Source organism: Euprymna scolopes, chromosome 12, assembly GCF_053919585.1.
Source record: "Euprymna scolopes isolate OS-2025 chromosome 12, ASM5391958v1, whole genome shotgun sequence".
Classification (NCBI taxonomy): domain Eukaryota; kingdom Metazoa; phylum Mollusca; class Cephalopoda; order Sepiida; family Sepiolidae; genus Euprymna; species Euprymna scolopes.
Window position 1 is genome coordinate 148764273 of NC_136493.1, and position 72089 is coordinate 148836361.

Here is a 72089-nt window from a genome sequence, read left to right on the forward strand (position 1 = left end):
ATGTGACGTTGTTGATGTGATGTTTTTGATGTGATGTTTTTGATGTGATGTTGTTGATGTGATGTTGTTGATGTGATGTTGTTGATGTGACGTTATTGATGTGATGTTTTTGCTGTGATGTTGTTGATGTGATGTTTTTGATGTGATGTTTTTGATGTGATGTTGTTGATGTGATGTTTTTGATGTGACGTTGTTGATGTGATGTTTTTGATGTGCTATGTTGTTGACGTGATGTGGTTGATGTGATGTTGTTGATGTGATGTTTTTGATGTGATGTTTTTGATGTGATTTTGTTGATGTGATATTGTTGATGTGATTTTGTTGATGTGATGTTTTTGATGTGATGTTGTTGATGTGATGTTGTTGATGTGATGTTGTTGATGTGATGTCTGATGCAAGTTTCACTTATTGATTCTTTTTTTGTTCATTTATTTTTATTTTTTTTTATTTCTAGAACATGTCTTGTTTATTGATTCTTTTTTTCATTCATTGATCTTTTTATATAATTATTCTATTTTATTGATTGATTAGCACCCCCCCCGATGTTGCCTGGTCGTAAAATACGCTTAAATATATTTTAATTCATGCAGATTTCGTATTTATTATTATAGAGCAAATTCTCTATTGGTTATTATATTGTACCCAAAATATATACATAGTAATGGTTTCAAAAGTTAAAAATAATGACTTCGATGCCATCAGCTGGAATCGAAACCAAAACATTCAACACTCCAGACAGTTGTTATTTACCGCTCCAGCCTGCGTCATTACCATCTGAGCCATCACTTTAGACAAATAAACAAGATTAAAAATTAACTTAAAGTTAAAAAAATACATGTATGCATGATCAGGAGTTTGTCGATTTACTCCTTCCAAGGTCAACAGATTTTCCTTCATTTTTTATCCCTTAGCAGCTCTTTTTAGAGGACATAAACCAAATCGAAAGTGTTCCACAGATCCAAATATCCTATATATCAAGTTTCAAGTCTGTAGGTCTGCAGACTCAATATTCAGAGAGGAGTTTTGTAGAGACGTTTTCCACACGCACGGAGAAGGTCACTTTATATATATATATATATATATATATATATATATATATATATAATGTTTAAGCGCTAGAACACCTCTACCGTAAATTCTACGCAATTATGCAGAATGTAGAAACTATACACAAAAAGAATTCAACATAATAGCTAAATGAAACCAATTATCTAATAAGGAACTATACAAACAAATTAATAATTATTTAATGGAGGCTCGTTTTTCAAAAGATTAGGCAAATTAGTTAACTTTTATGAAGTCGCTCGCATATTCAATACTAAGTAAGAAGTTCGTTTTAATAATTTTTAAATAATAAACGTAGGCTTTTAATATCAATGTTAGGGCGAGAATTTTTTTTTTTTATTCATTCATCTTTTCTTTTTCCATTCATTAATTTTAAAAATTTTCATTGGTATTTTCGTTTTCATTCATATATATTTTTCATTCATATATATTTTTCATTCAGTTATCCTTTCATTTTTATTGAACTTTTTCATTCATTGATTTTGTTTTTATTTATTGATTCTTTCTTTCTTTTTCTTTCTTTCTTTCTTTCTTTTTCTTTCTTTCTTTCTTGTTCCTTCCTTTCTTTCTTTTGTCCCCGTTCCTTTCTTTCTTTCCTTCTTTCTTTCTTTTTTTCTTTTTCGTTCATTTCTTTCTCTCTTTCTTTCTTTTATTCATTCATTCCCTCGTTACATCATTAAATCCAGTCTTTAATTACCGTAACGAAAAAAACAAAACAAAACAAAAAACCCCGCTAAATAATCAAGGTAGTTGCTCCAGCAATCTTGAAGTTCCTTTAGAAAATGAAAACAGGACCAGATAAAAAAAGCGATAGAAGAAAACCGAATACAATTAGGAAAACTGATAAAGCTATCAACAATGAAAAATAATTATTGACCAACGAAAAAGGAAAGAAGAAAGAAAGACCCCCCCCCCAAATGGCCGTAACGAATTTAGACAAAGAAATGTCGCCGTAACGACATCGGACAAGCATACGAATCACAATCAAGTCCGTCGTTCTCTTCTTTACTCAAATTGATGTTATTAAAACCTTTGCCACTCATAATTGGAGCCAAGCGAGTGTTGCTATGACATTGTGACACCAGGGGGCCCGAGCTTTCGGTAAGGGTTGGCCGCCGGCAAAGCCGATTACAAAAATACTTGAAGGCTGACCTTCGACCTAACCCATATAATATACGAAGAACACACCGCCCTTATAGCGTCGTTGCTCCGAACAAGATGTGGGCGTTAGAGATTGTCGTGCCGATCAGGTTGGGCCCCAGCGCAGGAAATGCAAGAGAGAGCGTGGTCTCGTTCATGGTTTTACCCGAGGGGGATAAGAAATCGAGGGATCGGGAAAGCAGAGCGAAATTAGAAAAAAAGGACATTTAATGAAAAAAAAAAAGTTCTTAGGTTGGGTGGGTATACAAGAGGTTCTTAATGAGAGGAAAGGTGTACGAGGAGGCTGATCGGGTTAGGGTTTACCGTTCAGAGTGATGGAAACGAGAATTTCGCGAAATACGGCTCTGCTTCTCTGAGAAATTAATGAAATGGCAAAGAAAGAGACAAGCAACACGAAGCTAAGGAATACGAAAAGGAAGAGAAAGACAAAAAAGTGTGTGTGTGTGTGTGTGTGTGAGAGAGAGAGAGAGAGAGAGAGAGAGGAGAGAGAAGGAAAGGAGAGAGATAAAATATTAAAATTGGGAGAATATTTATCCAACTCTTAATCACAAATGCGCGCATATATATATATATATATATATATATATATATATATATATATATATATATATATATATATATATATATATATATACTAGCATTTCAGCCCGGCGTTGCCCGGGTGTTCTGATGTGTATGTTGAGCAAAAATTTCCCCTTCACTTCTCACATTAAAAATCGACCCTGTGCCTAATTTGTTCGGTGGGGGAGCAAATAAATACCTTGCCTTTTTTCTGTTGTTCTTGGCCTTCGGGCCAAGATCAAAGTGTAGTATCTTTTCTGCAGATGCTGCACTTAAGATAATTTGTACCAGTCAATGGAGGAGAAACCCTCTATATTGGGACAATTATTATTTTTGGTAACCAGAGTGCCCTCTTTTTGGCTACTTTTAGGGGAACTGGTTTTTACCTCACATTAAAAACGGCCTTGTGCTTAATTTGCTTTGGTGGCGAAGCAAATAAATACAATAAATAAATAGAAAAGAGGGCTTTTAATATGAATATCGATACACACAAAAGAAAACCGAATTTCTCGGAGTATATATATATATATATATATATATATATATATATATATATATATATATATATATATATATGTACGCTAGCAAACCGCCCGGCATTGCTTTAAATGATTTAAAAACTTAAAAAAAATGTCTCGTGCGCCACCACCTAGAATCGAAACTAAAACGTTTACCTTATAATTTACTTTTTCCTTTGACATTTATACCCGAGCTATAAAGACATGTTCGCTGTAGGGCTAAATATTAAAACATGAACTAAAAGCTATTACGTTACGCATGCATATTCGTTATGTCGTCGTTCAACCTTTATCTGGAAAATTTTATTTTTAAAATTTTCGCCCTTTTGCACCACTTTCCCCCGGATAAACCCAAATATAAAATTCCGCATGGGTTTGAATACCCTATCTATTAAGTTTCATGTCTGTAGACCAAAAACGGACACAGGAGTTTGGTAGGCAATATTTTTTTAAATAAATATATGTACGCATACATAAATATATATAGAAACATGTTGTTATTTACTAATGATGATCGCTGAAATGTAAATAGATTGCAACACGATAACTTAGGATACAGTTAGTGAAGAAGCCAATATATATACATTTAGTAAACGACACATAATAACACATATTTAGATGAACCCTCTGTCACAAACACATGTCTGTATGTTGATTTGGTACCTCCATAATGTAACACAAAAAGCCCCACCGAGCTCACAATTGCCTAAGTATAGTTGTAAAAAGCGATATTAGAATAAGTCTCTTGTCACCTGTGTGCAGATCGGTTACTACATGCTTCCAGCCTGTCAGGCCTACATGCGTCACAACTTTTCCATCACCACAGGACTTTTTCTTTAGACGGGGGGGGAGGCTAGAGAAGTGTCATTGTCGGAGGGAATATTTGTACAAAGATGTTATTACAGAGTTTTAGCTTTGTACGACAGCTGCCTCTCATTTAAAAATGTTGCAATCCAGCAACAAACAAGAGCAAGATAGCCAGCAACAAGTCAAACTGCAGACCAACTTAATGCGGGTCCTCGTTAATACACTATGTCAACTGTCGATATTTTGAGTGGCCACCATCTTTATCCAGAATTGGCTCTTCTCTTCTGGGCATGAAGTTTACTTTATCTGCTAATTCTACCCTTTGCGACCAAGGCCGCCAACCTCCAATATTTCCTTCTGTATCAGAAAACATGCTATGTGATATACAAATATCTGTACGTGATGTTGACAAGCTAATCAAAAACCTTGTAAAGAAACCGGCCCTGACAGTATTCCAATTATAGTACTCAAAAAACTTCAACCAGAACTAGCGCCCATACTTACAAAACTGTTTAAACATTGCCTTAAGGAGAATTGCTTCCCATCACCCTGGAAAATCTCATCAGTATGTCCTGTATTTAAGAATTCAGGTGATCGCTCATCTCCCTCTCAGTACAGGCCAATAAGTCTCCTGTGCGTCATGAGTAAGTTGCTAGAATCTGTGTTAAATACAGAAGGAATCAACCATTTCAGAAAAATTAACCTTCCTCGTGACACGCAATATGGTTTCCGTTCTGCTAGATCTACAGATGTGCTTACAGTTATACCTCATAGAATTAGCGAATCTCTCGACGGAGGCTACCTTTCTAGGGCAATTGCTCTTGACATCTCAAAGGCCTTTGATAGGATATGGAATAAAGGTTTACTTCACAAGATCTCCAGCTACGGTATAGCTGGAAATGTCTTCTCAATTATTAAATCATTTCTCTCTGATAGGTTCATAAGAGTAGTAGTTGATGGGCAGAAATCACAAGCTCACAATATTAATGCTGGAGTCCCTCAGGGGTTCATCCTGGGCCCAACTCTCTTCCTGATCTACATTAATGATCTTCCAAATCACGTCCTTACATCATTCGTAGATATTTATGCTGATGACACTACCCTCTATGGTAGCACATCTAAAACCGTAAGCACGTGGTACAATGGGGAAAGAAGTGGCTTGTTATACTTTTAATGTATCTAAAAGCAAGCTTTTATCTTTACATCATAAACGTCCTGATCCCCATCTGGCATCAATTGAAATGCATGGCTCTCGTCTTGGGGAGGCCACATGTTTTGACAAGCTTCTGGAATGAAACATGTACTGTACATCAAATCCGTTGCCAAGGCCGTTGGAAAAATGGTGGGATCCTTCTATCGATCCATTAGCTATCTCACTGTTTATGCAATTCTCTATCTATATAAGAGCCAGGTACGTCCAAGGATGGAGTACTGTTGCCACATCTGGGCAGGAGCTGCTAGAAAGGACTTATCCTGTCTTGATTGAGTTCAAAAAGACTTCCTAGCCTCGTAGGGGATGTCCTTTTCTCTTCCGTGCAACCTCTTTCTCTCATAAAAGATGTTGCGAGTTTGTCTCTGCTTTATCGCTATTTTCATGGCAAGTGCTCGACTGAGCTCCAATCTATAATCGCCTCTCACCAAACTTTCATAAGAAACACTAACAATAATTTCCCCTACTCTTTATCTGTGCCTAAACCTAAACGTCGATTCCATGAACAAAGCTCCTTTCTTAGAACTGCACGCCTTCGAAACTGTCTTCCGTTTTCCTACTTTCCGGCTGACTACAATATGTGTGTCTTCAAGTCCAATGAAAACAAGTTGAAATTTATTTGATTTCTTTTCATCGCTTCCTGACACGCTATTAAATTTTCACCCTAAACAAGGCACAGTGCTACTTTGATTTAGTGGACTACTATCAGGGACATGAGTTGTAGGAATACTATGTAGAGAGTTGAGCAGCAAGATGTCTGTTTACATTACACTTGAACTTCTGCATGTCAGTACAGTTGGGGAAGCAAGAAACCTGAAAAGTATTTCAAAGTTTAGAAGTACTGTGGAAGAGAAGAAGGATTTCTTAGATCTAGGGATCTCTACTGTGTAGGGGTAGGGCTTTGTTGCTTGTTGGGTTTGTCGGGGGTATTTATTTTGAGGGGGATCCAAAGGCTATATATATATATATATGTGTGTGTGTGTGTGTGTGTGTGTGTGTGTGTTTCAGAAAATAATTTGCTAATTGAGCGTCTTAAATAGGAATATATATATGATGATGAAGAAATGGACCATATTCAAAATAAATAAAGGCGGAGGGCAAACAAAGGGACAATTTCCCGTTTGTTTGTTTTTGCTTTTCCCCTCTTGTTATTTTAGTCGATTAATATGGTCCATTTTTCTTCATTATTTAAAATTTTTTCCATTCCAGTAAAGTTATTTCCCATTTATATATATATATATATATATATATATATATGCGTGAGCAAAAAAAAAAAAAAAAAATGAACCAAACAAATTTTATACATTTTATTGCACTAAAAGCTATATTGAACAAAAAACAATTGAACAAGGAAACTTAAACGAGACTAATGCAACAGAACAAGACATTTACTTTAATAAATGCTTAGGATGGAATCGCATTCCTTTTTGATTTCTTTAAAAGTCAATCCTTTTAGACATGCGCTTAACCAAAGTTGAACACTGTGAAGCGGAGATGTTATTCCATTCGTTTTGCACAGCCTCCTACAGTTTGTCATTGTTCTCAAAAGTTCTTCCAGTCAATGCACGAGATATCATGGACCAAATATTCTCGATTGGGTCTAAATCGGGACTTTGACCTTTGAACCAAAATATCACATTCATTTAATTACTAGAAAACCATTTTTTGTGACTTTAGCAATGTTCTGAGATATTCCCAGCTTCTGTATACTTGGTAACAACCCTGTTTCTAACATTCGAATGTATTCCTTTGCATTGATTGACTTCTCACATCTAATAAGTTCCCAAACTCCTGCTGCAGTAAAAGTTCATCATACCATTATCCCTCCATTCCCGTGTTACACTGCCGTTTTTATGCAACTTGGTGAAAATCTTTCTTCAGTTCTTCGATTGCATCGTTTAGAGGCATCACTAAAGACAAAATCTTGATTCTATCTAACTAGAAAACATTCCTGAACCAGTCTGTATTTTTCTTGTCATAACACGAGAAAAATCTTTTTATCATTGATGTTCTTCTTAGATAAAAATGGCTTCCTTGTACACAGCGTTTGGCTTCGAACATTTGATCAATTTGCTTCAATACGGAAAGAGATGTTTTCACATTTTCTTTTCGTAAAATATCAAAAATCTGCTTGTAAGTCATTTTGGACTGCTTTAATCCTGCAATTGGTTTTTTTATATCCTCGCCAGGATACGGTCTTACCATTTTTAGGATTAATTTTTCCACTTAATCTTATATGCTATAATAATAATGATCAGGAAAATAGAAATTTTTTACTTAAAATTAACAAAATTCATGGAAAAATATTGAAAAATCGATTTCTTCCTTCTTAGTCCATTTTTTTTGTTCATATATATATATATATATATATATATATATATATATATATATATATATATATATATATATATATATATATATATATATACTACTGTGCTACTCCGGCACTTTTCCAGTTACCGCTAGGATACAAATCCGTTTACACACACACACACAGATATATATATATATATATATATATATATATATATATATATATATATATATATATATATATAGTAATTTATAAAATATATATGGCGATTAAGCTACACTGAATATTCTGCGTTTCATCCAACTATAGGATTCGTCAGGCTTATGATATATATATCCGTATGTTAGATACTCCATCAGCAAATAATGTATCTATATAATACTAAAACTTTGTCATTCTTAGTTGTTTACTTGTTTGCTTGCGCACTATCCTCCTCCTCCTACTACTACTATGCCTCCTCTTCTTGCTACTACTATTACTTCTCCTCTTTACAACTACTACTACGCCTCCTCTTCCTCCTCTTACTACCATGCTTGCTTTATTATCTCCCACACAGTGTATAAAAAAGGATCCGCTACGAACAGGATTCGGGCCTGTGCGGACCTTGCCCATGGATTTCAATTCCAACGCCTTAACCACTCGGCCATCCCAGCTTCTTCTCCAAATCACAGAAAATATTACATGATTGTTTTATTATCTTCTACACAGTGTATAAAAAATGATCCGCTACGAACAGGATTCGAACCTGTGCGGGTATTGCCCATCTATCTATATGATACTAAAACTCTGTCGTTCTTGGATGTTTGCTTGTTTGCTTGTGCACTATCCTCCTCCTCCTACTACTATGCCTCCTCTTCTTGCTACTACTATTACTTCTCCTCTTTACAACTACTACGACGCCTCCTCTTCCTCTTCCTCTTACTACTACTACTACTACTACTACTACTACTACGCCTCCTCTTCCTTATCGTACTATTACTACTACTGGTTGACATGTATTTTCCCTACTACTTCTCCTACTACTAATACTACTACTACTAATGAAGAAGAAGAAAATTGAAATAATGTATTTCCTTTCAGATCATGCCTAAACGCAAAGTTACAAGACCACAAGTGGCTGATAAAAATCCAAGCTGTGATGCAGGACCACTTATAATTCAATGGTTGTAATTTTTTTTTTTTCAAAAATAAACAATTATAAACAGAATGACTCATAGAAATCTATCTATATTCTTTTTTCATTTTAATATACTTTCATAGAAATGCTTCTGTTATGTCACAAAAACTATTTTCTTTACGTCACAAGTGTCATGCTCATACATTAATTCCATAGCTAATATAACATACTGATCCCTTAGGGGATGTTTTGCAACTATTCTGTATTACAACTATACTGTCGCATTTTTCTCACAAATAAATCAACTTTGACCTGTTGACAACGTATTTTTTTTTACTGTGTACGTTTTCAGCGGCCTAATTTTTTTTGCATTTTAAATTATCCAAATAAACAATTGTTAATACTTTCTGCATTTTTTTACATCGTCCATTTCCGTATTACGTTTAAGTTATTTTAACGCAATTTTCTTACAAATAAATCTACTATTTTACAATGTATTGTTTTACTGTGCACGTTTTCAGCGAGCCCAACAATCCATAAATGGCATTTTTCACTCAAGATTTTTAAAAAAATATGCTTTTTGAGTATATGCCAGGAATCATGTTAAAATAATATATCGGTAGCTTTAGCCATATAAGAAATATTTGTTTTTATAACTTTGTTAAACAAAACATTATCTATATATATATATATATATATATATATATATATATATATATATATATATATATATATATATATATATATATATATATAATGGGCCAACAACCAGCAGTCGTATCAATCACGTTTATTGGATTTATTAAATGTTGCTATAATTTCTCAACACTGAGTGACCCAACGGGTCACGGGTTGTCTAGTATATATATATATATATATATATATATATATATATATATATATATATATATATATATATATATGTATGTGTGTGTGTGTGTGTAAGCGGATTTGTATCCCAGCGGTAACTGGAAAAGTGGCGGAGTAGCACAAAATGTCCAGACCCTAATCTTGTACAATTGAATTATTTGTTGTTTATTGTTCTTCGCCGCGAACGCAGACCCCCCCCCCAATATTTATATAAAACAGCAACCATACAAGTGAAAAATCTAAAGAAAAGAAAACTTGTAAGTATTAAATTTGTAGATAATGTAAACTTGTTAAATTGGCTAAAAAATTGTTTATGCATGTGTGAAGATTAAGTCGAAAATACGTTTAATAAAATGAAGCTAAACCCAAAATAAATAATGTTCCCTTCCTTAAAAAAAAGATTTGTAATCGAATGTAAAGACGACGACCTGGGGTTGAAATTCAGGAGAGTGGAGGGGGGGGGGGGCTTCGGCGTCGATGTCTTTTCAAGTTAAGCACTCATGGCAAACAAAAGAGAAACAAATTGCAGAACTGTAGGGCATCTTCTGCCACATCCACTCCCACTTGAAGCCCCTCCCCTTACACACATCCAGCTACCCGGCCATATGGTCACCCATTCGGCATACTAAGCTGTGATATAATATATCCTTAAATATCTCATCTAATCTCCATATTAAATTGTGTCGCTTGCCCCCGGGGTAAATTGCGGACATTTTGTGACGTCATTAGCACTCAATTATTTTTCTTTAAACAAACGCCGGGTGCCAGCTTGCAGAATTTCAAGATGACCAAAACGATAAAAAGAGAATAAAATAAATAAATAATAATAATAATAATTTTTGTGTGTGTTATCATACACTGGCATCACACCAAACAAGTGAGGAGGGTCAAGGAGGATGGAAAGACCAAAGAGAGAAAGCACTAGCCAGACCTCACATGGATGAACGCAAAGAGGACTGGGAACTTGGAGAGTCTTATTGCCACCCAATTTCCAGTGAAGAGCAATGAGAAATCAATGGTAAGTGGCTGTTGCGATGACGCAAATTCTTTTCCAAAAGTTTTCGAAAAAGGTGGCGAGTACTGGAAATCTGAGCGAAACTTGTTGTCACTCATACTCCAGAGAACACCGCAAGTTGTTATCCATGGGAAGTATTTGACGATGGCCTGTGTGATTACGCCTGGTGAGTAAATAATAATAATAATAATAATAATAATAATAATAATAATAATAATAATAATAATAACAACAACAACAACAACAGCAACAACAACAACAAAAAGTCAAAATAACACCAATAATAGAAGCAATATTAGCAACAATCCACGAAAACTTCGAAAAAAAAAAATAGGAGCAATTGGAATCAGATGGATGGCTGAGAAGATACAACGGATAACAATAATGAAAACGTCTGAAATATTAACGAAAACCCTTGAGTGCAGAAACTAATTAATAAACATAAACTAATAAACATAAACTAATAAACAAAAAAAAAACAAAACAAAAAAGAAACATACCAGTACAATATTTGAAAATATATTTGTAGTGCTCTGAAGATGAAATAGATGAATTTTTCCTATTTCCGAACGAAAAAGTGTATAGTGTATATAGCGTTTATGGCACCGAGTGGATGGTTTATAAAACGTCATATAACTGTTCGAATTCAAACAGATATGTTGCTGCTTTTGTTCTTTTTAGTAATCAATATGTTCATTAATGTTTGAATTTACCGTGTTTTTTTATTGAGGTAATTTATTTTGTATATTTTATTCATACTTTTTGAACGAATTCAATGATACGCAAGAGAGTTTTTATCTTAATGCGAGCTGAGAATATTTTCCCCTCTACTAATGTGATGCTCCCAGACATGGAACGACACATATACTTTTAAAATATAATTACCCACAAACATGTGTTTCGTCGTATACGATCCATCAGCATGGCCGAACTTATTGTTATTCGAAACTGAGACTCTTAAGTTATTAGGTTGGTGCAAAAGCAAAAACAATATCATTTTCTCACATATGTTACTTTTATATATGATTTCTGAATTAATTCATTGATATATATATATATATATATATATATATATATATATATATCTTGGAAGTTTTTAACCTTTAAAACTATACAAAAAATATTTTTTATCATTCGTTAGAAAACCATCTAGTCAGTAAGTCATTTAATCACCTGCAATCAGTGCATCAACTCGCTCTCGAATTTACTATAATACCAATAATTTATTTTTCAAGGGATCATCAGTTGTTTACCATGAAACACTGTTTCGGGGATTTAAAAACAGTATATTACATCATGGCTCCCCAGCAGTATATATATATATATATATATATATATATATATATATATATATATATATATATATATATATATATATATATATATATATATAATTTTGAAGCGCTTTTGTCGTTTTATCGAATCTTGTTATTCGTTACCGTTCTCAATCTCTTTATTCATTTTTTTTGCAGGCTTTTCGACAGCATGGACAAAATTCAAATCCGTACGAGTTTCTTGCCCCAGTTCAAACTAGGCCGAAAAGCTACCGAGGCAGCTCGTGATATCAATGGTGTGTTTGGCCCAGGAACCACTAACTAACGTGTGGCATAACGGTGGTTCAAGGAATTTCGCAACGGTTAATAGCGAACATTTGAAAGCCATAATTGAAGTCGATCCTCGCAAAACCACACGAGAAGTTGCTGTTAAACTCGAGGTCGACCACTCAACAGTCTTTCTCCATTTAAAGCAAATAAGTAAAGTAAAAAAAGTTGGATAAATGGATGCCGCATGAAGTAAACGATAATAAAAAAAAATGTCGTTTTGAGGTGTCTTCTACCATGGTCACCGAGATATAGAAGGCCGGTTAACTAAAAATCCTTGCATGCAATGTAGGTAAGATTTGTGTGAACAGTTACTGTCGATATATATATATATAAGGGCATTTTTAAAACGAGCATTAAAACAAGCTAAAACAGAAAAGAAAAAAAAAAGGAACCCAATTCGATTGATAATGAAACTAAACTTTATTCAATATAAAATATAAATATCATCCATGTAAAATTACGTAAATTTAAAGCAATATACAATCAAATACTGATAAAAATGAATTATGAATTTAGTGAACAAACAATTAAAGAAACATGGTACCAGATTTGAACTGTACACTTCCAGTGGAGGTTTGGTTAGTACTTTCCCACCTCGGACTTCCATCTTCCCTGAGCCTTCACAACTAGTTTGTGTGGCGCTAGTCGATGTCATCTACAGTTTGTTTTGGCATTTCACGAGGAAGTGACCCTGCGTAAACGGGTGTTAATTTAATGGCTGTTTCCTGTGGTTTTCTTTCACTTTCTTCGTATATACCTAATACACTTTTTTTTGTAATCGAGCGTGTATTTTATTTTTGGAATTTTTTATGCATTTTTTTTTAATTAAATTTGATTCCTACTTTTATTTCGTGCTTGTTTTTATTTTAGTTTCATTTTATTTTAATTTATTTTTATTATATCATATTTTACACACTAATATGTTTATTTTTTGTTACATTTATTTTGGCTTTTTTTTGCCTCAAATAGTACCTTCAAAAAAGTTTAATTAAATAAACCAATGAAAACCTTTTGCATATGCGCTTTTTAGGGAGCAACCATTAAATTAAAACCCGTTTACGCAGGGTCCACATTCCCCGTGAAGTACCTTTTTACTATTGTTATAATAATAATAATAATAATAATAATAATAATAATAATAATAATAATAATAATAATAATAATAATAATAATAATAATAATAATAGTGTTTGTGCAGTGTACGAGGGGTGTGCAATAAGTAATGCCCCTGACCCACTTCCAGTTGTCTGATCTAGCTGAAATTTTGTATGTGCAATGATTTATATCTCTACGGGTTATGTGGCAAATTACAGCTCTGAACTAATTGTGGTTTCTGTTTTACAGGTGTAACTGAGTCAGGTGTGAAATGGAGCCTGTTGAATGTCGAGCAGTGATCCGGTTTTTGTATTTGAAAGGACACACACCACAGGAGACTTTTGATGAAATAAAAGAAACTTATGGTGATAATGCCTTATCATATGACCTTGTAAAACGCTGGCATCGTGAATTCAAACATAGCCGGAAGTCTGTGGAAACAGCTCCCAGACATGGTCGCCCCCCCTTCTGCTATTGATGAAGCCAAGATGTCAACATTTGTACAGGATCTGTGGAAGCTATCATTCATGACCATTTGCATATGCATAAGGTGTCTGCCAGATGGATTCCCAGGTTGCTCACACCATTCCAGAAGCGAGAACGCGCCGAGTACTCGAGGATGAATTTGGAGATGTGCTAAGAAGATGAATCAAAGTTTTTCAAAAGACTGATTACACAGGATGAAACCTGAGTCCATCACTATAATCCAGAGACCAAAGCCCAGTCAATGCAGTGGAAGCACTTGGACTCATCACCTCCAAAGAACGCAAGCTAATGCTCACAGTCTTCTGGAACCAGGACGAAGTAGTGATGACAGATTTCCTGGCGAAGGGTACCACAATTATAGGAGCCTATTATGCTTCACTTTTGAGGAAATTAAGGGCAGCTATAAAAATCAAGAGGCGGGGCAAGATCAGCAAAGGTACCCTCCTCCTGCAGGACAATGCTCCGGTCCACAACTCGCATGTCGCCAGATCAGAAGCACGGGCGTATGCTTATGAAATCCTTCCCCATCCTCCCTACTCTTCTGACCTTGCACCATCTGACTTTCATCTCTTCCCAGCCATGAAGTTGTTTTTGAAAGGAAAGCGTTTCCCAGATGATGCAGCCTTGATTTTTGAAGTCATATCGTGGTTGGGGGACCAACCCGGGGTGTTCTACAAAAACGGTCTCCAGAGCTGCATCGATCGATGGGAGAAATGTATAACTCTGGGTGGTTCCCATGTAGAGAAAGACTAATAACTGTGCCAAGTTTCGTTGCTCTACTGCTATGGGAAGTGGGTCAGGGGCATTACTTATTGCACGCCCCTCTTACTTTTATGATATATTTTAGACAGGATTTTCAAGTTAAATAAAATTTTTGTGGTATCTTTTTTTCATTAAATTGTTAGGTGAGAGCCCCCCCCCCCGGCCCTGTTAAGAATGGCTTTCTAAATAACATTATTATTTCAGCACGGTGCATGAATTTATTTATAAGATAAAACACAAGAAGTATGTTAACTAAAATTTAATGTACTCTTTATTTTTAGTTCATATCAAAACTTTAATTAAAACTGATTCGTTAATGAATTCACACTTCTGTACGACAGTGGCACGAGTTGACAGAGACGAGTTATCGACCCCTATTCTTTGAATAAGAAACGCCCTCTATCGGCCGTTCTTGAAATTAAAAAACACACATTCGCCTCATGCCACTGTCGTACAGAAGTGCCAATGAATTTTAAAGATGAATTTGTGTCCACATATCTCTGGAGAAAATTTCCTATTTCATTTCCCATTTCAGTCACGTTAATTATTTACAGATAAAATGTTATAAAGCAAACAAAAACTTTTAAGTTTCAAATATATTTCAAAGAAATAAATTACGCCCGGTGTTAAAATATTGAATTAATCAATCGTTTTAGTTTAAAAATAAAATAACAACAAAAAAGGAAACAAAAAACTGTCGTGAAAAATGCTTCTAACTTTAAAATATTTGGAAATACTCAATGAAAAGTTTTATTTATTATACAAAGAACGGGCTGAAAAAATTCTCATATAAAATTGTTTGTTTTTCAGTTTAAAAATATTCGACTTCCTTCGATAGAAATAAAAGTTCCTTTGATAAAAATAAAACAAGTTCACTTACCGTTATATTTCGTTAGATTAAAATCCCCCCAATATGAAATTATGGTAATTGTAATAATAATCCAAATGGAGAATAAAAACAAAATTACAACAAACACAAATATAAGACAAATGGCCACGTGGTTGAGCACCGGAAAGTTTAGGTACCTTTGTGCCTTTACCTACATGTTGATATGGTAATGACGTAACGCATTTCATGTTCATTGGCCTGCTCTCTCGGTAACCGTGCTTCTACGCTCCTTCTGCGCAACAAAAACGACCCATGTCTCAAGCAGATTGTAGCGTGTGATGAGAAGTGGATCCTCTACGACAACTAGCGGCGTCCAACACTGGTAAGATGCCAGAGAAACTCCACAACACTTCTTGAAGCCAAAATTGCACAAAAAAAATAAGGTTATGGTGACTGTTTGGTGGTCTGCGACCGGTCTCATCCATCACAGCTTCTTGAATCCGGGCTTCTTGAACCCGGCGGAGAAGTACTGCCGACAAATTGACGAAATGCACCAGAAGCTCCAACGTATGTGCCCGAGATTGGTCAATATAAAGAGACTAATTCTTCTCCATGACAACGCTCGCCCGCATGTTGCTCAACTGCCCCGCAGAAGTTGAACGAATTGGTCTACGAGACTCTGCTTCTTCCGCCATATTCACCTGACCTCTCGCCCACCAATTATCACTTTTTCAAGCATTTCGACAACTTCCTGTGCAAAAAATACTTCAAAAGACGAGGTGATGCCGAATCGATCTTCAATGAATTTATCGCTTCCAGAACTCCGAATTTCTATGCTTATGTTGAGTGATCGACCTCGAGTTCAACAGCAAATTCTCCTGTGGTTTTGTGAGGATCGGCTTCAGAGACTCTGCCTCATCCGCCATATTCATCGGATTTCTCGCCCACTAATTATCACTTTTTCACGCATCTCGATAACGTCCTGCACGAAAAACGCATCAAAAGCCGAGATGATGCCGAATTAACCTTCAATGACTTCATCGCTTCCAGAACTCCGGATTTCTATGCTAATGGGACGAATAAATTTGTTTATCGTGTGTCGATTCTAGTGGTTCTTATTTCGATTAATAAAGTTTATTATGAAAGGAGTTGAACGTCCAAAAAACGACATTATTTTTGCTCCAATCCCATACATGTATAATTAAAGGTGATGGTTACATCAAATTATATCGGTAGTTCTCAATAACCGGTAGAGCTGCATAGCATGTTATAAATTGCTGTTTAGTTTGTAAAATGGCTTGATGAAGCTAAATTTTAAAGGAAATCACAGCTTAATCATATATGTAGTCAACAATTTTTGGATAAATAAAGGAACTTATACTATATATATATATATATATATATATATATATATATATATACAGAATATATATATATATTCTGCATATATATATATATATATATATATATATATATATATATATATAATATTTTGATTGCAGAAATTCCCCTCTGGACCAAATTACCGTTGGTTTGCAATAGCAGATGTCACATACAAATTTATTATGTCTAAACTATTATCCGCCATCTTATATGACTGTTGCACGCCGTTACATACACAATCAGTCATGATATTAAAATGCTAGATTCAATCCGTGTAGAACCACGATTACAATCGCAACATTATAAGAGGAAGAAGTCCATACTTTTCTCTCTATATACTACCAGTTGTTACCGAGTTCGATTCTGCATTTTTCTACTACAGTGCGATTACACCTTTGGTAACTGTAAAATTACATACACAGACATAACATATTCCTTTCGATTTCCACATAAAAATTATTAACTACTCCCCGACAATATTCCGGCTTTTACGATTGGCCGAAACCGGACATTCTCATCTTCCAGAATGAAACGAATTACTACATTAACGAACACTTCTAAAATGGGCCAAACACGGCGTCGCCCTCCACAGGAAACACTAACATTAAAACGACCAACATTTACCGATTAATAATCATTCAGAAACAGACACTTACATATCGTTAACCTCATATAATACTACAGGCATTCACAAGTAAAAACTTGCATAAATACGGTCGGATTTTCCCACATAGATTATCTACAGTTCCGTTGCTATCCACAGGACACACTAACGAGCGCTAAAAAAAATAAATAAAAACTATTAACCGCTCATAAACAGACACTTAACTAGTAATAGCCTGATTTCATGGAACTAACTTGCGTAAGTAAAATAATTCATATACACACAGTCTTCTCCATATATGCTTGCAACTGTTAACAAACAATTAAAATTGCTTTTTTACTCATGCACAAAAAACAGCAAAAAAAAAAAAAAAAAAAAACGAAATAGGTAAAGCCTTTAAACCCAGGCTTAGGGTCAAACAAATCCAACTTGCCTCCTCCCTTGAGGCTTACATTCACGAACATCCGTTGGGTTAGAACTAATTTAGCTGATGTAGAAGCATTTCTCCTAACAAATACCCCGGATATCTTAGCACTAAGTGAGACTAACCTACACTCCTTCATCCCCTCTAACTACTTTAACATGCCTAGATATCTCCCAATCTGCCATAAGGACTCTGACAGACATATGCACGGACTGGAGTTTACATTCGTAATACCCTTCCCTAGAATCGGACGATCAAGCCTTTATGTGCTTTAGAAACATGCAACAGAACATTAGCTACTTTTATTTTCTATACCGCTTTCCCTCGACCCAGGACTGCACCATAATAAACAAAGTCTCTGACAGCATAGACACAGCACTCTCCCTCGACACTAGCGCACAAGTACATGTATTTGGTGACTTTAATGTTCACCATAAAAACTGGCTTGGATTCTCTACTTACACAGATGCAGCAGGCAACACAACACATAGCTTCTCTATAGCTTACTCCCTATCACAAATGGTTACTTTCCCAACCCGTTTCACTGATCAGCAAGAACAACACGCATCACTTCTAGATCTGTTTTTGACCACAGTTCCCGATGATTGTATAACGAATGCTGACAGCCCACTTGGGAATGCTGATCGTTTTTTTTTTCAATTTTCACCCCAAACAAGGCACAGTGCCACTTTGAAGCAGGGGGCTACTATCAGGGACTTAATTAGCAGGGTCATTATGAAAGGAGATGATTAGAAAGATGTTTGTTCACATTACACTTGAACTTCTGCAGTTGGGAAAGCAGAATCTCGGAAGGGAGTTCCAAAGACCCACATTTCTGGGAAGAAACTATTGGAGTAAAAGGCTTTCTTGCACCTAGGGATCTCTACTGTAAAGGGATGAGACTTAGTAGCTTGTCGGGTTTGTCGGGGGTAGTTACGTCGGGGAGCTACAAGTGTTTGCAGTTCGTCAGAGCATTCACCATTAAAGTATTTGTAGAACAGGCAGAGGAATGCAACATCTCGTCGATGGGACAGAGGCTGAAGCCTAGATGACAGTTCAGGACCTATCAGGTTGGCGACTCTCTTTTGAACCCTGTCCAGGAGCGAGAGACAAGCAGCAGATGCACCAGCCCAGATGTGACAACAGTACTCCATACATGGGCGAATGGTTGCCTTATAGAGGTACAGGATACTGTCAGGCGTAAGTAGTTTTCTAGCACGGTAGAGGGAGCCAACCTTCCTTGCAGCAACCTTGGCAATGCTCTCAATGTATCTATTCCAGTTCATATTCCCTGTAAACGTTAGGCGGCCGAGGAGTTTAAAAGAAGTATTTTCAGGCAACATGTTCTTGGCCATTGCTATTGGTGGTAGAGAAGGTTTCTTGTAGTTATTGAAGGAAACAAGCTTAGTCTTAGCAGCATTGAATGTGACCAACCATTTTTGTCCCCATTCCACTACAGATTGGAGGTCATCCTCTAGTGTATCTGCCATTTCCTTGGATATGAGTTCATTGTTTTCCCCTCATATCTGTTATAGAGAATGGTGTCATCGGCAAATATACACATCTCCGAAACAATTTTATCAGGGAGGTAATTTATGAATATCAGGAATAATTGAGGTCCAAGGATAGACCCCTGAGGTACTCCCGCATTTATGTCATATTGTTTGGATGTACGACCGTCGAGGACAACTTGGATTTTTATTATGCAGTGATAATGGTTGAAATCGCCCTAAACTCTAGAGCCAAAACAGAGGAGCTAGTGCCCAAAACAACGAGATATTATAAAATGGCTGACTGGGAAGCCATCAGAGATCTTATCAGAGATACCCCATGGGAAAATATTTTTCTCTTCCTGCTGAACAGTGCGCAAATGAGACCACTGAATGATTCAAAACTGCAATTGACGCACATGTCCCCATGCGAAAATTTCATAGTAAGCCCCACTCTCCTCAAATGTTTACTTCGACTTGCGCAACTTTCATTGCTCAAAGGCAGCATGCATACCGCAAATTTGACCGACATAAGTCCAGCTCAAACAGACAGAAGTGCATAGAAGCTAGAAGTAACGTTAAGAAAGAAATAGCGACAGCTAAAAGAGAATTTGCTGAAACCACTAAAAAACGCATCGAAGCACAGAAATTAGGAACTCGTGACTTCTAAAAAATCTACAACAGTGTAGTAAATAATGGAAATCAACAATTCCCCCACTAACCAACAATCACGAAGTTGTTTGCTCAGCAACAGAGAATGCTAACATGCTTGCCAGTCGGTTTGCCTCAAACTCCACACTGGACCCTCTCAACCACCCCCTACCTGACTTTCCTATGCGGACAGACGCCATCCTAGACGATCTGAAAATCACATCTGCTCAGGTGCATGCTATCATAAAAAGCCTTGACACTTCAAAAGCATGTGGACCCGATCTCATCCCAGTTGTGCTATTAAAAAAGTGCTCAGTTGAAGTAGCTCCAGTTCTCTCCAAACTCTACAACAAATGCCTTAATGAATCTTGCTTTCCGGGCTGTTGGAAAACTGCTTCTGTGGTACCAGCATTCGAGAATTCTGGCGAAAGAACGGACCCATTAAATTATCGCCCCATTAGCCTCCTCCCACTTTTTTTCCAAAATATTTAAGACCTTAATTAACCATGCTCTAGTCCATCACCTTACAGATGCTAAACTTCTGACTGACCAACAATATGGATTTAGACAAAGCCGTGCCACAGCAGACATCCTAACTGTAATATCTGAACGTATATACCACTCACTGGACAAAGCCGGGAAGGGCAGAGCGGTTGCTCTAGATATATCTAAGGCTTTTGACAGGGTGTGGCATGAGGGTATCCTCAGGGAAATTAGATCATACGGTATCACTGGTAGAATACTAAACATAATTAAATCCTTCTTTAATAAGAGAAAAATCCAGGTTGTCCTCGACGGTCGTACATCTAAACAATATGATATAAATGCGGGAGTGCCCCAAGGGTCTATCCTTGGACCTCTGTTGTTCCTAATATTCATAAATGACCTCCCCGACAAAATTGCCTCTGAGATGCGTATATATGCTGATGACACCACGCTCTATAGAAGGCACGACAAGAAAACAAATGAACACATATCTAAAAAATTGTCAGAAACACTAGAGGATGACCTCCAATCTGTAGTGGAATGGAGACAAAAATGGATGGTCACATTCAATGCCGCCAAGACTAAACTAGTTTCATTCAATAATTACAAGAAACCTTTTCTACCACCAATGGCAATGGCCAACGACACTTTATCTGAGTGTACATCTTTCAAACTCCTTGACCTAACGTTCACAGAAAACAGGAAGTTGGAACAATTACATTGAAAACATTGCCAGGGCCGCTGCAAAGAAGGTAGGCTCTGTCTACCGTACTAGAAAATTACTAACATCCGAAAGTATCCTGTATCTCTATAAGGCCACCATTCGCCCACGTATGGAGTATTGCTGTCATATTTTGGCTGGTGCATCGGCTACTAGTCTCTCGCCCCTGGACAAGGTTCAAAAGAGAGTCGCCAATCTGATAGGCCCTGAACTGGCATCTAAGCTTCAACCTCTGTCGCATCGACGAAATGTTGCATCCCTCTGCCTGTTCTACAAGTATTTTAATGGAGAATGCTCTGACGAACTGCAAGCACTTTTGCCCCCACGACGTAAACACTCTCGACAAACGCGACAGACAGCTAAATCTCACCCCCACACAGTAGAGATACCTAGACGTAAAAGATCTTTCTACTCCAGTAGTTTCTTCCCCAGAACCGCTAGACTTTGGAATTCCATTCCAGGTCCCTGCTTCCCCAACTGTACTGACGTGCAGAAGTTCAAGTGTAATGTGAACAGACATCTTGTTGCTCAAATCCCCACATAGTACCACAGTAGATGTTACCCCTGATAGTAGCCTCCTACAATGTGCCTTGTTTGGGATGAAAATGTAATAACCCCCCCCCCCAAAAAAAACCCCAAAAAACTGTCGAATAAAAATTCACGGCTTTAATATTCTTAGGGAATTCTCATTTAATGTCCGATTACTATGGCCAAATCACGCTAAAAATAATCGTCCGCGTCCATGAAACTTAAACATCGAATCGGAAATTCAAAAACAAAATGAAACGAACTTTATTTTTATTATCACAATTTACTAAGAATTTTTCAGCCAGGGATTTCTATTCGACAGTTTAAAGGCTTCTGAGGAGTCACGAAGTAATTATTAACAAATGATTACAATTGCTTTGTTTACAAAAGAATAAATGAAATAGATAAAATACAATTCACGGCTTTAAAATTCTTAGCAAATTCTCAATTAATTTAAAAGATTGAAAGTTTTGGGAGTTTTTCATTCCTTGGCCATCGGGCCATGATCACATAATTCTTGTTTATCACTTATTTCTCGTATTATTTGACCAATAGCGTAGTGTTATTTATTTCTTACATTTTCTGTGAATATTATTCAAGTCCGCATGGAAAAAATAAAAGAATTAATCAATTTATTTCATTTTAGTAAGGAAGATAACAAAATAGTAATTCGTTCTTACTAAAATAATAACAGGGGAAATACATCTTCTCTGGTAATAATAAAAATAAAGTTAGTTTCATTTTGTTTCAAGTTTCCAATCAATGTTTAAGTTTGATAGACGCGGACGATTTTTTTCGCAGTCATTTGGCCAGAGTAGTTCAATGTCGACATTTACCAGTATCGCTCCCACCCACTCAAATAAAAACCTGCCATGCAACTAATACATGGGTATTTGTGCTCTTCTGCCCCAATGCTTGAATAATAACGTTATTATTTTGAAAGTCATTCTTAACAGGGAGAGGAGGAGGGTGTTTGGTAACTATTCTGTCCTTCCACCTAACATAATAACAAAGATATCGTGAATGTTGAATTTAACTTGAATAAACTATTAAAAAATAGCGAAGTGGCAAAAAAGCACAATCAATGGTGTCTATTCTGAAAGCCGTTCTTAACATGAAGAGTTTCTATCAATCTAAACAGTTCATATACAGTCAGAATCCCTAGATTCTAAAAAAAAATCTGTTTATACTTTCTATTCATATTCTAATAGACCATTTTTGCTTAATTTTATTATTCCATATGGATTTACGCATTCCCTTGTTTGCTTTTTTCAGATTCAAACAGTACCTGCAGGTTACTTTTTACGAGGAGGGGGGGGGCTTCCTCCAAGCAACGCCGGTTAACGGGCTCTGCTAGAGTATATATATATATATATATATATATATATATATATATATATATATATGCATATAATTTTTTTCTTCATAAATTTTGGTTTCGGTTTCTATTTAAACTGATACACTATAGCAGTGGCGTAGCTAGACCTTTTGCCGCTCGGGGTGGTAGTAAAATTTGCCCCCCCCCCGGCATTTGGGTGCCCGGAAAATTCGTCCATAAAAAAATCGTCCATGGAAAATTCGCCCATGGATAATTCGTCCATGGAAAATTCGCCCATTTTTTGCTAGGTAGGAAAACTGGTCCATTATTATTAAGTTAACATTTATTCTGTAGTTGCTTAATTTTCATACCTTGCGAAAATTAGTTCTACGGTATCTAATTTTCCTAAATTCAATTAAATTAAAATTAAAATATGAAAACTGATTTTTAATATTTTTATTCATTTGAGATTTTATCTGTTTTCCTTTTGTTTTAAGTAGATGGTGGGGGTTGCCCGGGGTGATTTTGTCCGATCCCCCAGCTAGCAATTGTAAAGTTTACAAGGAGTTATAAAAAGTATGCTACAAAAACAAACGTTTGATACTTTCAAAGTCTTAGCCTCATGAATTGGACAGTAATAAAATTAATGAATTCAAACTTTCGCATCTAGTGTTATTTCCTCTTTGATGTCGGTGTATATACACCCAAATATCCAACTTTCTTTTCGCACCTATTCGATAAAAATTTATATGAAAGTTCCCCTTTAAGTATGAAATCTTTCTGAGGTCATTTTGTTTTTTTGGTGCTTGGCCGAAGCCTGGGCTTCGCCCTATCCTGTTAGGTCAGCCGGTCACTGAGTATATCTCCAGAAATAATTAATGCTTGCATTTTTTAAACTTAGTGATTGAAATGAATTAAAGCAATTTATTCTCAATTAATGGAGATTTTGAAAACTACAAACTGTTTAACTATTTATCAAGTAATAATTTACAATTGCGTTTGGAGTTTTCAAAATTTCCATTAATTGAGAATAAATTGCTTTAATTCATTTCAAGATCGGTTTTTAATGTAGAGAAAGTTAAACCTAGATTAAAACAAAAAAATTGCCTCAATCTTGAAGGATATATTATATATATATATTTGTTTATATATATATGTATATGTATGTATCTACATGTATGTATGTATATATGTATGTATATATTCATATTATATATGTATATATATACATATATATGTATATATGCGTGTTTATATATGTGTATGTATGTATATATGTATATATGCACGTATGTATGTATATATGTATATGTATGCATAAATATATGTGTATATGCACATATATATGTATATATGCACATATATAGTTATAAAATAAATACGTATTCATTATAATGCTCCCATAATATTGAGCATAATGAGAGCCGAAAATGGCAAACGGCCGTAAGCGAATATAGCAATGGTATTGTTTAAAATTAGATCTTGTGTACAATTAGAGCTGAGGTCGGTTTGGCAACGACTGCCGATTGTTCCCATTTACTTGCCTCTCCACGAGGGCAGAGTTAGACACAAGGCCGGTTTTTAATGTGGGGAAATTCCAGCTCCACAAAAAGGGGCACTCTGGATAGGAACAAAAATAAAAATTCTCAGTCATGAACGATTTCCCCATACTGACCGACGACAGAAAAGGAGAAGTGTATCATTAGAACAGATACTACACTGTGATATCAGCCCAAAGGCTGCTAATTGTTGTTAAAATATTTCTCCCTCGCTCTCTAATATGATCGGATTTCGTTCCTAGCTGGAAGTAGTTGCTAAAGTCTAGCCGCACCGATGAGCTGTAAACAGCGAAACAGTCCTGTGTGTGAATGACTATTACACACACACACACACACACACACACACACACACACACACACACACACACACACACACACACACACACACACATATATATATGTAATTTAATTTAATTATGTTTTTACGTGCATAAAATTTATTTTAGTTTATTTTATTTTATGCACGTAAAAAAATAATTAAATTAAATTAAATGCGTCCAAAAAGTTAAGGGCGATTCATTCATATAATAATATGAATAATAAAGAGCTTATAGCTAAGGTAGCGAATGTATAAAAATATATAAAAAATGTAAACAAACGCTTATCGCGGAACAAACGCCAATAACAAAAAAATCTTAACCTTATATATATATATATATATATATATATATATATATATATATATATATATATATATATATATATTAGGGGATGTATAATATATATCATGTAATATTAATCGAATATTTATTAAAATGAAAAGTAAGAGAAGTAAATCGAATTAACAAGTTCGGGTTTGTTTTATTATACACATAGATTCGAAGAAAAACTGTCAAAAAATAAAAAAACGGCGTCAGACTTCGTTTAGAATGCGGCAAGTTCGGGAAATTGACTTAAAACTAAATACATATTGAAAATACTCTTAGAAACCCACCGAATATAAGTCACCCTATGTCACGCTAACATATATTGAATGGATTTCATTTGTATTTTTCGCATATACCGATAGACACTATGTTTTTCTAACTGATTACACGTTTTAAGTGAGTAAAAAACACTAAAATCTTGTCGAGATAGGTAGAAGAGTAACTTATCTTGCCTTTGATAACATTTATTTGTTATATATTTTTGACAGTTTTTTCGAATCTATGTGCATAGTAAAACAACCCCAACATGTCTATTATATTTATAAATAATAAATGTAAAAGTTTTAAAAACAAAACTAAAATGTATTATAAACGTAAAATAATTGTGTCCATACTTTTAAAAAGGTCAAATTTATTCAAATGTGCCGTGAATAAAGTTTTATGGTCTTCCTTCTTTTTATTTCCATTCATTCCTTTTTTTAAGTAGAAAATGTTTTCAATCAAATCGGAACCTGATATGCCCTCTTCAAGTATTCACATGTAGGTGTGAAATCACCAAAACCCATGAGAATGGCTTGTTTATGATCCTTTTAAACAAACCAATTCTAATATAAGCCAAAACTAGCTGACAAAATATGACAGTTCAGACTGACACACTCAACTTGTTACTACTGAATCTTCATAAGAAAAATTACTAAGGAACACCAGAACATCAGCCCAAGAGAAACTAATTCCTACTACCAGCAACAAAGGTTAGTGCCATACACATGAACATTTTCGTTTCTTTAAAATGCCCAAGTGGAAAAATAGTTATTAAAGTAGGCGAAAATATATTTAAGCCTGGGAAAATGTGCACGTTTCCTATATTGGGTTTACACTGTTTTCTTAACGATGGCAATGTCAAGTCTTTCTTTATGAAATTAAAATTGTAGGCTCTTCGATATATTTTATTTTGGTGGTAGGGAGACTTAAAAATATATTTAGATAAATAAATGCGTGCTAAGAAACGTTAATAATTATCTAAAATTTACATAGAAAGAATAAACGCTATTCTGTTAGTCAATGGCTCTATTCTGTTGGAAATGGGTGATAATCTTAAATCAAATATATATGAGAAACTGATTCCCCACTTTAATTCCTAAAATAATTTTCTCATTATAACAGTTTTTCAAGATATTCTTATTTACAAATTTACCAATTGTTCATCAAATTATTTTATATTAAATTAGTATTAAAATTATTCTTTAAATTTCTGATACGATTTTAAAACTGTTTAAACTTTTGAATGTAATGAGTTTATTCTTTTTAATATTAAACATAGAACTAATTTAAACAGAAAATATGTGAGAGCCAAAGTATATTTTTCGATTTGGTTTCATTATTAACGTGTTTGCTTCATCATCGCTAAGAAAATACTACAAAATTAATAGAGAAATAAAAATGCAAAGATATAGATGTTAACATCTTCATCATATGAAATTTTTCTTTAATTTTCAATTTGGCATTTTTGAGGAGCCCTTTTACAGCAAAAGAGAGGCTTCATTTTAGAATTTAGCCTTTTTTTCTTAAAAATATATTTAACAAAATATTTTTACTTATTTACTTTTGTTTTAAAACCGATAATTGATTTTTCTAAGTGTTCGTTTTCTACCGAGCTGGATAACTTTTTAGTATTTTAACTTATTTTAAAGCTTTTATTTAGTTACGTGAGAACACGAGAAAATATCCGACATTTCACACATTTTTAAAACCATTTTGGAGGTTTTAATAGGAAATTTACGTGATTTTGGGGGTTGTTTTACAAACAACACAGATTCGAAAATGTCTCAAACAACAAATATATAATAAATAAATATTAGCAAGGGTAATATAAGTTACTCTTCTACATAGCTGGATAAGTTATAGTGTTTGTACTTAATGTAAAATAATAAACGTGTTTTAATTTTTAACTACTCTGTATTTGTTATGAATATGTTAATAATGAAATGAAATGAATAAGAAATGTTTTTTTTCAACTATGCTGTAGTTTTACATGAGATTATACAAAAGATACGGTAAAAATTGAATTTCATCGTCCTTTTTCTGCATAATGACAAAAAAAACAAGAAACTGTTTTTCGTTTTATTTTAAAAAATGAATGAAACCAATGTTACCAAAGGCAAGCCAAGTTACGTTTTTACCTTACTAGATAATTTTTTTTCAGTTTTTAATTTATTTATTTACATTTTTTAATACCACTTTCATTCTTAACTAAAAACAGACATTAAAATTGCTTTGTTTGATATTCTGGAAGATTATATTATTTTTTAGTTGTTTCATTTGATTCTGTTTGTTTTATTTTTCATTTGATTGTTTTGTTTTGGTAATTATGCAGAGAAAAGACCATGAAACTCAATTTTTATGGTATCTTGTATTTATTAAACTGTTATAAGAAACAAAAAAAATTTCTTAATTATTTTATTTTATTATTAAGATATTCATAACAAGTGCAGAATATTTACAAATTAAAATTATTAGTTGTTATTATCAGCTGTTGTTTTTTGCTTGCTAGATTGTACAGTCAACTCGCTAAATTTCGTTTCGCTAAAATTTGCGTTTCCTTCAATTTTTTACATCCGTTTGCGGCCGTCATCTTGCGTACGACTTTAGTGAAGATGACCATTCCTTGTATTTTTCTATAACATTCCTTAAATGAGGAAATACTTTGAAAAATATTTACTTATTAGTTTAATTAGTTTTGGGGTTTGTTTTACAATACAAAGAGATTTGAAAAGGTGCAAAAAATAAAATATACAACAAATAAATGTTACTATTGGCTATAAAAGTTAATTGAATCATTTATTGGTGTTTTAAAGTAGTTTGAAAGACTCTTTCCCCGTAAGTTTCTATTTTACGGGGGGGGGGGGTAGTGACGGGTCTCGCTCTCTAAGTATATATGTATTTTTAGGGATAGGCATCTAAGATTTTATGGGGGGTATCTCACCTTTTGTGGTACTATTACGGAACAACACAAAGGTGCTTATGCAGAGAAATAGCGTGCTAATTTTTAAAATAGTATTTAAATTTTTTTTCAGAATATTTACGTGAATTTTAAAATGAAGAGAATTAAGGAGAGTGGTGCGGCATTCCGTAAAAAGCGAAAAACAAAAGAAGAGGAAGAAAACAAGAATAAAGGCTGTTGAAATTCATCAAAAAGACTTGTATGGCCGAAATGGCGGAAACGAAAGTCGAAAATCTTGCTGAAACCGAAGATGAAGTTAACGTTGATACTGTTACTTCGGAAGTCGACATTGCCTGCGTTGATACATCAACAACTGCCAATGATGATACGCGTGAAGTTGAAGAATTGGAAAGGCAATCACTGGTTGTTGCGACCGATTTTACAGATGTTGGTCTATGGCCTATTGAGATTAGTCATGAAATTCGCGCTATGCTTGTTCGGCAGGGATCTGCCGCTGTGCAGCACCTTGATCATGAATTCAAGGAAATAGTGCGACCAGGGACAAAAACAAAAGGCGACGTTAGAAAGCTAACAAAAAACTGGTTCTATCAGGTTTTTTTTTTACACAGTGATCACCACTTATCAAGGCCCGGAAGCCACTCAGGGATAAGGGTTATTGCAAGTACATTAAGTTAGTGAGGAGATTTGCTGAAGTGTTTACTTAAGGGGGCGGTTCATTAGGAATTTGTTAACATTGGACTTGAAGACATCCAAGTTGTAGTCTGGAGGGAAGCAGGCAGACGGAACAGAGTTCCACAGGCGTGCAGTTCTAAGAAAGAAGCTTTGTTCATGGAATCCGCGTTTTGATTTAGGCACAGATATAGAGTGGGGGAAATTTTTCACAGTGGATTCAACTAGACGGGTGTTTCTCGTGAAAGATTGGCGAGGGGGGGGGACCAGAGATTGGAGTTCAGACGAGCATCTGCCATGGAAATAACGATAAAACAAAGACAGGCTCGCAACGTCTCTTCTGTGGGAGAGAGGTTGCAGGGTAGAGAAAAGGGCATCCCCCACTAAGCCACGAAGTCTATTTTGTACTCTGTCAAGGCAGGATAGGCTGTTTTTAGCAGCTCCTGCCCAGATATAGCAACAGTATTCCATCCTTGGACGTACTTGGCTTTTATATTGATAGAGAATTGCATCAGTAGTGAGATATCTTCTGGAGCGGTAGAAGGATCCCACCATCTTTCCAGCGACCTTGGCAACAGACTTGATGTACGTGTTCCATTTCAGATCAGGAGTAAAGGTCAAACCCAGAAGCTTGTCAAAACACGGAGCCTCACCCAGACGAGAGCCATCCATCACAATTGATGCCAGATGGGGATCAGAGCGTTGATGATGTAAGGACAGGAGTTTGGTTTTGGATGCATTAAAGGTAACCAGCCACATCTTCCCCCACTGAACCACGCGCTCGAGATCAGAGGAGAGAGAATCAGAGAGAACTTTGTCATTTTCAGCTTTTGATGTGTTGCCGTAGATGATTGTGTCATCAGCATAGATGTCAACGAATGATTTAAGTATGTGTTTAGGGAGGTCATTGATGTAGATCAGGAAGAGAGTTGGGCCCAGGATTGACCCCTGGGGGACTCCAGCATTTATATTGCAGACCTCCGATTTTTGTCCATCGACCACTACTCTTATGAGCCTATCGGAGAGAAATGATTTAATGATTGAGAAAACATTTCCCGTTATACCGTAGCTGGAAATCTTGTGAAGTAGACCCTTATGCCATACCTTGTCAAAGGCCTTTGATATGTCAAGAGCAATTGCCCTAGAAAGAAAGCCTTTGTCAAGAGATTCACTTATCCTGTGGGATATAACTGTCAGCACATCTGCGGTAGATCTTGCAGAGCGGAAACCATATTGTGTGTCACTAAGAAGGTTATTCCTGCTGAGTTGGTTGACTATTTCTCTATTTAATATGGATTCCAGCAACTTACTCATAACACACAGGAGACTTATAGGTCTGTATTGAGAGGGAGATGACTTATCACCTGAATTCTTAAATATAGGGCAAACTGAAGAGGTCTTCCAGGGAGTCGGAAAGCACTTCTCCTTAAGGCAGCGCTTAAATAGTTTCGTAAGTATGGGAGCAAGTTCTGTTTGAAGCTTTTTTAACAATATAATTGGGATGCCATCAGGGCCAGTTGCTTTACTGGAATCTAGGTTCTTTATTAGCTTGGCGACCTCATGCACGGATATTTGTATGCTACCCAGCTTGTTCTGTGTTATAGGAGGAAATATGGGGAGTTGATGGCCTTCGTCGCATAGGGTAGAATTAGCTGCAAAGTTCTTTGCAAATAGTTTGGCCTTGTCTGACGAGATGACCTCTGGTCCATTGATAATGGTTGGTATAGAACGCACACTTCTGTTCAGGATCCTATTTGTTATTTGCCAAAACTGGTGGGATCCAAGCCGCTGATCAGCTACCTTGGATTTAACAGACTGGGCATATAGCTCTCTTGCATTTTTTATTACTCTTTATTGCGGAACGGTGAGAAAAGTTTGCGAACTTGGATGGTGTATTCTCCTGCCAGAGAAGCCTTATTTTGCTTCTGCTGCAGACTATTTTCAATTGGACTCTCGAGTTTTTCTGCTGATGTGGGTTTCAAGAATTGGTGGAAATGAAATCCAAAAGTACATGAACATGAAGCAAGCACAACTCATGCTCAGGCGTTTCTTGACTGGAAGGAGCTAGAGATCCGACTTGCTGAAGGAAAGGTAGTTGATAAAGTTGAGCAAAATATCATCGAGAAAGAAACAAAGAAGTGGCGAGAAATCCTAGCAAGATTGCTGGACATTATCAGATTTCTCGACAAGCAGAATCTGGCACTACGAGGTCAACGGGAAGACATCCATAATGATGAAAGGGGTCAAGAAAACAAAGGAAATTTCTTGGAATTGGTAAATCTATTGGCTAAATATGACTCTGTACTCCGTGAACATTTGGTTAAAGTTAACCTAGGGAAGAAATTCACTATTTCTTATCTGTCACCAGAAATTCAAAATGAGTTTTTGAGCATTTTAGCAAAGCAGGTCAGAAAGAAAATTATCGATCAGATAAAAAAAGCAAGTATTTTTGTATAATTTTTGATAGTACTCCCGATGTATCTCACAAGGACCAGATGAGTGAGATGTTTCGCTACGTGAAAGTTGACAGAAATGAAGTGACGGTGGAGGAGTCGTTTCTCCGCTTCATCGAAACAAAGGGTAAAAGCGCGAAGGCCATTTCTGAACTCATTTTGAGAGAATTGGAGAATGATGAGATACAGATTGGTAACTGTATTGGCCAGGCATTTGACAATGCCGCTGTTATGGCAGGTCACCGATCGGGTGTGCAGAAACGAATCTCTGAAATCAACCCAAAAGCTCTATTTGTGCCATGCACAAACCATTCACTAAATCTGGCTTGTGTACATACAGCTTCAGTAGCGGTTCACTCTGTTACATTTTTTTGGCACACTGGACCGGTTATTCTCGTTCTTTTCTGCATCTACACATCGTTGGGACGTCTTGATTCAGTTGACCGGTCTAAGTATCAAACGGACTGTGGATACTAGATGGAGTAGTCGAACAGATGCTGTAAGTGTAGTGATAAAAAAATATTGGAAGTCGTCATTGCCCTGGAACAGCTCACAGAAGAAGGAGAAAATGCAACCACAAGATCAGATGCATCTTTAATTCTCAACTCGGTACTATCGTTTCCGTTTCTTTTATTTCTGAACATTTGGAAAACTATTCTCCCAGAAATCAATGATGCCCAGAAATATCTTAAAAAAAAGGGCTGGATCTGCAACAAAGTTCTGTCAGGCTGACGGCGTTGAAAGATTTCCTTCTTCAGAATAGAGAAAAGATAGTGGACACTGCAATAGACGAGTCAAAAACACTCTGCTCTGAAATGGGGATAAGCATGGAGCGTCGTATTCGCAAAAAGAAACGAATGGATGGTGAAGGATTGAATGATGCAGCGCTGAGTTTTGATACTGAGTTGAGACGGGAAATGCTGTCTGTCATAGACAGATTGACTGAAGAAATATCTTGCAGATTTCAACAAGTTCACAATCTTGCAAATAAATACGCTTTTCTTATACCGTCAAATCTGCTTGATGATAATTATGATTGTCAGCTTGGTGGATTTGACGAAGATATAGAAAAAGAGAAATTCTTTGCTGAAAGGAAGAGGTTACAGTATGTTGTAAAAGCTTCAGAAAAAGACAAAATCGATGGACCTCTTGAACTTTTGAACTTTATACAAAGATACCAACTTGGGGATTCCGTCCCTAATATTGTGAGCTTGCTGAGAATTTTTCTCACCAGAGCTATTAGCGTTGCTAGCTGTGAGCGCTCTTTCTCAAAACTGAAGCTCATAAAAAACTACCTTAGATCAGCAATTAGCCAGACAAGACTTACAGACTTGGCAATCCTCTCAATAGAGAGGGAACTTGTCGAGGAAGTGAATTTTGATAGAGTCATTGATAACTTTGCCGAAAAAAAGGCGCGAAAAATCTGTTTGTAAATTTTCAACCGACAGTTCTCTCACAAAAAATAAATTTATAGCCTTATTTGCCATTCATAAATACATTTATTTAAAATATATTAAAACTATTTTTAAAAGAGTTGAAACATTATTAACAACAACAAATTTCTGAAAACCGAGCGATTACACACACGGATTTAAAAAAGCACCGATACAAGACGTTTTTTCTCTTCGGGGGGCTCGACCTCTTAATAATAACATTATGAAGACAAAGAAAAGAAAACTACATCGGACTATTCTCTTCTTGATACATCCATGTTATTTGGCGAAAATTCGGACTTTAACAACAACGACAAAAAAATGATTTTATCATTTTATAACATTTTCAGGTTTTCAAATGTTCTCATTTAAATTTATTATTATATTTGCTTGTGTAGCTAATTCATTTAATTTAACATTTTTTTTATAATTTGAATTATAAGTTTTTGTTTTGAAAAAATATTTGGTTTCTTTTATTTGCGTACCCAGTCTTTATTTTATTAGTGGTTCAGAGGCTAGGGAATGAGGGTGGAGAGTTGTGTTTCGATTTCGATTCTAGCTCATGGCACCCAAGTCATATATTATTATTGAAAAGAAATTTCAATTATTATTATAATGATATTCAATTATTATTGAAAAGAAATTGTTAAATTAACTGGCTACGTATACAATTACGTAGCCAGTTAATTTAATTTAACAATTTCTTTTCAATAATAATAAGTATGTAAACATTAATCTGAAGGGAATTGTGTGAACATTAATCCGAAGAAAATTATATAATTGTTTTGAAAAATCTTTGGTCTTCTTTGACGAGCACTGTAATACGATGAAAATCTAAGACTAATAGCTGCAGTCTAACATTAGTTCCATGAAAATAAATATTTTGAGGGCTTTTAGAATTTTGAAGGTTAACAGATTATCAAATGCGGGGGGGGGGGAAATCTTACGATCGCCGCGGGCTGCAAAGACTGTTGCTGTTTAATTTTTCAACATTTTTCAGAACATGTAAAGCAACTGCTTTCTTTGAAAGGTTACATAGAGAATTTATGCAATTTAAAAAAATTGTTTTACAAATAAAATAAATTTACATCTTATTTTGAGGTTATTCTCATTTTAGCTTTAGTGATAATTTAAAAATAATAAATATTTATAATTAGTACCAATAATGAAAAATTAAATTAAAAATTTAAAAGAATCGGTTTTGGAATCGTAAAATAGGGACACATTTTTCCGATTCCGATACCTCCAATACTTCAGATTTTTACAAACTTTCGGTATAAAATTTCAGATTTTTTGTTAGCTTTTATATATTTTTTCTATTTTCTATTTTTATCCTCTCAAAATGCCGCCCCTGACATGCGCTGCTCGTAAATAAGAGACACATTTTTTTGATTCTGATACCTCAAAAATTTCCGATTTTTTACTTTTTCAGTATAAAATGTCAGATTTTTTGTTAGATTTTGTTTATTTTTATTTATTTTTTTCTACTTTCTATTTTTACTCTCTCAAAATGCCGCCCCCTGACATATGCCGCTCGCAAAATAGGGATACCTTTTTGCGATTCCAATAACTACAAAAGTTCCCATTTTTTACAACCTTTTCGATATAAAATTTCAGATTTTTTGTTAGCATTTTTTTCGATTTTCCCCTTTTACCATCTCAAAATGCCGCCCCTATGCCGCCCCCATGCCGCCCCCCCCTGACGCTCAGAAAATAGGGACAAATTTTTTATCTGATTCCGATACCCCCCAAAATTCCGATTTTTTACAACCTCTTTGGTATAAAATTTCATATTTTTTGTTAACTTTTGTTTATTTTTATTTATTTTTTCTACTTTCTATTTTTACCCTCTCAAAATGCCGCCCCCTCAAGTGTGCCGCCCGGGGCGGCCCCCCGCCCCCCTAGCTACGCCAGTGCACACTAGTCATATTTTTTACTTGGGGATCACCACTTATAAAGGCCTGAAGGCCATTTGAGGATATACTGCATATATATATATATATATATGATGAAAATAATGGAAATAGTATTCCGACAAAATAGAGAAATAAAAAAGAACAAACCGTATTGTGTTCATCAACGTTCGTCTTTACAGTGGAAGTCTCGAAATAAAGACGAACGTTGATGAACACATAATACGGTTTGTTCCTTTATATATATATATATATATATATATATATATGTATGTATGTGTGTGTGTGTGTGTGTGTGTGTGTGTGTGTGTGTGTGTGTGTGTGTGTTATAGAGAGCACTGCCAAAGAATGCCAAGTAATTTAATTTAATTTTATCTTCTATTACGCCATTAAAATGGTGCAATGGAAGATGGAATAATAAGTTAATTGCAACTTCTCTTCCAAGTTTCGGATTTTGTAATCATGCCTAAATACATTTTATTTTTTTTAATCGATTGATTGTTGCTGTTTCTTCTGATGAGTTAAAGGCAAAATAGATTTATTGATTGATATAATAATTAAATGAATGATATTGCGCTACGAAACAGGTGCTGTCAAGAATTGTAAATGTCAACATCATTAAAGGAATAAATTGTAAAATGGTCAACATCAAGAAATCTCGAATATAGACTTTTGCATTTGTAATATATATATACACATATATATATATATATATATATATATATATATATATATATATATATATATATATATATATATATATGCGTGCGTGTGTGTATGTGTGTGTGTGTGTGTGTGTGTGTCGAATTCTTCGTTTCCACCTTTTCATTTTTTTTTGCAACTTTCTATAGGTCATTTCGTCTGTCTTTAATTGCAGAATTTAGAGTGAAAGTCTTGTGGGGCCGCTTCCATTAAAATGGGAGCAATTGGTGTTCCATGTTAGCGGAAACATGTGTTCGCTGCCGGCCATAGATTTGGATTAGAGTTAAGGTTAGGTGAGTTAGGAAGCAATTGATGCACGAGAAGAAGAAGAAGAAGAAGAAGAAGAAGAAGAAGAAGAAGAAGAATAAGAGGTGGGAAGAGAAGAGAAGAAAGTAAAGAAAAAAAAGGGAAAAAGACAGTAGGAAGAAAAAGAAAGAAATAAAGCGAAGAAGAAGAAGAAGAAGAAGAAGAAGTTCAATGAATTTAGAAATAATAATATTAAAGGAAACAAAAGAAAATAGGAGATGAAGTAAAAGACGAAAAACAAAAAGAAAGAAACACCGAAAAGAAAAGAAATAGAAAAAGAATAAAAAATGATGCAAGAAGCGAACAATCAGAATTATGAAAAAGAAGAGGGAAAAAGAGGGCGAAAAAGAAAGAAAGAAAAAACAGGTGGAATAACACGATTTAAACAAGAAAGCACAATGTTCTTGTGAGGGGTGGGCAGGGCTGAGGGAGGGTCCAGGTATGCGGCGGGGTGGCGGTTGAGATAGCAATAAACGAGAAATGAAATTTTCCGCTCCCCAAGTTGGAGCGTTTATTTCGCCGGCGCATGCGTAAAATGCTCATACACGCAACCACTTTTGATAATAAATGCAGATAAACGCCGACTCCGCAGCAAACCTCTCTCGATAACCAACACGCACCTGCAATGGCGGCGTGTAAGCGATCTTCATTGGCAAACGAAAACGACGACGATAAAGCGAGAGATTGCAATCGGCTTTTTTTTTTTTGCTTTTGTATTTTTTCTTTCATCTTTTATTTACCTGTTTTTCGTTTTCTGCGGGCTTGCCGTTAATTTTACTCCTTTTCGGCATCCTTAAATCTGTAGGAAGAATCAGCGAGCGAACATTACACAACGCCGCAGGCAGAAGGAGACGCTTTCGGGTGGGCGGGTTAAAGGGAAGTAAAAAGAAACTAGCTTGAATTTATTCGAAAGGAAACGATGCTTTTGACACCCAATATAGAGGCAAACCGTTGCTCTTATTGCTTATTGATTATTTCACACACACACACACACACACACACACACACACACACACACACACACACACACAGAGGCACAGAGAGTAAGTCTTGAGAAGATATATCACAAGTTAGACAGAATTTCCCGCCTTTAATCCTCATGAGAATTCGTCAGGCTATTGCACGGAATTCATGTTACTGGTTGTTTTTCTATATTCACGTTGTACTGAGTTCGCTAGTTAGCTAATTAGATATAGATAAAAAATCTGATATATATATCTATAAAATTATAAAACTCTGAGGACCCTGCTTGCTTGCTTGTATCTTGTTTTTAACGATCGAACGACCATATCTTTTAAAAAGAGAGTTTACAGGTGAATATATATATATATATATATATATATATATATATATATATATATATATATATGTTTTTATTTGTTAGCGATACTTTCTTGAATGAATTCAAGTATTTATACGAAAGTGCATGTTTACCTAAGTGCTTGTAGGGAATAATTTTCCCATTGACCAATCTGGTACCCCCTTTTAATGGGGAGCGGCATATATATAATTTTTAAAATATAATTATCCACTGACACGTGTTTCATCGTCCACGACTCATCAGAGTGGCTAAATCTAGGGAGATTCGAAAGCGGCACCTCGTGATACGAAGCCTAAACCTCTACCACGGTGCTAACCTCGCCGGACTACTAAATGTATCACTTTTACGTAGATGTTTTTATTTGTTTTTTGTTAGCGATACTTTCTTGAATGAATTCAAGAATTTATACGAAAGTGCATTTTTACCTAAATGGATAATTATATTTTAAAAATTATATATATGCCGCTCCCCATTAAAAGGGGGTACCAGATTGGTCAATGGGAAAATTATTCTCAACAAGCATTTAGGTAAAAATGCACTTTCGTATAAATACTTGAATTCATTCAAGAAAGTATCGCTAACAAAAAACAAATAAAAACATCTACGTAAAAGTGATACATTTAGTAGTCCGGCGAGGTTAGCACCGTGGTAGAGGTTTAGGCTTCGTATCACGAGGTGCCGCTTTCGAATCTCGCTAGATTTAGCCACTCTGATGAGTCGTGGACGACGAAACACGTGTCAGTGGATAATTATATTTAAAAAATTATATATATATATATATATATATATATATGTATACTAGCAAAGTACCCGTCGTTGACTAGGTCCAAAAACGGCCTACAGAAAATGGACTCTGATTTATGAAAGTATGATAGGTTATGAAAAGGAGGGTTGTAAAGAGATAGCTTCGAATTTGCGGGTATCAAAACCAAAGCAAAATATGATGAAAGTAAAAATAAAATAGATAAACCCCATAATTTATAATACCATACCTGTTCACACTGAAACACTTAGCAAAATATTCTGTGGACCTATATTTAAAAAAACTTTGTTAAACTTTGTGACATATTTCCATTCTATGGAGGTCAGGTCACCCCATAATTTTATTATACCATATTTTTTCAAACTGAAACATAATTATCAAAGTATACTTACGCAGATAGATATGAAAAGTCTTTTTTAAAATTTGTGCATATTTCCATTCTATAGGGGCCAGGCACGAACGCATACCCCACAACTTTATTATACCATCCCTATTTAAGTTAAAACATACTTATCAAAGTATTATTATGTATATCTATATCAAAAACATTTGTAAACGTTTTTTTTTTTAATTTTTTAATTTTTTATTTCCATACTTTGTGGACCAGGCGCGTAAGCAGACCCCACAATTTTAATGAATCACCATTATGCCAGATCAAACATACCCATTCCTGTGTCTCGATACATCTTCTATAATTATATGTGATCAGTTTTTTATAATAGTCAACCATATATAGAGCCTATTCGTGACCAGACCCCCCCACACAGCTTTATGTTATATATATATATATATATATATATATATATATATATATATATATATATATATATATTACAATCATGAGAGGAAGACCCGTTTTTATGTTCATGATTAAAAGTGGGAAATAAAAAGAAAAACATTAATGGAGGACGCCCAGTGGACCGGTTTCGCCCTCATTTTTCCTAAGCTGGATCGAGGGATTTTTTTATTAATAAAATCGAGTGAAATGAGAGACGATACATTTAAAATAAAACATTTAAAAGCGTATATATATATATATATATATATATTTATATATATATATATATATATATATATATATATATATATATATATATATATATATATATATAAGTGCTTCATTTAATCACATAAATAAATATACGAAAGTATAATTTATGCATAAACTTTAAGTATTTACCTCAACAGTGCTCAATAAATATGTAGAGCTAGGTAGTAAGTTATAAAAATATATATGGCAATTAAACTACGCAGAATATTCCGCATTTTATCCATGCTAGGATTCGTCAGGCTTATGCCTGCCTTAAAGAAAGAATACTATTGAATAAATCTATCTATCTATCTATCTATCTATCTATCTATCTACCTACCTATCTCTCTCTCTCTCTCTCTCTCTATATATATATATATATATATATATATATATATATATATATATAATATAAAGCTGAACGTGTGTGTGTGTGTGTGTGTGGTCACGAATAGGCTCCTATATGGTTGACTATTAAAAAAAAAAAACTGATTACATATAATGATAGAAGATGTATCGAGGATCAGGAATGGATATGTTTTATCCGGCAGAACGCTGGTTCATAAAAATTGTGGGGTCTGCATTCGCGCCTGGCCCCCAATGTATGGAAATAAAAAATGAAAAAAAAAAAAAAAAAAAAACGTTTACAAGGGTTTTTGATATAGATGTACATAAGAATACTTTGATAAGTATGTTTTAACTTAAATAGGGATGGTATAATAAAATTGTGGGGTGTTCATTCGCGCCTGTACTCCATGGAGATATGGCACAAACTTTATCAAAGACTTTTCATATCTATTTGCGTAAGTATACTTTGATAATTATGTTTCAGTTTGAAGAAATATGGTATAATAAAATTATGGGGTGTTCGTTCGCACCTGACCTCCATAGAATGTAAATATGTCACAAAGTTTAACAAGGTTTTTTAAAAGGGGTGGGAGTTCACAATAACACTTTAACTTTAATCTTAATTCACGTTAGTTTTTATTTATTTTTTTTAGTTGAATCATATTGTGTCGAATAAAATCACCTCATAAATTCACGTTCTTATTAAAGTGAAAGCAAAAAAAAAAAAAAGTCGGAATTTCAGACAATTCTCGACACAAATTTTGCATAACTCTGTTTTTTTCCTTCTCCACTTGCACGTGTCACTCTTTCGAAAATAGATAAATAGATAAATAATAAAAAATAAGAACGTTACTTGTTATCGTGTCAAAAGAAGGAAAACATCCTGCTCACGTAATTACGTGTCTTTTTAAAAACATTTCCATAACCTTTTTATTTTTATTTATATACCTGTTTAAGTTTTTTTGTCAGTGTGCTAGAAGGAATTCAGTTGATTACAACCCTTTCTGCGTGTTCTTTACATTACAATAGTACAACCAAGAATCCGATGGCGCAATACTACACCGTTCAATACTGTAAAACTGAAACGAAACTGTTCTGCTTGAAAAGGGCGCAATTTTCTTCTTATTCATATTGATATCGATTCTTTGCTTTTAAAAACTAAAGTAATTACGTGTTTACTTTTTTTATATTCCATTTTGCTGTTTAGGATTATTTTACTAAAGTAAGTAAAGCTTCATTATTTTTCAAAACTGTTTTTGTTTCTTTGTTTTTCGATATTTCGTCGATATTATTTAGTAAGAGTGTTTAGCCGAAAAGCCAACAAACGACTACCCGAAAAAATAAATATACAAGAAATAAATGTTACCATAGTCAATAAAATTTCAGTTCATGTTATTTTTTGTTTTGAAATAATTTTTAATGCTCTTTACTTGAAATGATTTCAGCGAACCGAAATTAAAACGAAATTTGAGGCGATAACTACTGAAATGAATTTTTATATGAACTACACATGCGATAATCGAATATTCGTCAAGCATAAAATAACGGAAAACATTAAAATATGTTTATAAATATTCCTTACATTGACGGAACTCTCTTAAATTGTTAACACAGACTGCTCAGATGCCCCTCCTTCAAATTGAAAACGGGGCTCTCCATTTCAAAGTCGCTGCCATTTTGCATTTTTTAAAACCGGTTCGTGAATTAAAAAGACATTTTTTTTACAAACTACTCAAAAATACAAACTAATGAACTTTTCTACCATAAAAGTAACTTTTATTGACTATGGTAACATTTATTTCTTGTATATTTATATTATATATATATATATATATATATATATATATATATATATATATATATATATATATATATATATATATATATATATATACAGGGTGTCCGTAAAGTTACTATACAGTGCTTGATTAAATAAAGCTGCAAAAAAATAAATATTAACTATTAATACAACTACAATACAATAAAACAATAAGACTGTATAGTAACTTTACGGACACCCTGTATATATATATATATATATATATATATATATATATATATATATGTATATATATATATATATATATATATATAATTATATATATATATATATATATATATATATATATAGTGGAAATAGTAATTAATAAAAACTGAAGAAAGTGCTCAATACTGTTGTAGAGCAAATAGGCGTTTTATTTTTTATTACCGTATCTTTTTGTTAAGTTACATTATTGTTTCAGCTACCCGACCGTTTTTTTCTGTAAAAGTCTGAGGCAGCTACAGACGCCCCCCCCCCAAAAAAAAACGGCCGAGTAACTGAAACAATAATGTAACTTTTTTTTTATTACATGGAGTTCACCACTTATCAAGGCCCAATGGCCACTCAGGGATAAGGGTTATTGTGTGTACAGTAATCAAAGGGATAGTGTAGCAATAGTATTGAAGAATTGGTAAGGTGTCATTACTTAGGGGGGGCGGTTCATCAGGAATTTGTTTGTGTTGGACTTGAAGACATCCAGGTTGAAGTCGGGAGGGAAACAGGCAAGCAGAACAAAGTTCCACAGGCGTGCAGTTCTAAGAAAGAAGCTTTGTTCATGGTATCTACGTTTGTATTTAGGCACAGATAGGGAGTGGGGAAAATTATTGACGGTGGTTTCAGCTAATCGGGTGTTTTTCGTGAAAGATTGGCGAGGGGGGACCAGAGAATGGAGCTCAGACGAGCACCTGCCATGGAAGTAACGATAGAACAATGACAGGCTCGCTACGTCTCTTCTGTGGGAAAGAGGTTGCAGGGTAGAGAAAAGGGCATCCCCCACCAAGCCACGAAGTCTATTTTGTACTCCGTCAAGGCAGGATAGGCTGTTTTTTGCAACCCCGCCCAGATGTGGCAGCAGTACTCCATCTTTGGACGGACTTGGCTCTTATATAGATAGAGAATTGCATCATTAGTGAGATATCTTCTGGAGCGGTAGAAGGATCCCACCATTTTCCCAGCGACCTTGGCCACAGACTTGATGCATGTGTTCCATTTAAGATCAGGTGTAAAGGTCAAACCCAAGAGCTTATCAAATCCTGGGGCCTCCCTTAGGCGAGAGCCATCCATTTCAATTGATGCCAGATGGGGATCAGAGCGTTTATGATGTAGAGATAGGAGTTTGGTCTTAGATGCATTAAAGGTAACCAGCCACCTCATTCCCCACTTTACCACGCGCTCAAGATCAGAGGAGAGAGAATCAGAGAGAACATCATCATTTATGGCCTTTGATGTGTTGCCATAGATGCTCGTGTCATCAGCATAGATGACAACGAAAGATTTTAGTATGTGTTTTGGGAGATCATTGATGTAGATCAGGAAGAGAGTTGGGCCAGCATTAATACTGTGGGCCTCTGATTTCTGCCCATCAACCACTACTCTTATGAACCTATCAGGTAGAAATGATTTAATGATAGAGAAAACATTTCCAGTTATACCGTAGCTGGAAATCTTGTGTAGTAGGCCTTTATGCCAAACCTTATCGAAGGCCTTTGATATGTCGAGAGCAATTGCCCTAGAAATGAAGCCTTTGTCGAGAGATTCGCTAATCCTATGAGATATAACCGTTAGCACATCTGCTGTAGATCTAGCAGAGCGGAAACCATATTGCGTGTCACTAAGAAGGTTATTTCTGCTGAGGTGGTTGACTACTTCTCTATTTATTGTGCATTCCAGCAACTTACTCATGACACACAGGAGACCTATTGGTCTGTACTGAGAGGGGGATAACTTATCACCTGAATTATTAAATACAGGGCATACTGATGAGGTTTTCCAGGGTGTTTGAAAACACTTCTCCTTTCGGCAACGCTTAAACAGTTTGGAAAGTATGGGGGCAAGTTCTGGTTGTAATTTTTTTAAAACTATAATTGGAATACCGTCGGGACCAGTTGCTTTACTGGAGTCAATGTTCTTGATTAGCTTGGCGACCTCACGCACAGATATTTGTATGCTGCATAGCGTGTTGTCTGTTATAGGAGGGAATATGGGGAGTTGATGGCCTTCGTCACACAGGGTATAATTTGCCGCAAAGTTGTTGGCAAATAGTTTGGCCTTGTCGGATGCTGTCGAGATGCCCTTTGGTCCATTGATAATGGTTGGGATAGAGCGCACGTTTCTGTTCAAGATCCTATTTGCTATTTGCCAGAACTGGTGGGAACCAAGCCGCTGATCAGCTACTTTGGACTTACGGTAATGGAAAATAAAACGCATATATATATATATATACCTTTTCAGAATAATGAAATCTAAAATCTAAATCTAAAATGTTTTAAAAACTTTAATTTTCTATGTTTACTGCTAATTTTCTATGGTCATTGTTATCTTTATTGAAATGCCTAGCGGCATGGAGCACTGTTCAGATTCCAACAGTAGTCAGCCATCATGACTGCTAATTTTCTATGTTTACTGCTAATTTTCTATGTTTACTGCTAATTTTCTACGTTTACTGCTAATTTTCTATGGTTATTGCAATCTTTATTGGAATGCCTAGCGGCATGGAGCACTGTTCAGATTCCAGCAGTAGTCAGCCATCATGACTACATCTCAGCGACCCTGATACCTGGTCTTCATCTCTTTCAGGTCCTGATGGAATCTCTCCCTCTTCTAGTCACTCACTGAAACCAGATTTTCAGGAAACCGGTCCATATGTGAAAATAGTACATCTTAACGCTCCTGTTTCTGAAAGAAGTCAGCTGATGTTGTCGACAAATTCTGCGTTCAAGTTTCTGGCATTTTTGTTGCCACGAAAAGTTCTTTCACTACCAGAGCAAATGCTTTCCACGCTTCCAGTTCCACTTCTTTCATTGAGTTTTCGAACTGCGTCTCTGATGACTGCCGGATCTGAGCACCGATGCCAGCTTCTAACTTCTACATGGTCAATTCTGGAAAAGGTTGGTACAAATTACCATCTTTGTTCAGAGCCTTGGTGAACTGCTTGACTAAACCCGAACTTGATGTGCAGCGGTGGAAAGACGGTTTTTGATGACGTTCCTTTTTTTGCAAGGCACCAATTTCTTCAGCATAGGCCATCTCGAAGTATTATGACTTCAAACTGATCCATTGTCGACATAATTACACGGAACTATCGGACCTAGACTTTTTTTTTCATTAGAATAATTATTTCCAATCGAAACATTGCATTTACCCCCACCCCCACCTCTAAAACTCTCTCCACACATGCATACATGTAAGCAAAAACGTAAAAAATGACATGCGGCTATAACTCAAAAGCTTGACCTGATTGAGCAAAACCAATGCGATTTTTTCATTCAGCGCATCAGATTCATCCTAAATCAACTGCCCCCCCCAAAAAAAAACACAGACAACAAATTTGTTGTTGACCAGTGTTATTACTTTGTTATTAAGCAGTTATAAGTCTGCTAACTCGTATCTTTTATATTTTTGTAGGATTATTATTATTATTGAATCTTATAAGACCAGCAAGAATTGTTTGTAGTTTAGTGTGATAGTCGGATTTATTAAGCAATGCAACTGTTTGTTTTGCCCGCTTTTTAAAAAAATAATTGTTGTGGCGAAACTAACCTGTTTTACGTACTGATAGACTATTACACACTAAATAAATACCGGAAGACCATGCTCTAAGGTGGAAGTGATATCCGATGGATCCCTTAGTTTTTTCGTCGGTTAGACGAACTATCCACCTTTTTGTATTTTTGTAATTCATGTTGTTATCTTATTCCAGCGTTCTGTTTTTCTTAAAACCTTTTAACAGGGCTAAAACAATAATGATAGTTGGATGAATAATAAAAATAATTGATAAAAATAGACTTTAATTTTTATAGATTCGTATATTTTATTAGGGAATATTTATTACAATGGCCAACATATTTTAAATGTCCAAGGATTCTAAGCTGATTTAGACTAATTTGAGGGCATTGATTCCGAAAATCATTGCTATTTTATACTTTTTTAACCTTAAATTAGGTGTTCTGAGTGACGTCTAATATTTTTTACACCACATACTTTTTCATTTAACTTCTCTTTTTTTTTTTTTTAATTTTTTTTACTCACGTTCACCCCAAACAAGGTTCATTGCCACTTGGACGTAAGGGGCTACTATTTGGGACCATGCCTAGGAAAGATTAACAAGATGTTGGTTTACATTACATTTAATATATCTGTACACCCAGGGAACAGGTAGCAGGAAGGGAATTCCAAAATCTAGCTGTTCAGCTTCTTCCATAAACTATTAGTGTAGAAAGTTGGCATTTAGGGATCTCAACATTAAAAAGGGGTGAGACTTCGTTGCCAAGCAGGTTTATCGGGGATATGTACGTTGAAGGGGCACAAGTGCAACGAGTTCATGAGAACACATTCGATTAAAATATTAGTAAAACAGTCACAGAGATGCAACATTGCGGTGATGGGACAGGGATTTGAGCTTGTTGACAAAGTGGGACCTATGAGATTGGACTCTATCCAAAAGGCAGAGGCTAGTGGTAGATGTACCAGCCCAGATGTGGCAACAATACTCCATGCTTGGGCGAATGGTGGTCTTGTACACAATATTATCAGGAAGGTCGTGAATGAATATCAGGAATAATAGTTGTCCAAGGATCGACCCCTGAGGTACTCCCGCATTAATGTTATGCTGCTAGGAGGAACGTTCATCAATGACAACCTGGATGGTCCTTTTGTCTAAGAAGGATCTAATTATATTTAGTATAAGTTCAGTTATGCCGTACGATTTAATTTTTATTAGTAGTCATTCGTGCCAGACTCTGACAAAGGCCTTGGATATATCATAGGCTACAGCCCTGGCTTCGCCCGTCTTATTTAGTTCATGGCATTTAGTTCATGGCATTTAGTTCATGGTATTTGCGTACATAGATAACTGTTTTGCTTTTCAATCGGACGATGCCATTTTAAAAAAAAAATGGGGGTGCAAAGTAATGACATACGTAGAACGACGTAAGATATTATTTTCCTTTACACTATTTAACGCAACTGTTCCTTATTTTATATAACAACATATATTTTAATTGATGAAGATTTAATACTTTTATCTTGTTAACTCTCATTTCCTTTGTTAGTGTTTGCCGTTGCTTTTTCTTATTCGTCTCTATACATTTCTCTCCAACTTTTATCGCATGATCTCCTCCTATATATACACAGACATACACAGACACAGACACAGACACAGACACACACACACACACACACACACACACACACACATATATATATATATATATATATATATATATATATAGAGAGAGAGAGAGAGAGAGAGAGAGCTACTAGATACTATCCTCGAGTGTCTAAGGTTTTATCAAGACAATCTGGCATGAGGATATTTTTCCATACAAGTAAACCCTGACTAAATATTCAAAATTACATTTTGTATTTGCGACCCTAATAAGATCTGCTTGGTATGGCTAACCAACACTGGCTTTTAGGAGGAATAGAGGCACCTTTTCCAAGTGATGTTACTTTAAGTAACAGCACGAAGCTGGATACTCCACCAAACTTTTTGGAATGAATGGTTACCTTTACTTGTTGTTTCCTTAGAGAAGAGCCATAACTTTCGATTAGTTTCTGTTTTAGATCTTCTTGGTCGTTTGCGTTGAGGGTGCAGAGCCTTTGGAGTAATGTGTCAAGAGGACAGACACGTTACTCGTTTGTTCTTTCTTGACAGGATTGACGCCTGATCCATCACACTAGCATGGAAAGAAAAAAAAATATATGTAAATATTGTTACGAGTCGGATGCTCCAGTTTGAGATTATTAATGACATATCTATTTTCAAGAGTAACAGTATATAATAAGCACCCATAATCAGTATACACAACACGAGAATCTGACTGTACGCATGTCGTGTGATTTACCTTTTAAAGGAAAAAAAAACCACTATAATGTAGTCAGAAATGGTTTTATTGGATTCCTTGACTATGAAACCCTTGGTATAGACACCAAATGTACGTTTCTAGGTTGAATAGTCTCCAAGATATCGACGTTAATTAGATTTGGTTGGCGGTCATTTTGTAAAATGGCGGAAATGCATGAAGACGCCATCTGATCGTTGTTCACTCGGACTAAAATTATTACTTAGACCCTAAGCTTCAACCTAGTACCAAAAATTAAACTTTTACAAAAAGTGGAATTGAAAATCAAACTTTGCATAGTAGGGTTTCAATGATTGGGAGGCGCAGATCCCAGTGTGAGGTGAAAAAATGGCGGTGTTTTTAATTAGTATATTCCTAAATTCAGTTTTTTTTTTTTTTTTTTTTATTACATTTTCACCCCAAACAAGGCAAATTGCCACTTTGGTGTAGGGGGCTACTATCAGGGGCAACAACTACTGGGGTACTATGTAGGGATTTGGGCAGCAAGGTGTCGGTTCACGTTACACTTGAACTTCTGCACGTCAGTACTGTTGGGGAAGCAGGGACCTGGAATGGAATTCCAGAGTCTTGCGGTTCTGGGGAAGAAACTATTGGAGTAAAAAGATCTTTTACATCTAGGGATCTCTACAGTGTGGGGGTGGGATCTAGTAGCCTGTCGGGTTTGTCGAGGGTGCTCGCGTCGTGGGGGCACAAGTGATTGCAGTTCGTCAGAGCATTCACCACTAAAATACTTGTAGAAAAGGCAGAGGGATGCAACATTTCGTCGATGGGACAGAGGCTGAAGCTTAGATGCCAGTTCAGGGCCTATCTCTTTTGAACCTTGTCAAGGAGCGAGAGACTAGTAGCAGATGCACCAGCCCAGATGTGGCAGCAATACTCCATACATGGGCGAATGGTGGCCTTATAGAGGTACAGGATACTTTCGGGTGTTAGTAGTTTTCTAGCACGGTAGAGAGAGCCTACTTTTCTTGCAGCGGCCCTGGCAATGCCTTCAATGTAATTGTTCCAACTCATGTTTCCTGTGAACGTTAGGCCAAGGAGTTTGAAAGATGGACTCTCAGATAAAGAGTCGTTGGCCATTGTTATGGGTGGTAGAGAGGGTTTCTTGTAATTATTGAATGAAACTAGTTTAGTCTTGGCAGCATTGAACGCGACCAACCACTTTTGTCCCCATTCCACTACAGATTGGAGGTCTTCCTCTAGTGTTTCTGCCATTTCTTTAGAAATGTGTTCATTCGTCTTCCTGTCGTGTCTGCCATAGAGTGTAGTGTCATCAGCATATATACCCATCTAAGAGGCAATGTTGTCGGGGAGGTCATTTATGAATATCAGGAACAATAGAGGTCCAAGGATAGAACCCTGGGGCACTCCCGCATTTATATCATATTGTTTAGATGTGCGACCGTCGAGGACTACCTGGATTTTTCTCTTATCTAAGAAGGATTTAATTATGTTAAGTATTCTACCAGTGATACCGTATGATCTGATTTTACTGAGGAGACCCTCATGCCATACCCTGTCAAAAGCCTTAGATATATCTAGAGCTACCGCTCTGCCTTCCCCCGCTTTGTCCAGTGAATGGTATATACGTTCAGAGATCACAGTGAGGATGTCTGCTGTGGAACGGGCTTGTCTAAATCCATATTGTTTGTCAGTCAGTAGTTTAGCATCTGTAAGATGATGGACTAGAGCATGGTTAATTATGGTCTCAAATATTTTGGCAAAAAGTGGGAGGAGGCTAATGGGGCGATAATTTGATGGGTCTGTCCTTTCGCCAGAATTCTTGAATACTGGTACAACAGAAGCAGTTTTCCAACAGCCCGGAAAGCAAGCTTCATTAAGACATTTGTTGTAGAGTTTGGAGAGAACTGGAGCTACTTCGGCTGAGCACTTTTTTAATAGCACAGCTGGGATAAGATCGGGTCCACATGCTTTTGAGGTGTCAAGGTTTTTTATGATAGCATGCACCTGAGCAGGGGTGGTTTTCAGATCGTCTAGTGTGGCGTCTGTCCGCATAGGAAAGTCAGGTAGGGGGTGGTTGGAAGGGTCCAGTGTGGAGTTTGAGGCAAACCGACTGGCAAGCATGTTAGCCTTGTCGGTTGCTGAGGAGACAACCTCGTGATTGTTGGTTAGTGGGGGAATTGTTGATTGCCCATTATTTACTACACTGTTGTAGATTTTCCAGAAGTCTCGAGTTCCTAGTTTTTGTGCTTCGATGCGCTTTTTAGTGGTTTCCGTAAATTCTCTCTTAGCTGTCGCTATTTCTTTCTTAACGTTATTTCTAGCTTCTATATACTTCAGTCTGTTTGAACTGGACTTATGTCGGTTAAACCTACGGTATGCATGCTGCTTTTGAGTTTTGAAGGTATAATTTGCTGTGAGGTGTTGGTAAATGGAGCTATTCGAAAAAGATAGATGGCATGATAGTCGGCGAGTGATACTGGTTCTAGTCATGCCGATATACGTGTTATTTTTGGAGACACATTCTCCTGTAGGGCATTTAAAAACGTACACGGCATTTCTAGCTTTGAGCAAACTCTCGTCGGATGTAGAGCTATTGTCTATTATTAATTGACTTGTTTTTAATTTTTTGTAAGAAATAATGAATCTAATTTTACATTCGAACAGAACGTTCGAACACTAACCCGCCAAAAAGAAAAAATGGATTGCAAGAGGAACAAACAGGAATTGTCCGTATTCTTCAATGAAACATGCATTAGAGAAAAAAATGCTACCCAAGTATACTAATATATATATATATATATATATATATATATATATATATATATATATATATATATATATATATATATATATATATATATATATATATGACAAGTGCGTACGTTTAAGAATCTAAATAAGCGTTTCCTTGCATCATTTATAAAACCTGTTTACTTTTTAACTGAGAAGAATGGTTTCCTTCCGGGTTGATGACCGTTATTCGCACGTGCAAAGCCTTCAAGAACGCCTGAGCGTTTCTGCCGGATAAGAGGTCACACGTTGACCACAGCTGTTTCTAATGAGACGAATAAACAATTCCTTACTCAACAGAATGCCGATCCACATGTACGACATCAAAATGTACACATAAAAAGCATAATACATTGAATAGCTAGAATTTCTGAAAAGAGATTATCTCATTGCATAATATACTATAAAACAAACCAATGGTATCTTGTTATTTAATTAATATATACTTTTCTTCTCTTAATCTATATAATAGTACAATAAGGTAATTCCATATGTTTGAGTACGTTATCACACTTCACCCCTACTTAGTTTTTTACATATCTAATTTATAAAACTCACTATGCGTGTCAGTCTGTCTCCATATTTTCAAACTCTATCTCCACCGAAACGAAAAGTCGCAGAGAGGTCCTAGAGGCATCAGATGATTGGATTTTTTATGGGTCTTCTTTTATGCGTCTTTAGCCGGTTGAAATAGTTTTTAAGGGCTTAAAAATGGGTCAAAATCGAAAAAATCGTTACACATTTTGTACGTTCATCTTAGTTTATTTGTAATTTTAATCAGGTCATATGCGTGTCACGTTGGTACAGTGGTAACGTTACCAGCTTTGAATGCCACGGTTTTGTTTTCGCTTTCGATTCTAGCTGATGGCACCCAAATACTTTTTTTTTCTTTTGAAATCACGACTCTATAATAATATATACGAAATATGTACAAATTAAAATATCATATTTTAGCGTATTTTACGACCGGATAAAGCCGGACACGCTCAGTCAGTGTATAGAAAAATAATAAATTTCTGGTATATACCTGTGTTAGTCCTGTTATTAATAAAGTCATGCTTCATCTTTGGCACGGCTCGGTCATTTGCTATCATTTGTCTGTTTAAAGGAGAACAATTACTTTTTTATGCTAAACTGTATGATGAGTGCAGATTCAAGAGCTTTTGACGTAATCTACGTAGGAAAAATTTGATGAATCTGGCTTGCGTAACGTTACAGAGAGTTGGAACAAAACAAATACAAGGAAAGAATTCAACCCATTCTTTTTTTTTCAGTAAAACAACAGACATTTATTTACAGGTACTTTCCGGAATAATGCCTTGTCTTTTCGTATTCCAATGTGCTTAACAAGACTCTGCCTTGTCGAACATCTTTGTCTGTCCATGATTTTTCCTATCGCTCTCGGACACGTCTATATCTTTGTCTTTCTCGTCCAAGTTCTATTTTGTTATAATCTTCTATTTTCTTCTTCCTCGATGTGACACATTGCACACGGCTCGGTCATTTGCATACACTTGCTGCTGCTGTCACACGCGCGTCCGCGCTCTGTTACACTTGTTTTAAAATGAATGCTAGTAAACGAGGAAAACAACCTAGATCCAAGCTATTTTCCCACAATGTCAATATTTATAACTTCCTACGTCTTGTATGTGTCTACATTTTTTTTTTCATAACATATTTGAGTAAACGTTTTATTTGAAAAAAGTAGGTTATTATTTATATGGATGTGTTTTTAATAGAAAATTTATATATTAATTTACTTGTCCGACGTCCGGTGTCACAAAAAAAATCATCATCGCAAACATCAAATTATGAGAAACGAATTACTTCCCTTTAGTCGTTCATTATCAGTTAAAAAATAATTAAAATCATTTCCATTTCCCAAAATTTACAAAAAAATACAAAAACAAAACAAAAAAAAAAACAGATGGCTCTCCGTTTACAGTTTCAAAGTAGCTATTTTATTTTATAATAAAAAAGTCATATTGAGAAGAGACTACATTTTTTTTTCAATAATAGATTCTTTTATAAATTAAAAAAAATTGCAAGTGGATTGACATCTGTTCCTTTATCATTTATATTAAAAAAATATTCAGAAAAACAAAACAATGTGTTGCGTGTTAAATTTTCATTGAAAAAAATCTAAATTTTAAAAAATCAATTATTTTTAGCTTAATAAGAATATGCTAAATAATTGTTTTAAATTCGTCATTATTTGTTATATTTTATTTTTTATTTATTTTATTTATAATGTGTTTTAAAAATTTTCAACTTCCGTGGAATTTCCCCAGGTTCTGCTAGTATATATAAATAAAATAGTAGAGGTATCTGTGTGTCTGACTGTTTGGCTGTGGGTAAATATTTAACCGGTAAACTATTAGTCATATAACACTGAAATAAACAGGTAATGGTAATCACACACCAAAGGGTAATTATAATAAGTCAAATCTTTGGACAGATATTAGATTGGGGCAAAAATAATGTCGTTTTTTTGATGTTCTACTTCAAAAGATCACAATTCCTTTCATAATAAACTTTATTAATCGAAATAAATACCATTAGAATCCAAACATTTTTGCGAACGAGAAACAAGTTTATTTTATAACGAATATTTGAAAGCCTTAATTGAAGCCGATCCTCACAAAACCACAGGAGAAGTTGCTGTTGAACTCGAGGTCGATCACTCAACATTAGCATAGAAATTCGGAGTTCTGGAAGCGATAAATTCATTGAAGATCGATTCGGCATCGCCTCGACTTTTGAAGTATTTTTTGCGCAGGAAGTTGTCGAGATGCTTGAAAAAGTGATAATCGGTGGGCGAGAGGTCAGGTGAATATGGCGGAAGAAGCAGAGTCTCGTAGACCAATTCGTTCAATTTCTGCGGGGTCAGTTGAGCAACATGCGGGCGAGCGTTGTCATGAAGAAGAATTAGTCTCTTTATATTGACCAATCTCGGGCACATAGGTTGGTGCTTCTGGTGCATTTCGTCAATTTGTCGGCAGTACTTCCCCGCCGTAATCGTTTCGCCCGGATTCCAGGAGCTGTGATAGATGAGGCCGACCGCAGACCACCAAGCAGTCACTATAACCTTTTTTGGTGCAATTTCAGCCTCAGGAAGTGTTGTGGAACTTCTTCGGCATCCAACAACTGTGACGAACGCCGCTAGTTGTCGTAGAGGATCCACTTCTCATCACACGTCACAATCCGCTCGAGAAATCACCGTTGTGCCACACGTTCGTTAGTGGTTCCTGGTACAAACACATCATTGATATCACGAACTTTCTCGGTAGCTTTTCGGCCTAGTTTGAACTGGAACACAAAAATCGTGCCGATTTGAATTTTGTCCATGCTGTCGAAAAGTCTGCAAAAAATGAATGAACAGATTGAGAACGGTAACGAATAACACGATTCGATAGAGCGTAAAAACGCGCTTCAAAATTATATATAACATGGCTATATATATATATATATATATATATATATATATATATATATATATATATATATATATATTAATGAATTAATTCAGAAATCATATATAAAAGTAACATATGTGAGAAAACGATATTGTTTTTGCACCAACCTAAAAATAATCGGTTAATTATTTTAAGAGCGAATCATGTTCATATAAATATAAAAGAAACATGCATAAAGTTATACCGATAGAGATGAGTCGTTAAGTATCACAATTAAAGGTTGGTTAAAAATAAGTGTCAATGAGATTGTCAGTTGTATTATGACCAATATTATGAGAGGATTGAAAACAATGAATGGTATAGTCAAGATTTAATTATATAAGAGAAGAGCTTGATAAGTATTTGTTAACATTAGACTTCAAAACGACCATGTTGTAGTCAGCTGGGAAACTGCCAACGCTATTGTGCTTCACACACGGGAAGTTCTTCGAAAGAAACTCTGTTCATGGAAGTTCCATTTAGTCTTAAATAAACGGAGGAAGACAGTGCAGTCCTTTGCAGTGGTTGCATCTAGACGAGTTATTACTGCGAATGTTTACAATAGCTGAAAACCTTGTCGAACTTATATAACGTACCACATGTAGGTGTGTATATATGCATGTTCATGTGTGTGTATGTGTTTGTAATGTGTTGTGTAGTGTGTGTTTATGTGTGTTAATACATAGGTGTGTGTGAGTGCGGGTTAATTTTTATGTCATCGTGTGTGCGGGTTAATTTTTCTGTCATCGTGTGTGTGTGTATATATATATATATATATATATATATATATATATATATATATATACACACACACACGATGACATAAGAATTAGCCCGAACGCACACACACCTATATATATACAAATATATATATATATATATATTTGTGCGTATGTGCGTGTATGTGCGTGTGCGCGCGCGTATTTCCTCTTTTAGAATTAAGTGGAATGACCAGTCCCTACTTGAAATGCCTGACCACCGCCTGGCTACAGGTTACGTGTCCTAAGTGTTTTCTCCGGCCAGACGACCCCAAGTCAGGCTGCGCACACGGCCAGGGTGTTCCAAACCCACCCTATATACACACCGTACTTCATCTTAAAAAACTGCAAAACACTTACGAAGCATCTCCTAAATCAGACACTTTCTTTATATATATATATATATATATATATATATATATATATATATATATATATATATATATATATATATATATATATATAATGTAAAGTGTGTTTATATGTTTACATATTTGTATGCATAAGAAATCCTCGGCTATACTAATTATCCAATCATTATGAATTTAAGAACACAGCTGTTAGGCGTAAAGTGTCCAAATACTGGTTATATTCAGTTTAAGTTAGTTTGATATAAAGAAAGGGATGCTATACCCCTTATCCCCGAGTGACTTCCGGGCCTTGATAAGTGGTGACTACCATGTAAAAAAGCCCTTCGAAAAAATTCAGATACTTTCAATTTTTGTTGAATTGTAACGATATGTATTACATATCAATTAATACATATTTCTTTTAATTTCTTTAAAAATCTAAATACTAAATAATATTTAAGCGATATAATTTGAGCACACTCTGCCATTTGAAATATCAAAAGTTTAAATTTGTTTGTATGTTAAATATATTTGCATGTTAATATATTTGTATGTTCATGTATTAGTATGTTAATGTATTTGCATGTTAATGTATTTGTATGTTAATGTATTTGCATGTAAATGTATTTTATGTTAATGTATTTGTATGTTTATGTATTTGTATGTTAATGTATTTCTATGTTAATGTATTTGTATGTTAATGTATTTCTATGTTAATGTATTTTTATGTTAATGTATTTTTATGTTAAATGTATTTGTATGTTAATGTATTTGTATGTTCATGTATTTGTATGTTAATGTATTTGTATGTTAATGTATTTGTATGTTAATGTATTTCTATGTAAATGTATTTGTATGTTAATCTATTTCTATGTTAATGTATTTCTATGTTAATATGTTTGCATGTTAATGTATTTGAATGTTAATGTATTTGTATGTTAATGTATTTTTATGTTAATGTATTTTTATGTTAATATATTTGCATTTTAATGTATTTGTATGTAAATTTATTTGTATGTTAATGTATTTTTATGTAAAAATATTTGCATGTTAATGTATTTTTATGTTAATGTATTGGTGTTAATGTATTTGTATGTTAATGTATTTTTATGTTTATATATTTGTATGTTTATGTATTTTTATGTTAATGTATTTGTATGTTTATGAATTTGTATGTTTTTGTATTTGTATGTTTATGTATTTTTATGTTAATGTATTTTATGTTTATGTATTTGTATGTTAATGTATTTGTATGTTAATGTATTTGCATGTTAATGTGTTTGTATGTTTATGTATTTGTATATTAATTTATTTTTATGTTTATGTATTTGTATGTTAGTGCATTTGCATGATTATGTATTTGCATGTTTATGTATTTGCATGTTTATGTATTTGTATGTTTATATATTTGTATGTTTATGTATTTTTATGTTTATGTATTTGTATGGTTATGTATTTGTATGTTTTTGTATTTGTATGTTAATGAATTTTTATGTTAATGTATTTGTATTTTAATGGATTTATATGCTAATGTATTCGTATGTTAATGCATTTTTATGTTAATGTAATTGTATGTTAATGTATTTGTATTTTAACGTATTATTATGTTAATATATTTTTATGTTAATATATTTGCATGTTAATGCATTTTTATGCTAATGTATTTGTATGTTTATGTATTTGTATATTTATGTATTTTTATGTTAATGTATTTGTATAGTAATGTATTTTTATGTTAATGTATTTGCATATTAATGTATTTTTATGTTAATGTATTTGTATATTTATGTATTTTAATGTTAATATATTTTGTTAATGTATTTGCATGTTTATGTATTTTTATGTGAATGTATTTGTATGTTTATGTATTTTTCTGTTAATATATTTGTATGTTTATGTATTTTTATGTTAATGTATTTGTATATTAATGTATTTTCATGTTAATGTATTTGTATAGTAATGCATTTTATATTTATGTATTTTTATGTTTATGTATTGGCATGTTTATGTATTTTTATGTTAATGTATTAGTATATTTACGTAGTTTTATGGTGATTTATTTCTATGTTTATGTATTTGTATGTTAATGTATGTGTATGTTAAGATATTTGTATATTAATGTATTTGTATATTAATGTAGTGTTATGTTTATGTATTTCTATGTTAATGTATTTGTATGGTTATGTATTTGTATGTTAATGTATTTGTATGTGTATGTATTCGTATTTTTATGAATGTTTATGTTCATGTATTTTTATGCTAATTTATTTTTATGTTAATGTATTTGTACGTTACCGTATTTTTATGTTTATGTATTTGTATGTTAATGTATTTGCATGTTTATGTATTTGCATGTTTAGTTATTTGTAGACTTATGTATTTGTATGTTAATGTATTTTATGTTTATGTATTTGTATGTTAATGTATTTAATGTTTATGTATTTGTATGTTTATGAATTTGTATGTTTATGTATTTGTATGTTAATGTAATTTTATGTTTACGTATTTGTATGTTTATGTAGTTATATGCTAATGTATTTACATGTTTATGTATTTGCATGTTTATGTATTTGTATTTTAATGTATTTGTATGTTAATGTATGTGTATGTTAATGTATTTTTATGTTAATATGTTTGTATGTTAATGTATTTTTATTTTTATGTATTTGAATGTTAATGTACTCGTATGTTAATGTATTTGTATGTGTATGTATTTGTATCCTTATGTATTTGTATGTCTATGTATTTGTATGTTAATGTATTTTTATGTTAATGTATTTGTATGTTCATGTATTTGTATGTTAATGTATTTGTATGTTTATGTATTTGTATATTAGTGTATTTTTATGTTTATGTATTTCTATGTTTATGTATTTGTATGTTTATGTATTTGTATATTAATGTATTTGTATATTAATGTATTTTTATGTTAATGTATTTGTATGTTAATGTATTTGTATGTTAATGTATTTTTATGTTTATGTATTTGTATGTTAATATATTTTTATGTTTATGTATTTTTATGTTTATGTATATGTATATTAATGCATTTGTATGTTTATGTTTTTGTACGTTAATGTATTTGTATGTTAATGCATTTGGATGTTTATGTATTTGTATGTTAATGTATTTTTATGGTTATGTATTTTTATGTTAATGTATTTGTATGTTTATGTATTTGTATGTTAATATATTATTAGTTTTATGTATTTGTGTGTTTATGTATTTGTATATTAATGTATTTTTTGTTAATGTATTTTATGTGGATGTATTTTATGTTAATGTATTTGTATGTTTATGTATTTGTATGTTTATGTATTTGTATGTTCATGTATTTGTATGTTAATGTATTTGTATTTTTATGTATTTTATATTAATGTATTAGTATGTTAATGTATTTGTATATTAATGTATGTTTATGTTTATGTATTTGTATGTTTATGTATTTTTATGTTAATGTATTTGTATGTTAAAGTATTTGTATGTTTATGTATTTGTATGTTTATGTATTATTATGTTTGCGTATTTGTATATTAAAGCATGTGTATGTTAATGTATTTGTATGTGAATGTATTTGTATGTTTATGCATTTATATATTAATGTATTTGCATGCTAATGTATTTGTGTGTTTATGTATTTTTATGTTAATGTTTTAGTATTTTTGTGTATTTGTATGTTTATGTATTGTTATGTTAATGTATTTGTATGTTAATGTATTTGTATATTAATGTATTTTTATGTTAATGTATTTGTATGTTTATGTATTTTTATGTTAATGTATTTGTATGTTTATGTATTTTTATGTTAATATATTTGTATGTTTATGTATATTTATGTTAATGTATTTTTAGTTTTATGTATGTGTGTATTAATATATTTTTATGTTAATGTATTTTATGTTTATATATTTGTATGTGTATGTATTTACATGTTAATGTATTTGTATATTAATATATTTGTATATTAATGTATTTTATGTTAATGTATTTGCATGTTAATGCATTTGTATGTTTATGTATTTATATGTCAATGTATTTGTATGTTTATGTATTTTTTTGTTAATGTATGTTTATGTTAATGTATTTTCATGTTAATGTATTTTTATGTTAATATATTTGTATGTTAATGCACGTTTATGTTAATTTATTTTTATGTTAAGCTGCTGTGCACGTCGTTAGTATTGCGACGCAAACAGTGCCCTTATGAATGTCGAATGCTCTACGATAAAATAAATAAGTAAAATAAATAAATAAAATAACTCCTCCCCCCCCAAAAAAAACTGGACACCCACTGCTTTGTAGGCTACAGTTATTGAACTTGATTCTGGGGGTGAAGTAACCCTGAGAGAAAGCTGCTGAGAAGACATGCATGGCCCACCGGTGCGTGCAATATAATGCCTAGTAATCTGCATTCCAGTAATCTGCATCCCAGTAAATGACAAAGAGAGTGCAAGGAGTTCACATAAGTTGTGGTGAAACCAATCCTCCCCGGAGAAGGAAATATCTTATGCCAAAAACTTTTCGATCGAAGTGGGTACAAGTCATCTTGCAGCTGTTTGTTACAGGATGCAGACAGGCAGACGACGTTAGCAGACCTAACAAGCTGGAGGCCTGTAGTTATAATTCTGCACAAAGACAGCAGAAGTTTTATCTTGGCATGGTTGTTTTGTCAACAAAAGATGACGAGATGATACAAGTGGAGACTCTTGATGTAGCGTAATGTCATCGATACAAACAAAGGAAATAAATAAAATCCGAGTCGGTATTTTTTCTTCTTTTAACAAAATAATTTATTACCGTTACTCTCCCGTCTCGACACCGCTTAAAAAGTCTCTCGCTGACACATGCCCGTCTAACCTGGTGCACGTTTCTATTTTTTTCCAACTGCATGTTTGACACAGCCGGACCATTCTCGCCTTCAATTTACACGTCTATCTCTCGTTGGTGTCAACTTTGTTTCTTTCTGACTACGTGGTGTTCTTTTTCCTTTTTCTTTCCGCGCCAGCTCGTGCATACTTGCCCATTTGCATACGCGTTTAAATGCTGCTCCTGCTGCTAATACAATTGCTTGCAATCCATCCTTCGCTGGCCAGCTTTCTTACAGCTGCTGCTGATATTTCCTTCCGCGCTCTGTGACACTGATACTGGATATCCGCATTTAGAGAATATACTGCCTACCTTGTTTTAGGGTTAAAAGATATTGGAAATTTTGTATTAAATACTAAATGCCATTCCCATGAGTTGACCCGTTTATTCCGGCCAGCGGCTGTTTACCATAACAGGGACAAAATTGCGAGTATAAATCCGAAACGAGATGCTAAAAAACGCATATCACTCAACATTACATCGGAACGCGAGAACCTTTTTTAGATTTAAATACGTCCAGTAATGCAGAGTGGAGAACCGCCTAGGCTCACAAAGACCTTCAACGATTGAATATATGCATATTAGCACTTCGGATGGAAGTATTTTTGTTACAGCATTTCAACCATGTTGTAATATTAGTTGGAAAGCAAAACTTTCTTGCAAGACAGAGCACATGATTGACACAAAGACCAGTGTTATAATAAAGCACGTGCGCAATGTATGTAAACGACAAACAGTTAGTGAAAAAATATCTACCACCCAAAATTTGACTTTTTTCACTTATTGTCTCTTTAAATAGGGGTTCATACTGAGACGTCAAAACACTTGAAACCAAGAAAAATTCCATGAAAAAGACACCCTGGGTAGTAATTATTTTTATATCCATAGATAAACAGCTGATAAATCTTGAGTGGTCTCGTGGTACGATACTATGTATATTTATATATATTCGGGCAAGAAAGGTCGTTTGTTTCAGACTGGTCTACTGTCTTGTGGTCAGTTACAATTGTTATTCGGTAGAGAAACCAAATATTGTAATTGCACAAAATAAAATATTGTTTCTTGCTTTAAAACTTAGACTAATAATCTTAGTTGAAAGGAAAAACTTTTTCTTACAGAACTGTTCAAGAACACATGAGCGACATAAAGATCAATGTTGAAACCAAGCATCGAATTTGGATGTAAATAAAAAGCAGATGATCACAATATATGCAGTCAACACACACACACACACACACACACACACACACACACACACACACACACACACACACACACACATACAGAGATACACACACATACACACATACACACACATACACACACATACACACATACACACACATACACACATATACACACATACACACATACACACACATACACACATACACGCACATACACACACAAATACACACAGATACAGTGCTGTAAACGGACCAATAAAATGGAACTATTTCTTTTCCTTCAATTACACATCAACACTTTGGAAATATTATTACACATCAACACTTTGGAAATATTTTTCTACGCTAGAGCGCATGCTTGATCAGATCACCCACTGAAAAACAGAACGGGTAATCATTTTTTGTACTACTAAAATGGCTAACATTTAAACAATCAAGATTAACCAAATATCATTGTAATTTCACAAAATAAAATATTGTTTTTCTGTTTTAAATCTCAGTGTTGCAATTATATTTATAGGAGAAAAAGAAAGAAGCAACCTTAGAAGAAGTTAGTTGTCTTCGATAATGCTGTGTTAAATACAGCTGAAAGGGAAAAGATACCGAAATACTAAAGTCTTATGTACGTCATGAAAAGAAACTGGAATCTTAGGAAGATCTCCATCATTCAAGTAATTATAAGAGCAACTGGACCCATGAAAAACAAAAACTATTTAGAAAATTTACTGAATGAAACAATTACAATAGAGCTACAAACGATTGCATTTAAAGGGATGGTTAGAATATTTAAAAGTTCTCCCGGTTAGAGTGCATGAATTAGTGGGTGAATGTTCCATGCTGAGTTGGGACAAAATGATAAGAATATGAAAAAAGGGGGGAATCACTTTGTTGCAGCACTAATCGCGACCACAGAATGAACATAACAACCAATATCGATATCAAGTAACTAAGACGGCCGAAAACAACGAACGGACGATCACGGCCAGTGCACGGATTATGTATACGTAAGTTTAAAAGCGATAAAAATAACACGTGAAAAGATCTAAGATTTCGTAGCATAACGGTTAACGCACTCGACCATAATACACATGGTCTGAAAAAAAAAAAAACAGTCAACATATGCATTGAAACTCGTGTTCGTAGAATATATATATGATAAGAGAACAATAAATAACATTTGATTATTTGTTTACGTCTAAAAACTATGGGTAATTTTCTAAGTAAAAAGATTTCCCACGGTCTTCAATATTGAAGACGTTATTAAATTATCGTTAAAAAATCAACAAAAATCAACATAAGTTTAAAAGCGATAAAAATAACGGGTAAAGTCATCCAGGATTTAGTAGCGTAACGGTTAACGCATTTGACCATACTACGCATAATCTGAGGTTCGAATTTTAGAAAGAGTCTACTTCATTTATTCACATAAAATTATTATACGAAAGTATAAATTTATGCGTAAATTTTAAGTATTTACTTCAACAGTGCTCAATACGTAGGCAGAGCTAGTTAGTAATTTATAAAATATATATGGCGATTAAGCTACACTTATCTGTCCAGTAAAGGCATGCGCAAACGCAAGTTCATGTTGGTTGTGACTCAATAGGTACTGAGTAATTTATTTTATTTATATATTTGAAAATGACAAAGATTAATGATAATTTTTTTCTTTATTTTAAAATTAGTAAAAATTAAATTCAGCATTTGCCCCCCCCCCGCCCCATTTAGCCCCAAAAGTCTCCAGGGGACGTCAAATCCTGGTGAAAATGAACAAACGGTACAGTTTTAGGCCTTAACATATGTAAATTTGAGTTCTGCACCATGCAAAAAGAAATGACTACGTCCATCATTTGCCCCCACCCCATTTAGCCCCCAACGTCCCCAAGACCTTTACATATTTAAATTTGAGTTCTGCACCATGCAAAACTGCTAATAAATAGACATACACTGAAAATTTTGGACAAATATTGTAAAATAGTCCCAAAAATCCCCTGGGGCAAACCCAAGAGTTATCGCGAAGTATAGACAAACAAAATTATATAGAAATCAGTTAGTTACAACTTTTCAGAAACTTTTATAAAAATCCAAGACATCAATTTTTTTTTAAAATAAGCACAAAAGTGTCAATTTTAGCCATTTTAACCCGAAAGGTACCCTTAGGGGGTCAACCAGAGTTTTCCCGCAAAATGTATTCTGTTACTTTTTTTTCTTTTTTTTTTTTTTTTAACTCATATCATGTTTAATGTTTGTGCAAAATTTCAAAAAATTTCAAGGCGTAGTTATTGAGAAAAGTGCTGACAGATGAACGGACGAACGGACAAGGGTGAATTTACAAACCAAATTTCTCAAACCCTTTCTTTTTGTAGGGGGACTAAAAACATTATTTCAACTTAATTAAAGGTTACGTTTAAGAATAAAGTGTGAAAGTTTGACGCCTTTACATTTCATGCCCGTAAACTTCAGTTTTTTGTGACTTTATTAAAGTTCTGAACAACTGAAGCATGCAATTTAATGAATAACACACACACACACACACACACACACACACACACACACACACACGCACACACTTCTTTCCTTCACGCACAAACATTTAACATTCTTTCTCGTTCTGTTTACTAAGAAGAGAAATATTTGCAATCTGCTCGATGACTCCGATCAAACCAATTTTGAACTTCCGCTATAAAAAAAATGACCGGAAATGACATTCCCTTTTTTATGTATCTTTCTATTCGCTTACATTCTTCATAGATTCATCGACAATTGATTTCTCTCTTTTTACTTCCTTGTTTGCTTTTCATTGTAATTGAATTATTTATTTCTTATCTTCTCTTTTTTCATCTTGTGTTTTTCTTTTGTTTCTTTATATATTCGTTTTCTTCTTCTTTCTTTGTTTATGTACTTTTTCCTTTCTTTCTATAGTTGTATTTCCCTCGTTTCTTTCTGGTTTTTCTTCGTTTATTATTTCGCTATAAGTATGTGCGTTTCGTTCTCTTCTGACCATTTATTTCCTTACCCTTTCTTTCTTTTCTGACCCTTTCTTTTGTTCTTTTTCTTAGTCCTTACGATTGTATTGTATTTTCTCTTCTTAACCTTTCTTTTTTTTCCGACGTTTTTCTTTTTCTTTCTTTCTTTCTTTCTTTCTTTCTTTCTCCTTGTTTCCTTGTCCTTAGATCATTTTCTCTTCTCACCATTTTTTCTTTTCTCGTCCATTTTTCTTTTTTTTTATTCATTTTTCCTTACTCTTTTCTTTTTTTTTTTAATTCTTTCTTTTTAAATTCTTTCTTTTTAACAACGCTATTTCTTTGTGCGCGTTTTACCCTTCCTGTTTATTATGTCCGTCATTCTTTCTTTATTTCTTCTTTTTCTTTTCTTTCACGCTGTTGACCCTTTCTTCTCCTTTTTCCTTTATTTATAAATTTCTTTCTTTTTTTTTTTGCTTTCATCTCTTTTCTTGTTCATTTTAATTTCGATCTACCTTTTCCGCCCTTTTCTTTTAAAACCTTCCAATTTAACTCTTAACCCCCCCCCCTATCAATTCGAGCTCCCAAACGTTTACCAACTGAATTCCATTTTGTAATTTCCTTACCCCCCTCCCGCTTCACTTTCCCCTTTTCCTTTGAAAGTTTCACCACATCACCCACCATATTCCAACCAACAATAAACTTTTTTCTTCTGTAAATTATCTGACAAATTATAAACCAATAGAAAAGCCAGAAAAAATACTTTTTTTTTATCCCCGAAAATTCATCATTCAACCCAACTCTCAACAAGATTACGTGATGCGACCCCTTAAACAATTACTCGCTTCCTCAACCCCTGAATCCGACAATATTAACCCCCTAACTGCCCGACGTAGTCCTCCGACCCTTTCATGACTGTTCGTTTCCTGCCCAGCCAAAATCTGAAAAAAAAAAACCCTTTAATTTTCCCTCTCTTTACGTTTTAATAGTTTCTTCAAATCTCCTTGTTATTGGGAGAGTATTTTTTTTTCTTTGTAAAGCGCCCCATTTCTTCCTGTAGAACTCCCCCTCCCTTTATTCTTTGTTTCTTTTTAAACGTTTGCTTTTGTTATTTATTTGTTTGGGTTTCGATTTGATTTCACCTTGTCATTTGTTATTTTTCCTTTTCTTTTCTACAATATTTTATTTTCCTCTAAGTATTTGCTCATATGCGAAATTAGGAATTTTTCATGTACAAATGTCCCCGTTAAGGCCAAACTACAAAAGATTATAATATCAAAATTAGACAAACGTTACCCTTTCTGTCTCTTAGTGATATGGGGATGTACTCCGTATTTTTGCCCTTCTTGTCTACCATACAACTTTTATTTCTTTTCGAACCGCGTGTACTTATCTTGATATACAATTTACATTGTAACATTCTCATTTCTTTTCATTGTATCCAAGTGATTTCTTCGTCATCCGAGTAATGATGACTTCTTTAATTAAGTCATTTCTTATTTCGTTACAGCATTTTTTATTTTTATTTCTCAAACCTTTTTACTTTTCTTCATATATTTACAGAATTATCTCCCCCTCTTCAGAACCCTTTATGGAGTTAAGAAAATGACGGTCAAATTTAACGAGAATGAAACATTCCGACTTCCGGCCGTTGAATACTTTCTTTTACTGTTTTCTATGAAAAGTCACCGATATGGCATTTATACTTATATAATTTCCTTCCATTCGTGTGTTAATTGCCGCTGGTTCTGGAGCAAAGATGTTAGTTTAGAAGTCAAAGGTGACTTTGTGACTGACAGTAATTATCACTTCCTACATTAATGATTGAATAATCATGAAACACTAGTTTATAACAATAATTGTTAATATTTTGAAATGTATTATATTCATATTTACACACACACACACACACACACACACACACACACACACACACATATATCACAATATTTGGGCGAAACATTTAGTTTTAGGTCTTCACCTTTTCCATTTTAGCTCATACCGTATATATATATATATATATATATATATATATATATATATATATATATATATATGTCACCGGTAAAAATGTCACAGGTAAAAATGTCACCAGTAAAAATGTCACTGCTAAAAATGCCATTGGTAAAAATGTCACTGGTAAAAATGCCATTGGTAAAAATGTCACTGGTAAAAATGTCACCGGTGAAAATGGCATTGGTAAAAATGTCACCGGTAAAAACGTCACCGGTAAAAATGGCAAAATTGAATAAATAGGTAAAAATGGCACTGATAAAAATGTCACCGGTAAAAATGTCACTGGTCAAAATGTAACCGGTAAAAATGGCACTGATAAAAATGTAACCGGTAAAAATGACACTGATAAAAATGTCACCGGTAAAAATGACACTTTTAAAACGGAAAAGTAAGACCGTTTGAGAAATGCGGGCTAAGCTCCCATTCCCATAGTTTAAAATAGGGCTAAGGCCCCTTAGCTTTAATTTGGAAAAAGTCGGTTTAGTTAGGTTCAAATTCTGTAGAAGCACAAAAAATTATTATGACATTTTATTTAATAATTATTTTATCAAAGATATTAGGCTGAAAAAAGTCTAAATAACATTTTACCGCTGCCATATTTACCTAAATTCACAAAATGGAATTACAAATTTACAGTTACAAATAATCAAATAAAACTTTTTTTTATAATAGGAATGTTGGGTTTGTTTTTCAACAGACATTGAAACGTTTATTCGGTTCGAAAAACAAGTAATGTCGAGCGTTACGTGAGAATAAGAATAAAATGACCGCATCGATAGGTTCATATCTTCAAGTCTCGATAATGATTTAAAAATAAATAATAAAACGAATTACTGGTAGAAATCCACCCAAATAAGAGAATTGACCATGCTGAAATAATAAGATTATTATTTAGAAAACCACTCTTAACATATTCTTTATTAACTATTCTGTACTTCCACATAACAATCTAATGAATTAATAAACTTGGGAAATTGAAACTCTCGCCGGAAGTTATATTAATAATGAAGTTTAATATTAGGAAAAGAATCTGACCAAACACCGCTTGCTGCTAGTATCATTGCATTTGTTTTGTTTTTGTTTGTTTATGTTTTTCCCAATTCGCAATTATAACTTTTTTTTGTGAAAGAAAATTAACTATTACTTGCAGGGAGACCCGACGTTGCCCTGAATTGAATTATGATCAACTAATGTTTCACACTCCCATATTTTTATTGCCATCGAAATCGGTGAAATCTTCCATTTTTCAATCAAATCGGTTAATTGCCTGCTCTTGTTAGAGATATCTTCGCACTGACTTAGTCCACAATACATTGTAGTCTACATTGCACTATAGAGAACCTAATGTTGATTTTATAAAATTATTATTTTTTATATAATGGCTTGAATTAAAATTTAAAATGTAAAAGTCAAGTATCATGCTTCAATTGTGCTCTAAACAGAAACATTCATTTCAAACACGACCCTATCATATCAAAGAACATACTGTTGATTTTATATGCCTGGCTTTCCGCTTGTGATGTGATAATGGGTTAGCTAGGGTTATAAATTATGATGCACAGTCAAACAAATGGAGAAAAAAGATGAGTGGATATAAAAACAATTAAATTTTATATTCCTTATCCATACCTCCCTACTTGCTTGCTAAAATAATGGGCCAAACTATCAGAAAGCATTTTCATTTTTATGTTGACCGCAATTAGCCTCTATTAATACAAAGGCTAGCCCAACCCTTTCCTGTGTAAATGTCTGCTAAAGATATTCATATTTTTATTGGGGGTGGGGGTGACAAGTCAAATTTAAAACTAGAGGAATAAGATCTTAGCCCGCACTTCTGGGACGGCCCTACTTTTCCGTTGCCAATGTGCCATTTTTACCTATTTATTCACTTATGCGATTTTTACCGGTGCCATTTTCACCGTGCCATTTATTCCGGTGCCATTTTTTACCGGTGCTATTTATTCCCGTCTTATTTTTACCGTGTCATTTTTCCGGGTGCCATTTTTATCGAACTATTTTTTCAGGTGCCATTTTTACCTAAATTCTCTCCCCTCTCTCTCTAATTATATATATATATATATATATATATATATATATATATATATATATATATATATATATCTGTGTGTGAAACTCAATGTGTGTGTGTGTTTCTTATAGAAAATAAGAATAAAGAACTTGCATTACAATAACAGTGTATTCTTATGTAAAACTTACCGGGGAAAACAATCAAAATGTTTCCAAATCTCTGAAGTGCATCCCTAAAGGGTATATGAGGGCATCATAACTATATCCTACTTTTATGAAATTGAAATAAAATGTATAAAATTATACGAAGACAATAGGAGTGACTTCGAATCTCTAAGTGCTCCTAACCTAAAGGTGCTACGGCGCTTTAACCTCATTTAATCATTCACTTACGTCATATCTTGATTACATTCATATCGCATGTCTAAACTTCTAAGCAATATAAGTCGGGTCGAATATCTTCGTGCCTCGCCTCTAAATAAACCATTGGGTATCGAATGCTGTTAAAAATTCAAATGCGTATATTCGATTTTGATGAAATTTTAACAACATATATATGACACTAATTTCCAACATTTCGCCTTCTTCAGATTATATGAGAGAATAAAAACAAAAGATGAGCATAGAGGAAAATTCATCGCAGTGATCCTGATTCTATCCCGAGCAACGTCAGTTCTTCCAGCTAGTTTGAATATAATAATAAACAGTTTGATTTGCCCCCCCCCCTCTTGTTAAGTTTAATCGCCGGCATCGCAATTGAATGCCTGATTGGCTTGCTTCGTCAACGATGCTGGCTAAAATATGCACGTCACGCTGAGATGGACATAAGCGAGATTGAGCTCGACAGATCAGGACGATGTTGGTCAGGTGTTAGGGTTACACACCGAGGTTTAAGGGTACGTTTACGAAGCGCATAAAAAATTGTCCTGGATTGAACAGAATTTGTCATGTGAAGGACAAATAGATAGCAAATATTCTAGTTTTGTGGATTGCGCTGAAAACGGCAGAGTTTGTCCTGCGATGGACAGATTGATCGAAAGTCTTTAGCTCTAAAAATAAACGGCAATTAATGAGTTCAGTTCTGGACTAGTCGAATTGTGATTACTAGGATGCTTAGTAAAATGGCGCCCGAGTTGATCAAGTCAAGATTTGATCACGTGAAGAGTTGATCAAGAAAGATAATCGACAGCTGAACGAAGTTGCCGAAGATCAAAAGGAGTAACTTATCGAATGGTTTGATCAGCGGCGCTAGTCAATAGACAGACGAATTCGCAGTAGGTGTGACTTCTTCAATTCACCATAGTAGTTAAACTGCAGGCAAACTACTCAACATATGGGAATTCTTGTCTGTGAAACGCAAACTACCCCCGACGTTGTTGTCTATATCGATGCAGATCCCAAAATGATTTTGGACAATGTTCCTATTTTCTTGCCTCCCCTCGAGGGCAGTGTTAGATACAAGATTGGTTTTTAATGTGGGGAATATCCAGCTCCCCAAAAAGGGGCACTCTAGATAGGAACAAAAATAAAAATTCTCAGTCATGAATGATTTCTTCTCCATTGACTGAAGACAGAAAATGTGAAGTGTAGTATCAGAACATATACTACACTTTGTTTCTAGCCAAAAGGCAAAGCAATTTTGACCAATGTTGCCATAAAAGCGAGTTTCAGGTTATCGCGATGAATAAGGTTTCTTTCATTTTTTTTCTTTTTGTAGTTCCAAAGCATGTACATTAGCTGGGTGATCAGAATGTCATTCGTGATTAAAAAATTTGTGATATTATGGTGCACCAAAACTGTATGTTATGTAATCGTCTAAATGTTGATATGCGTATTTGAGACGAAGGGTTCATTCTGATGTGTATACGTGTTGCTAAATGTTTATTGTTAGTGGTTCTTCACTGTTTGAACCCTAGCTTATGTTGTTGCTGTCTATTTATCATATATTCATATCTAATTATTTTTATTTTTTTAATTACATTTTCACCCCAAACAAGACACATTGCCACTTTGATGTAGGGGGCTACTATCAGAGACATAAGCTACAGGGTTACTATGTGGGGAGTTGGGCAGCAAGATGTCGGTTCATGTAACACTTGAACTTTTGCATGTCAGTACAGTTGGAGAAGCAGGAACCCGGAAGGCAATTCCAAAATCTAGCGGTCCTGGGGAAGAAACTACTGGAGTAGAAGGTTCTCTTACATCTAGGGATCTCAATTGTGAATGGGTGAGATTTTGCTGCTTGTCGGGTTTGTCGGGGGTATTTACGTCGAGGAGGTAAAGTGCTTGCAGTTCTTCGGAGCATTCACTGTTAAAGTACTGGTAGAACAGGCAGAGGGATGCTACATTACCTCGATGGGACAGAGGCTGAAGCTTAGATGACAGTTCATGACCTCTCAGGTTAGCAACTCTCTTTTGAAGCTTGTCTAGGACTGAGAGACTTGTAGCAGATTCACCAGCTCAAATATGATAACAATACTCCATATATGGGCGAATGGTGGCCTTATAGAGGTACAGGATACTTTCGGGCGTTAGTAGCTGTTCATATACGTGTGTGTGTGTGTGCGTGTGCATGTGTGTGTGATACATGTATTTTGGACATACCTTCATGCGTCGTTGATCTTGTCCACCTGAAATTCATCTTTTTCTTGGAGGAAAGGCTGGAACCTGTTTGGACGAATATTCAATCACTTCCAAGAACGATGGTTGGTTTTACATAGTTTTATCTATTTTCTCGGTGTCGATCGCAGAAGAATGGAACGTGAATATCTTTGCTTGCGTGGTTAATTCTAAGTTATCATTCTGAGACACGTCAGCCCTCTCCCCATTGAAGTGGAGACGACCTATTAAACCGTCCGCTCTACTCAACGTCCAAACTCCAGCTCTCAATGATCTCCAGCTAACCTGATCTAGGTAACATACACGTAGATCCGATCAGCTGACCAGCTCTTCCGGTAAACTTGTTTACCATATTTTGATAGTCTTTCAACATTCTTCACATTCAACTCCAATCCATCTCTTCAGTTACATAGATAGATAAATAGATCGAAACTTTCTTGTGTTCGACCTATTACATGACATATTGATAAAGAAAAAAAGGCACTAGAGGATCTTTCTGACCGAGGTGATCTCGTTAACAGATTTCGCAGTGGCGACCTTTTGGACATGGACAAATAGTGTGATCTCCTATCCTGGTACTTACTTGATAAGAAGGACTTTTCAGAAAACGACTTGATTCTGCGTTAGAGGTGTTGATATGCCGTAAAATTGAACCATCAACGAATAGTTCTCTCTTTCGCTCGCTTTTCTCTGGTTCCTTTTATTTTCACTCTTCATCTCTCTCTCTCTCTCTCTCTCTCTCTCTCTCTCTCTCTACCTCTTTCTATCTCTTTTCCTCTTTTTCTCCATCCATCTCTTCCTCATCTTTATCCCCCTCTCTCTGTTCCGCTCTCTATTGCTCGCTTTACTCTCTCCCCACCCCTTCCGCTCTTCTGTTCCATCTCTTCCTTCCTTATTCCTCTGTTATTCTCCTCCTCCCTCTTTCTCAAACATTTCAAACGCTTCTTTACTTTACACATTCCAATTTTGAATAGTTTTTCCTTTTCTTTTTGACAAGTTTTCACAATTCTTCTCATTTTCTTAATTTCCTTCTTAAAAAGAAATAACAAAAAAAAAACCCTTCTTGTTCGTATTCACAAATAACGCCCTTTCCCTTACTCAACCATTCAACTATCCCGGCTCCTGTCGTCATGTGACCCCTACATTTTGTACAATCATCTCCTACAGTTCCGACTTTCCAAAATGCCGCTGTCGACTCCACCTTTTCGGAGGGGCGTATAATCTCCTCCCTTTTCTTTTTACTGGCCACCTTTCTCTTCAACTTCACAACAAACGGCCTGTTCCTCCTGTCCTCCCGCTTCATCCTAAACCACCTTAAGCAACCCAACTCTTAAAAAAAAAAAAGAAAAGAAAAAAAAAAAACGGAGACCTCGGTCTTCGTCTGCTTTCATGTCCGCCGCCTTCGCCTTTTGTCGTCGCCATTATTTTCGACGCGTAGTACTAAACGCGTGAAATTTGAGAATGAAAACAATACTAAGGTGGAACAGTAATACGTTCGTCACTGACGAGAACCTCTCGACTAGAAAAGGCTACCTAGCTCAAAATTTAAATATCAGTACGACCCTGTGTTGCCCGGAATCTATTGATTGCACATTATTAAACGCATCATCATCATCATCATCATCATCATCATCATCATCATCATCATCATCATCATCATAATAATGATGATGATGATAATAATAATAATAATAATAATAATAATAATAATAATAATAATAATTCTGATTTCGTTTATCAACGTCTCCCTGAAAAGGGATGAGATTCATTTCCAGAGGATTTCCCTCCATTCAGGAGCTTCAAAGATCAAGGGGTTTCCTAAGGGTGTTGGTAATACCAACAAT